The 72089-nt window shown below is 45.5% G+C and overlaps 1 protein-coding gene across 1 annotated transcript; it reads right to left on the bottom strand.

The window, feature by feature from the left end:
* Positions 1–40379: 40379 nt before the first annotated feature.
* On the bottom strand, positions 40380–45335 carry LOC140364270 (uncharacterized). The gene is made up of 5 exons (XM_072450363.1): positions 45265–45335; positions 44461–44745; positions 41825–42142; positions 41181–41266; positions 40380–40451 (listed from the first exon to the last, which is right to left on the bottom strand). The coding sequence occupies exons 1-5, from the start codon at positions 45311–45313 to the stop codon at positions 40380–40382; spliced, it is 810 nt and encodes a 269-aa protein (XP_072306464.1). The 5' UTR covers positions 45314–45335.
* Between the last annotated feature and the right edge of the window lie 26754 nt (positions 45336–72089).

Raw genomic sequence — 72089 nt, 5'->3', positions numbered from 1 at the left:
TCTGGTGTCTGTGAACGGCACGTTCATTCTTTTTCATTTTGTTCAATAAGGTGTCAGATTTCTAGAGACTTCCAGGCGAAAAAAACACCGTTATGTTGCCCAACCAGAGCCTGGCGAGTGTGAGAGCTCCGGAGTTGTAGAGGCCGATGGCGCTATTGCAGACAGACAGAGATTTTGCGTGTCGCACCACGCTGCGCATGCGCAACAAAACAAAAAGCAGCATGAACGCGACAGCAACGGAACAGCAAGGAGTCGCCCTACGACCAGTTACAAGGAGTCGCCCTACGACCAGTTACAAGGAGTCGCCCTACGACCAGTTACAAGGAGTCGCCCTATGACCAGTTACAAGGAGTCGCCCTACGACCAGTTACAAGGAGTCGCCCTACGACCAGTTACAAGGAGTTGCCCTACGACCAGTTACAAGGAGTCGCCCTACGACCAGTCACAAGGAGTCGCCCTACGACCAGTTACAAGGAGTTGCCCTACGACCAGTTACAAGGAGTCGCCCTACGACCAGTCACAAGGAGTCGCCCTATGACCAGTTACAAGGAGTCGCCCTACGACCAGTTACAAGGAGTCGCCCTACGACCAGTTACAAGGAGTTGCCCTACGACCAGTTACAAGGAGTTGCCCTACGACCAGTTACGTGAGTTTTATATAAGGTAGGTGAGACATTTCTGTGCAAACTTTGACCACCGGCTTTCAAAAAGAAAATTCGCACTTCAGTCACGTCCTCTGCAAACCTGAAACGGCACATTGAACTGAAGCACCCTGTTAGCCTATCAAGGTATGTGCAAGCAAATAAAAAAACAAAAAACTGTCAAGACAGATCCTCGACCCAAATCCCATTAATTGCAGACAGTAACGGCCTGGTTGTCGTCTCCCAGCCGCAGCTGGACAACTTGGTGGTGCAAAATTGGATATGAAGATGAAATCTGACACATAGTTTCAGCATTAAACTAATAAAATAATTGCTGCCTGTGGTTGTATATGGACTGTGGAAATAATTTAGAAAAATTATATCTCGCAACATATTGAAAAAAAGAACTGAACTAGTTCATTTTTTGGAGCTAAAAAAACCTCCTTGGGAAAAAGCGTAAAAACCTGGAGGAGTTCCAGTGAAGGAGAGATCCCACTCTCACAGACGGACGCGAGGGTTATATGCTTCTATATTTTATGCTTTAAAGCCATACAGTTATGCACAATTATTGGGGTTGTGGAACCTGAACCAGTAGCCTATGCTAGTATTAGCGTAGTTCCCCCGTTCATATAAAAGGGTGAACATAGGTACTTTACACTTCATATGCTGCCATTAGGTCACATGATCAGGTCACATGGCATTAACTTCCACTGCTCTGCAGAAGACACTCAGCTGTATTTATCAATTAAACCTGATCAGAGCGATCAAGTACGGACTTATTGCTTGTGTGAAGGAGATAAAAACCTGGATGAAACTTAATTATCTGCTTCTTAACCCTGAAAAAAAACGAGGTCATTGTGCTGGAGGTCATTGTGCTGGAGGTCATTGTGCTGGTCCTAAACATGTACGAGACGCTTTATCTGAACAGATAGTCACACTGGACAATGTCAGTGAACCTCAGAGTCTTATTTGACCAGGAGCTCTCATTTAAAGCTCATATAAATCAAGTCTGTAAAACAGACTATTTCCATCTGCGTAATATAGATAGAATCAGAAGAATCCGGCCTAAAAGCGAAGCTGAAAAACGTATCTATGAATTTGTAACGTCTAGATTAGACTGTAACTCCTGCTCACAGCAGGTCCTAAAAGCTCCATAAAAAGCTTTCAACTGATTAAAAATGCAGCAGCAAGATTACTAACAGGAACTAAAAGAAGAGAGCACATTACGCCGGTGCTGGAGTCTCTTCACTGGCTCCTGTCCAGTTTAGAATCAAATTTAAACTCCTCCTCCTGACTTACAAAGCCATAAATGACATGGCCCCTCCCACTTAAAGATGCTATAGAACCATATCATCCAAACAGAGCTCTTCACTCTCTAAATGCTGGCCTTCTGGTGGTCCCAAGAGTCTCTAAAAGCACAGTAGGAGGTAGAGCCTTCTGGTGGTCCCAAGAGTCTCTAAAAGCACAGTAGGAGGTAGAGCCTTCTGGTGGTCCCAAGAGTCTCTAAAAGCACAGTAGGAGGTAGGGCCTTCTGGTGGTCCCAAGAGTCTCTAAAAGCACAGTAGGAGGTAGGGCCTTCTGGTGGTCTCAAGAGTCTCTAAAAGCAGAGTAGGAGGTAGAGCCTTCTGGTGGTCCCAAGAGTCTCTAAAAGCACAGTAGGAGGTAGGGCCTTCTGGTGGTCCCAAGAGTCTCTAAAAGCACAGTAGGAGGTAGGGCCTTCTGGTGGTCTCAAGAGTCTCTAAAAGCAGAGTAGGAGGTAGAGCCTTCTGGTGGTCTCAAGAGTCTCTAAAAGCAGAGTAGGAGGTAGAGCCTTCTGGTGGTCCCAAGAGTCTCTAAAAGCACTGTAGGAGGTAGAGCCTTCTGGTGGTCTCAAGAGTCTCTAAAAGCACAGTAGGAGGTAGAGCTGGTGGTCCCAAGAGTATCTAAAAGCACAGTAGGAGGTAGAGCTCCTGTGTTATGGAATCAGCTCCTGTCCATGTTAAAGAGGCCGACACAGTCTCTTCATTTAAGACCAGGCTTAAAACGTTCCTCTTTGAAATTGTTCCACTCCTGTCGGGCAGTGGTGCTGTTTTAGACTCTGCTGATGCTGACCTGTAGATCCAGATGTTCCTCAGCTGCCTGGAGGAACGCTCTCTACTCTAGATTCAATTCAATTACATTTATTTTTGTAACCCCCCAAAATCACCAATAGCAGTTTCCTCGAGGAGCGACAGTGAAAAACAGATTAAACAATAGCGACTTGGCAATGTCCCAGCATCCTGTGTCCTTAGACAAATGTCCCAAGCTCTCCTGTCCTTAGACCCTCCTTCTCGGCCAGGAAAAACTACCAAACCTCTTTGGGAAAAAGTACAAACCTGGAGGAGTTCCACAGTGAAGCAGAGATCTGACTCCCTCAGAGAGACAGGCAGACGCAATATAGACAGTGGAGCTGGATCCACTCAGGAGGAGAACCAGTTCTTCAGGAGGAGAACCAGTTATTCAGGAGGAGAACTGTTTCTCCAGGGAGTCGAGGAGCATCTTGGTCCACAGGTCTTCATCTGTCTCAAGATGAACCTCCCTCTCTCCTCCTGATGGTTCTCTCCGTCTGTGGGAGGAGAAGCTCTCCTTCACTATGGGTCTCCTCAAGGTTTCTACTTTCTCCCAGAGGGTTAGGGTTAGCAAACGCTCTGGGACGTTTCACATATATGTGTATGTGATCTACCACACCAGACAAGACCCAAGGTGTAGCTGTGCAAAGGGCCCTGAGACCATCCCACACATAACTGCAGGTGCAGATGCTGCAGGGACAGCACACATGGAGCTCCATCACCAGGAGCTGACATAGTGTCCAGAAACATCTGTGCAGAGTACGAGCTGGAGACCCCAAGGTTAAACTGGGAAACACCTCCAAAGGTGGTGGAGAACAACCGAGCCAAGGTCCTCTGGGACTTCCAGATACAGACAGACCGAATGGTAATGGAGAACCAACCGGACATAGTGGTGGTCTCAAGGGTCAGAGGAAAGCCGTGGTGGTGGACATTGCAGTGCATCATGGGATGGTAACATCAGGAATAAAGAACATGAGAAACTAGAGAAATACCAAGGCCTCAAAGAGGAGCTGGAGAAGGTCTGGAGCGTGAAGGTATCGGTGGTGCCCGTAGTGACTGGAGCAGTTGGGGCAGTGACTGTCATGATCCTGTGTGTCTGTTCTTGTTTGTGTTTTCCCTGGTTCGGCTCTTGTTCGGCTCCTGTTCTTGTTTTGCTCCCTGCCCTGTTTTCCCGTTCTCTGCAGCTGCCCTTCATTCTCTCGTTAGGCCATGGGAAGGTATATATGCTCCCTCTCTACCATCAGTTTCTGTTTGATTGTGGAACTGTCAACACAGACATTTTCACGCCTCCTGTTGCCTATTACAAATATCTGTTTAAAGAAGTCTGCTGAAGGTTATGTTTCATATCTCCTTTACTCTGCAAGAGACACTTTTAGTTAAATCCATCTGATCGCAGATCTGAACCCTGTTTGCATTTGTTCTCTTTTCCTGTATGAAGGAACCCTGGGACACTTTAAAGGTGCCATATCATGCTTTTTTTCACGTTTCGTAGTCTATTCTAAGTGTATCATTGATAATAATAAGTGTTGTGCAACACCCTTAACATAAGAGTTAAGAAATATCACCCAGACCTTGGACCCCCTCACCAACCCGGAAATGCAGACGGCTTGGTTTGATATTCGCCCCCACCCTTGCAAAGAGCCATCTGGCTCCCCCGCCCAACCCGTGACGTAGTCTCAGAGAGACCGTGTGTGCCCCGCCCATCCGTGACTTAGTCTCAGAGAGAACGTGTGTGCCCCGCCCACCCGTGACTTAGTCTCAGAGAGAACGTGTGTGCCCCGCCCACCCCGGAGACGGTGGGGGTGTAAACAGAGGCAGATTACCTGCACAGCATTCCCAGAAATGGATAGACCACGCTTTTGGGTGCAAACCGAATAACGACACTGTGAAATGCCTCCAGTGAAGAGGTTTGGTAATTGGAGCTCAGTTTTTGAACATCTCCAAGCATTCTCTTGTTCACAGGTTGTTTTTCCACCTTGTACAATGCCACAGTCCCTTTGTAAATAAGAAACCACAGAAATTACCACAAAGCTTGTGTTTCACAATAGTGTAATAGTGAATTATTACAAACCTGGTTGAAATCACTTGCTCGGGTCTCGGGAAACTCACAGGATGAGCACACTGGAAATTCTGGGTCATCATGTGTGTGGACATCTTGAATGTGGTTGATAAGGGGCGTCCACTTTGCCACTTTTTCTGGTCCTGATTTTGAGGAGGTTGCTACCCAATAGATGTGGTTTTTGATAGCTGGTAACCACTTCTTTATCAACTGGCACTCCTTTTCTTTGGACATCCTTTTTTTGGAGATACCTGTGAAGTAACACAAGCTGCTTACAAGCTGACATAATTGTCTCCAAATAAAAAGAAAAAAAAAGATAAACCTTTCTCGAGATGCCAGACGTCATAATATTGGGTAACACTTCTTCCTCGTAGGTATGTTTTGACCTGCGTGTGACGGTCTGTGACGATATAGTCCACTTCTATGTTGTTGGCCTGTAGTAAGTCCAAACATCTGTGCAGTCCTTTTTCCATATTAAAACTTCCAACTTCATTGCTCTACGGTTAACACAATAGCTTATACACATGCGCACACGTATATCCAGTCGAAAAATGAAATCAATGAATAGCACATACCTGCACCAGTTGGATGTCAAGTACCTTTTCACTATGGAGTTCCATCAGTGTGTAATTACCATACTTGGCACTGTGTCCTACACAAAGTAAGGAGCTGTAATAAGCAGGCAACTATGACATAATATTTTTTGTTTATTGTATATACCTGGTGAATCCGCTCTCATATCACCACCCACAGCAATATTTCCTTCATTTTCAACTCCTCCAAAAAGATTTCCTGATCTTTCTTCCACTTGTGGTAGATGGCAGGCTCGAGAAAAGATCTCGAGTGTCGTCTGGTAGTGTTGTACCTAATGGACTTGGACATTCATTGCCTTACATATCTGATGAAGAAAGATGAAAAGGGGTTGTCTTAAGTAAATAACAGCACACAGAATAGACTTAAACTGTTGTGTTTCTCGTACCTTTTCCATTTTTAAAAAAGATACTCCTGAAAAATACACTGCTGCAGAAAGATGCAGATTGCCCACTGGTGTGGTTCCCAATGTCGGCTGAAGTGTGGACAGTTCTGCACGAAAGAAACGAATGTCCCACTTGTCCTCTTCTGGACGTCACAGCGCCGTTTGCACACTGGACACGTTTGGAAAAGCTCTGCCAAACTGCTCTCAAATACAATGTATTTTTTGTCTTTGTATGCTGGTGCTGGCTCTATTACATTGTTAAAGGGAAAAAAAGACTTAAAATACAACTGCGTAAAAAGTACTAACATAAAATTGATATAGAAAAACTCTTATGTCAATTCAAACTCATCTGTTAATGAGGCTCCAGAATCATACGTTGAATCATGTGCGTGTTTTGATGAAATGTCCTCCGTTTCTTCTTCCATTTCAAGACGTGGCCTCTTTCTGGGTCTTTGACCAATTCCAGACATTTTAAGTGGTGTCGAGGACAGCTCAAGCCATGGTTGATCCGTCTCCGTACTACCATCAGAGGTCGCAACTTTCGCTTGTACACCTGTAAAAAAAATCACATAAGCACTTTGTTACTGACTTACTTACTGAAAACATGAATGCTACAAGCAATGATGTATCTTACTTTTGGAATACCTAAAAACATAGGAAATAGAGTTAAACGAATAAAAGTGACTACTTTATATTTAGATATTTTGCTAAACAAGCATTTAGCTGCTCTTTGAATGTGTGATTTAATCTAGAGTATATATAACTTTTTAATTGTGTAAAAACATACCTTTTACTTCTAACATGCGTTAGCTTCAGGGTTCCAGCAGATAACTGTGTTGAAACAGTTCTAGTGGACACTGTTTTTTCATTGGTGGTTACCCCCCGTCAGTTTGCAGATCCGAGGAAAGGATATAGTCTGATTCCCGCAGTTTTTAGCTAGAGAACAATCAAAAAAACACTCTAGACCTATATGAAGCACAAATAGCAATGTTAGAAGGTTAAAAGCTCTGAAAAGTAGATTTTGCATGTTATGGGACCTTTAAGATACCTTTTAGTCTGTTTTAGTATTCCTGTTTCGTTATTCATCAGAAGAGTTTTGGTTATACATTTTGTCTTTTGAGTTGACTCCATGTAGCATTTGAGTCTGTTTGACCAGTGTGATAGTACAATCAAGCCAGCATGGACTCAGCTGCACAGAAGGAGAGCCCAATGGAGCGGTTGGATAGACTAAAGAAGTGTATGCAGCAACATCAGACTCATCTTCTTTCGTCCACGTTCGAAGTTCAACAGTCTGCAGTAACTAATGAACAAACCATGGCTAGCTTGACAGCTCAGATCCAACAGCTGGCAGCTACTGTTAACCAGCTAGTCACAGCAGTTGGTTCAACCCAAACCAGTCCATCTACTCCTTCACCTTCTGCTGTTTTTACAGCACCTGTATCAGTTTTAGATCCTCAAGTTGGCACACCAGAGTGCTATGTGGGGATTCTGATGGGTGTAATCTCTTTCTCACAATTTGCTCCATTTTGTTTGCCTTACAACCCCAAAACCATTTTCCACAGAGAAAGCCAAGGTAGCATTTGCCATTAATCATCTCACAGAGAGAGCTTGTTTGTAGGGTACTGCTTAATTGGCGCAGCAAAATTTCAGCTTGCTCCTGTAGGGGAACAAAACCATACAAGGAAGCCGGTCGCTTACAAGGAAGAACACAACCGTATTCACTCACACTGCACTTTATTTGCACATTAACTAACACGGACATTACATACGAGATGAACAAAGCTGTACGACTGCTGTTGTTCGAAAATGCGCATGACAGTAGTTTATATGTGACGCAAAAGGTCAACCGGAATGGGGGTTGTATAAGTCCGCCGAAACGACGGCCTAGTGTTAGGAAGACAACACGTTCTTGTCAGGAATTCGACTTTCTCGTCTGCCTCGTCTGCATGTATACTTGGACAAGGACAAGACGTGAAAACTGAATTTAATAAACGTTTTTTCTTTTGACTGTCTTCACCAGAGCACTTCCCCCTTTGGCTCAACATCTCTGATAAAGGACAGGATGGAAAGTTTCTCAGGATTAAAGTCTTAATGACTATATTTCACATCTAAACTGACTTGATGCTTACTGTGTGATCTAAACTTGTAACTAAATAATGTTTTATTTTAGTTTGCCATAAGAACTGTTTAAAATGTGTTCATGTCGTATTTGATGTACTACAACATTACTTTGTAGTGATCTTTTATAGAATTATAATTGTCAGTCAATGAATTGTGTTCTCCCTTTCAGAGAATGAGACTGAGTAGGTATTAATGTTTTGCTGAACAAGCTTCAAATGGTGCCCCTTTAAATATAAATATGAACATTAACTACCTAAAATCCAACACACATTACAATGTAATGGCTAGTCCCAGAGAATATACATTACATCTTGGTATAAATGTGTGAGGAGGAAACTAGTAAGAATACCCTACACTCCTCATTTCAGGCTTTTGCTGAAGAACTTCGCAAGGTTTTTGGAGTAACTTCATCTTGTCCAGATGCTGCGAGAGGGTTATTGGGTTTACAACAGGGGGGTCGCACAGTTTCCCATTATTCTATTGAATTCAGGACTCGAGCTCCACAAAGCCAGTGAAATTCTACTCCACAAACTGACCCTTATCTCCTGGGTCTTAATGACTACATAAAGGATGAGCTGGTTTCATACAACCTGCCTTCCTCCTTGGATGAAATTAATTGAGCAAGCTACCAAATTAGAAAGGCATATTCAAGCCCGCCGGCAAGAAAGGAAGCAGATTTCCTGAACGACCAGTTCTGTGACTAGGCGTAGATGTAGTCAGGCATATCCCGGCCTCAAATGTTGGAGGTCCGGAGCCTATGCAGGCGAAACCTGAGGAACGTGAACGTCGTCGTCAGGGAAATCTTTGCCTTTACTGTAGAAAGTCAGGCCATTATGTTTCTCGGTGTCCAGTAAAAGGGGCAGGCTCATCAGTAGAAGACTACTGATGAGCCTATCTTCTGCACCGTGCCTTGTTAAACAACCCCTGTTTCAAGCCCGCCTGCTGCTCCAGAGTGAGACACACACCTTGATCACTTTAGTTGACTCTGGCTCTGATGTTAACCTTTTGAATGAAACTCTGGCTAAGCAATTACGAATAGGATGTGTTCCTCTTCCATCAGTTGTTCCTGCTAATGCTCTGGATGGCAGACTTCTGGGTTCCATTACATATCGTACTGTTCCTGTTTGCCTTTGTCCACTGATTGACTGGTCCACAGGTTCTATTAACTGAGGCAGTTGAGGCAACAGAAGGAGGCAGCGCACAGGGCCGGTGACAGAGAGTGCTACAAAGAGGCAAAGTACGGGTTTAGCAGGAAGGTGTCGAGAGCTAGAGCCCAGTACAATACGCGTCTGAAGCAGTAGTTCTCAAACAACAACCCCTCTGTGTGGAGTGGGCTCCGGCTTCTCACAAACTACAAGGCCAGAGCCCCCTCTTCTGTAGATGACAGAAAATGGGCCCAACAACTAAATACTTTCTACTGCAGATTTGACACCCCCTCCCCCACTGTGGCCACCTCTGCCAAATCACTTGTCCCGCCCACCTCCCCACCCCTCTCTCAGTTCAGGAACAGGATGTTTTTTTATTGCGCAAATCCAACCCGCGAAAAGCTGCTGGACCAGACTGTGTCACCCCGGCCACCCTAAGACACTGGGCAGGCCCCTGTCTTCAGACATTTTTAACACCTCCTGGAGTCATGCCATGTCCAAGCTTCAAATCGTCCATCATTGTCCCTGTCCCCAAGAAACCCCGGATCACTGGACTTAATGACTAGAGACCTGTGGTGCTGACGTCTGTAGTCATCAAGTCATTTGAGCGCCTGGTCCTCCCCCACCTCAAGTCCCTCACCTCCCCGGGAACCTATGCCAGGATCCTGTTTGTGGACTTCAGCTCGGTATTCAACATGATCTTCCCTGCTCTGTTCCAGGACAAGCTCTCCCAGCTCAACATACCCGACTCCACCTGCAGGGGGAGCGCCAACTCCACGGGGAGCACTGACTTCCTGACGGATCAGAGGCAGTGCGTGCGGCTGGGGAAGAATTTTTCAGACACTGGTACTATCAGCACAGGAGCTCCACAGGGCTGTGTACTTTCTCCCCTGCTCCTCTGCCTGCACACCAATTGCTGCACCTCCAGCCACGACTCCATAAAACTGATCAAGTTTGCGGATGACACCACCCTCATCAGGCTTGGACGGGGTTGAGTCTGTCTACAGGAGGGAGGTTGACCGGCTGGTGTCCTGGTGCAGCGGTAACAACCTGGAGTTCAACGCCCAGAAAACCATGGAGATGGTTGTGGACTTCAGGAAAGGCAAAGACCCACGGCCCCCCTCACCATCTTGGACTCCTCCATGGACTCCGCTTTCTCGGCACCACCATCACCCGGGACCTCAAGTTGGGAGCCCACCATCAGCTCCATCAAGAAGGCCCAGCAGAGGATGTACTTCCTTCGGCAGCTGAAGAAAGCAAAGCTGACAGCGGAGATGATGGTGCAGTTCTACACGGCCATCATCATCCATCCTCACCTTCACCATCACCGTGTGGTACGCTGGAGCCACAGCCAGGGACAAACAGAGACTACAGCGCATTGTGCGCTCTGCTGAGAAGGTGATCGGCCGCGGACTTCCATTTCTGCAGGACCTGTACATCTCCAGGACTCTGAGACGTGCAGGTCGGGTCACTGCTGACCCTTCTCACCCGGCACACGGACAATTGGAACTGCTCCGCTCAGGCAGGAAGCCACTCCCCTCAGGCAGGAAGCCACTCCCCTCAGGCAGCAGGCTACGGTCCATCTGGATCAGATCCTGCCGTCATAAGAACAGTTTCTTTTCCTCTGCCGTTGGACTCATGAACACTGCTTAAGCACTTTGCACTCACTGCACTGTTTATTGCACTACATATTTTATATTATGTACATATCATGTATATTTTTAACTCTCCTATGTCCGTGAGTTATGTTCATTGACAAATAGCAAACTTTATTCTGATTCTAACAGTGACATGTACCCCAAAATCACAGAGAATGGACAGGTAACAGACACGCAGAAGGAGAGATGTTCATGTTCATTCATTTCAGGAACAAAGTTGAGTTGATCACTTTAGGGGAAAAGTCATTTGTAGTTTTTTTGTTAGGCATATTTCCATTGGTTTCATTTGGTTCGCAAGTCTTTCCGCTGTCTTTAGAGGCCAGTTTAAGGGGCCCAAAATGGACCCTGAAAAGTAAAAGTTTTCCAAAGTGGTCTGGCTCCTTTTGACTCCCTAGTACGCTTTGGAGAGAAATGATGGGATATGAGAGAAGGCAGACTCTCTCATATCCTGAAAACTAGACTGCTAAAAGAAGAACTTGTTCACAATAGCTTTAGCCACGTCTCACAGCAACACAATTTTGGAATTACCAAACATGTTTTTGTGAATTGCTGGGATCGGCCTTATGATTAACGGATGATTTAGATTTTATTCATTAGGAAAATATTTGTTATGGTTGGATAACGTCAGTTCCCTCGAAATGCATTCTAACAATAAAAAACATTCCAAAGTAATCTAAGGTTCTCTAGAGTGAACCAGTCTGGGGGGAAAGGGCCAGTCAAAGAGTGGCTATTGTTGCGTAACAATAACGTTACAGTGACAACAAGTTGACTTTTTTTTTCATTGTATCTCAACAACTTTTACTCCTTTTAAAGATGTGGTTCAAAATATAAAACACGGTTGTTGTTGTTGTTGTTTTTATTTATGTATTTATTTGCAATATTTCAGTTACTTCAATTCAATACATGCATTTATCTTTAGTACTACAATGTGTTAACTTGTCTGAGGTTTTTGAAAATATTTTTCACTAATTTGTTTAAGCCGACCAATCTTCAGAGGGCATTGTTTCATCAAGTGATGGGGCCGTGCAAACCCTGCAGTGACCCCAACCTCTCTGTGGCAGACAAAGATATGAGTACCACCACAGCATGAGCACTCCTGTCTTTAAAGTATTTATAGCACTTCTTATCCTCAGTACTAACCACTCCCAGTAGCTGGAGGCTGGACAGTGGCAGCAGAGAGCCCCTCCCTTCCTGTCCGCTCACGTGGGCAGTGTCATGGCTCCGCCCGTCCCACCACGCAACCTGCCCCATAGTAACAACTAATGCTTTTTGTTTGTTTGTTTGTTTGTGTGCTTTATTTATTTGGTTGTTGGATAGCGTAGATTTCCCAAAATCCAAACATATCTAATAGCTGGCCTATAATTGAAGCAAATTGTGAAATGCATAGTACAGTATAGTTCTTCTGCAACGTCACATTTCAAATTGGCCTCATTTTCTCCTTTTTTCCACCAACTGACAAAAGGGAACTGTCAAGTTAGACGTGTGAAACATAATAAGAACGATATAACAGTCTTATTTTTAGTCAAATAAACCATTCCAGGAAGAATCACTTTCAGTTTGTACTCCAAACCCACCACTTTGTTTACTTGACCAGCCGTTCCCAACACGTTTTGACAGACTTTACAAAACCTGAGGGTCTGGGATCCAACCCAGTCGCGCCAATTTCCAAAGAGAGTGATTGACAGGCGGATTAACCAATCAGACAAACGCATTGTCCGTTCGTGTCCAAACAAACATGGAGGATTACGAGGAAAGGATAAAAATAACACAGACACAGAAATGTTGCCGACTTCTGCTGAGTCAACAAGCGACGCACTAAATCTGAGGTAAATAAAGTTATATATTTTGTTCTGAATGTTCCGAAAATATTTGAGAGACATCTTCCACATTTGAGAGACACGTGACACAAATTAGCGGCTATGGTTGGAGCGGTAAATGCTGGAAAGTGTTTTTTGACGCCCTCCAATGGTCTGAATCCAGACCGAGACGCATTCGAACAGAATGTGGGCAGGGCTAGCGGGTCAGGCAACCACTTTGTAATAGGCCTTCTTATAGACATTCCCCTTTTTTCATTCTTTTGAAGGACTTGCAAAGTTGAAACAAAGAGTTCTATGAACTTAGATGGCTTTTCGAGAGACGACTGTCTGTCCATATTGCACATAGCAACATGAATTGAATGTCATAAATTGAATGTTATTGCTGTCTTTGAGTTTGCAAAACTTCCATAGAAACGTATTAGCCAAAACAATGTAAACCGCCCCATTAACTGTTAGCTCACTGTCGTGTCTGCACCTTTGAATGACCCTAACACAAGTATAAAAAGTTTAAAATGCGTAATGCTATTGAAATCGACACGTTTCGACTGCCATCCGGAAGTTATTTTACATTTAAATGGACGGGACAGAGAATCTAAATCTGTCCTGCCCTGAGCTAAATTAGCCCTGCCCTAAGGGAGGTGATCTTGCCTGAAACTAACCCTATTATTTTAAAGCAGATCTAAATAACTCTGGTGATAGAGCGCCCCCTGCAGCTCCCTTGTGAAAGACTTTTCTTTCCTGTTTTGTGTGTGTGTGTGTGTGTGTGTGTGCTCGCTCGCGCTCCAGCTTGCGCTCCAGCTTGCTTTTTTAATCAGTTTTTGTCTTCCAAAAAAAAATTCTTAGGACTTTTTCAAGTAAACATATCTGACGCCAGCGAAATGTCTGGGAGAAGAAGGGAAAAAGACTGAACGCTGTCGGAAATATCAACACGAAATGAATGAGTTGAAAACACGGATATTTGTTTTGGAATCTGAAAAAGTTCTTCACGATACCATTCCTGTGTCAACCGGTGGTAAGAAGAGCACACTTTTTACAAGAAAAACTGCTTCTTTCAACCTAAACCGCAATGACTCTGTGATGTTTCCAAAACTGTCTCAAAACCAGAAAGACCAGGCTGTTTCTTGGATCAAACTTGGGGCAAAGCCTAAACGATACAAAGATAAAGTAAAGTCACCTAAACTACAGCTCACAAAAAAGATTTTTACATCTTTCAGAGACAGAATTAAAGGAAAAAAAGAGAAATTACAGTGAGGAGGATCTGTGCCAGGCGTCAAGGTCACGCAGATATAGACATTGCTTATCGGAGACGGTGCGATAAGTCACGTGACACATGAAAAGATAAACACACTGTTTCTGAGACAACGTCACTCCTTCCAATTGTTTTGGTTAAGCATGGAGCTTCAGCTAAACAGCTGATTGTGCTCGTGGTGCAGTCGACATGCGGCGAGAACAGACTGAAGTTTTGAAAAGAGACTTCTTGAAGTTATTCCACGTGCTTGATAAAGTGGAAATCAAAACATTCATAAGTGGACCTCTTCCAAACATCGACAGGAGGATAAACAAGTTTAGCTGCTTCAGCTGATCACATGGCTGTCCAAAGAGTGTGCCCCTAGAGGACTACACTACATTGAGAATTTTCTGGAAACGAGAGGACCAGTTTAAGAGAAATGGCCCCCACCTATGCAGAGGTGGAGTGAGGGTGCAGAGGTGGAGGGAGGGTGCAGAGGTGGAGTGAGGGTGCAGAGGTGGAGGGAGGGTGCAGAGGTGGAGTGAGGGTGCTGACAGAGAACCTGCTCCACGCTCTGAGGCATTGGACTGGGCCTGGACAGGGTCCTGAGCAGATAGTTAGAGAAGAGAGGAATGAGAGAAGAATTCCTGCTCCATCAGCCAGAGACTGAGCCAATGTTTCAACATCAACAGCACCACAACCTCAGCCTCCACCAAAGGATTCATCAGCAGCCGCTCCACCACCACGCACCACCAGCAGCCGCTCCACCACCACCAGCAAAGGATTCAGCTCCAGGTGCTCCACATTCACCTCCACCGCCTCCAGCGAAGGACTCATCAGCAACAGCACCACAACAATCTTCAAAGGCCTCAGACCCATCTGTGACAGGCTCGACAGCATCCCTGTCATCGCCCCTGCCTTCACACCAGCCCTGGGTTCCCCCTGCAACATCTACTCCCACTAAAGATTCATCATTCTCCTTCTCATCTCCACCCTCACCCATGGGCCTTCCCAGCCATTTTGAATGTCTGATCAAATCAGGCATTAAGATGGCTCCACTCACGCCCAATATAGCAAGATCAAGGGCTATGTCAATACTTATCAACTCTTCCCTGCACCAACAAAAGCCCCACCACCCATCCCCCCTCGCCTTTCACCTCGTCCCAAACTCTCCCCGGCTACAAAAGCCCCACCCTCCATCCCCCCTCGCCTTTCACCTGGTATCTCCCATAGCTAGGATGCACTGGGTCTCAGCGTTGCCGGGACTTATTGTCATATTAAAAATCAAACCAACCCAGGGCCCAATGTAAAAATAGCCCCCCCTAGTGCTATTCTGTAGTCACATCACACAGATGGGAAAACAAAATGCGAGTCAGGCCCAATCTGAGAAATGTGATTCATATTCCCTGTGAAAAGATAAAGCCCAGTCCCACTGAAACTAGTCTGAAACTTATGTCCTTATGTCACAAATCACTCTTAATTTAATAATTTTATTTCTTCTTATGATCTTGATTTTATGTTTTTAACTGAAACATGGCTTGACAAAGACACAGGAAATGTAGTTCTGATAGAATCTGCTCCACCCAACTTTAAGTTTGAATCTGAAACACGAGAAAACAAAAAGGGGGTGGAGTCTGTGCTATCTTTAAATAAAAAAAAAATAAAATAAAATCAATTTATTTTTGTAAGGCCCAAAAACACAACAACAGTTGCCTCTGAGGGCCACAGGGAGAAATGAATCAACAATGTCTGTGGTGGCGATGAAGTCAGACAATGTCTGTGGTGGCGAGGGAGTCAGACAATGTCTGTGGTGGCGAGGGACGATGTCCAAGGGTCCTCTGTCCTTAGACTCTCCTTCTCGACCAGGAAAAACTACAAAAAAAACCTCTTTGGGAAAAAAGCGTAGAAACCTGGAGGAGTTCCAGTGAAGGAGAGATCCGACTCTCACAGACGGACAGATGGACACAAGGAGACTGGAGCTGGACCCACTCTTCAGGCAGATGAGGGACCGACTGAGTCGAACTGGACCCACTCTTCAGGCAGATGAGGGACCGTCGGGGGCGAGCTGGACCCACTCCTCAGGCAGATGAGGGACCGTCGGAGGCGAGCTGGACCCACTCCTCAGGCAGATGAGGGACCGTCGGAGTCGAGCTGGGCCCATTCTTCAGGAAGATGAGGGACCGTCTGAGTCGAGCTGGACCCACTCTTCAGGCAGATGAGGGACCGTCGGGGGTGAGCTGGACCCACTCCTCAGGCAGATGAGGGACCGTCCACACAGGGCAGGGCCCACTTCACCAGGAGAGGGGCATCTGGGTCCACAGGTCCTCAGGAGTGAGAGAAAGAAAAAGAAGGCGGTGAACAGTTTGCAAGTGGAATGAAAAAAAAAATATATATATAGTTTGATAGAATAAGTCAGAAGAAGAGGATAGTGCTCAAGCTGTCATACTTCCCCCAGCATAGTTACTCCTAGGGCAGCGTAGCTAAAACTGTGGGTTTATGTTTCTGTTCCTAACTAGTCTGACCATAAGCGATTTCAAAGAGGAACGTTTTAAGCCTGGACTTAAATGAAGAGACTGTGTCAGCATATTTAACATGGGTCGGGAGCTGATTCCATAACACAGGAGCTTGGTAGCTAAACGCTCTACCTCCTACAGTACTTTTAGAGACTCTTGGCACCACCAGAAGGCCGGCATTCTGAGAGCGAAGAGCTCTGTTTGGATGATATGGTTCTATAGCATCTTTGAGGTAGGATGGGGCCATGTCATTTATGGCTTTGTAGGTCAAGAGTAGAATTTTGAATTTTATTCTAGACTCGACGGGGAGCCAGTGAAGAGACTCCAGCACTGGCGTAATGTGCTCTCTTCTTTTTGTTCCTGTTAGTAATCTTGCTGCTGCATTTTGAACCAGTTGAAAGCTTTTTATGGAGCTTTTAGGACACGCTGCAAGCAGGGAGTTACAGTAGTCTAATCTAGTCGTTACAAATGCATGGATAAGTTTTTCGGCATCACTTTTAGGCAGGATTCTTCTGATTTTGGCTCTTGTTGTGCAAATGGAAATAGGCTGTTTTACAAGCTTGATTTATATGAGCTTTAAATGAGAGCTCCTGGTCAAATAAGACTCCAAGGTTTCTTACAGTAGAACTGGAGGCTACACTGACATTGTCCAGTGTGACTATCTGCTCAGATAGAGCGTCTCGTAGATGCTTAGGGCCAAGCACAATGACCTCGGTTTTTTCAGGGTTAAGAAGCAGGTAGTTTAGTGTCATCCAGGTTTTTATCTCCTTCACACAAGTACTAAGTCTGTCTACTTGATCGCTCTGATCAGGTTTCATTGATAAATACAGCTGAGTGTCATCTGCATAGCAGTGGAAGTTAATGTCATGCTTTCTGATAATGTTGCCTAATGGCAGCATATAAAGAGTAAACAGAATTGGACCGAGTACCGAACCCTGTGGCACACCGTAAATTACTTTAGAGCTTGGTGAGGAGCTCTGGTTTACATTAACAAATTGGAACCTATCAGATAGATAGGATTTAAACCAGCTGAGGGCTGTTCCTCCAACACCTACATCACATTCTAACCTCTGCAGTAGAATGTTGTGGTCGATGGTGTCAAACGCTGCGCTGAGGTCCAACAGAACCAGGATTGAGACCAGTCCATCGTCAGCGGCTAATAACAAATCATTTGTGACTTTAACTAGTGCAGTTTCAGTGCTGTGGTGGGCTCTGAACCCTGACTGGAAAACTTCAAATAAGTTATTGTCCTGCAGGTGGCGACAAAGCTGTTTTACTACAACTTTTTCAAGGATTTTAGAGACGAAGGGAAGATTTGAAATAGGTCTGTAGTTTACCAATAGGTCGGGATCTAGATTAGGCTTTTTCAGAAGAGGTTTAATGACTGCATGTTTGAATGACGTGGAACATAGCCACTTTCGAGTGAAGTATTTATTATATTAAGAATAGAGTCTATAATTAGGGGGAGAATGTCTTTGAGGAGTCTGCTTGGAATGGGGTCTAGGACACAAGTTGAGCCTTTAGAGGACATAATGGCTGAAGTTATCTCTGCTTGATCAACAGCTGTGAACCTTTCTAAGTTTACAGGTGGATTTATATGGGACGTTAGATTTACAGCTTGGGCTAGTTCAGGGCTAATAGCGGGGGTAATTTCATCTAATTTATCTCTGATTGTTTTTATTTTATTGTTGAAAAATAGGAGGAAATCATCAGAGCTAAGTGTAGCTGGGATTGAGGGCTCTACTGCACTGTGACAGTTTGTTAGCCTAGCTACAGTGCTGAAAAGGAATTTAGTGTTACTTTTGTTGACTTCTATTAGATTTGAATAATATCTGGTTTGGGCCTCACACAGAGCCTGCTTATAGGACAGCAGGCAACTTTTCCATGCTTTTAGGGATTCTTCGGTGTGAGAGCGACGAAATAATCCCTCTAACTTTCTAACTCTTTGTTATGTGAACGCAGTTCTTGGTTGTACCATGGGGAGGCGCGCTTTGGCCTAATGACCTTCTGTTTTAACGGCGCGACAACGTCAAGAGCAGACTTCAGAGAATTCATGGTCAAGTCGACACATTGATCACTTAAACTGGGACTAAAACTGTTCTCAGCAGGATCACATGACATGTCACTGAATATTGGCTCTGTTATTTCTTTGAATTTTGAGATAGATTTTTCAGATATTGTCCTTTTCATTATAACTTTATTTTGTGGGACTGGATGATCTTTAAGAATAAACTGAAAGGTAATTAGGAAATGATCTGACAATATAGGGTTTTGAGGGAGGACAATGAGGTCACTAATCTCTGTTCCATACGTTAGGACAAGATCCAGAGTGTTCTTGTGAGTGTGAGTCGGTTTATTTACATTCTGAGTGAAACCAATGCTGTCTAACAAGGCGCTGAAGGCATTACTGAGAGCGTCATCACTCATGTTCACGTGGATATTAAAGTCTCCAACTATAACTATTTTATCCCAGGCTAACACTAAGTTTGATATAAAGTCAGAAAACTCTGTTAAAAACTCTGAGTAGGGACCAGGAGGTCGGTAGATAACTATGAACAAAACTCCTTTTTGGTTTTTCATATTTGGACATGTGATCGACAGCATAAGGCTTTCAAATGAGTGAAATGCATTGTTAGTTTTAGGGCTCATGAGTAGGCTTGAGTGTGAGATCACTGCCACACCACCACCTCGGCCTGTGCTCCTGGCAGTCTGAAAGTTAACATGGGTGGGTGGGGTTTACATGGGTGGGTGGGGTTAACATGGGTGGGTGGGGTTAACATGGGTGGGTGGGGTGGACTCATTTAGTCTGACGTAGTCGTCTTGTTGAAGCCACGTTTCAGTTAGAGCTAGAAGATCTATGTTATAGTCACTAATTAATTCATTAACTAAGAGCGATTTGGAGGAAATTGCTCTAATGTTTAGCAGTCCACATTTTACGTGTTTATTCATTTGTGTATTTGTGTCATTTGTGATTGTTATTTTCCTTAAGTTATTTGGTCTGACGCCTGAAATATTTTTTCTGAGATGTGACTTTTTGGCATTATTTGTACGAGGAACACGAGGGACACACACAGTCTCTATCTGTCTTGAATCTGAACACTTCACATGTAACAGAACGGGCGAGAGTTCAGCGACAGAGGAGCGTCTTAAACTGCTGCTCTGCACCTGGGGCTCATCCCTAGATGGTCACTTAACACGACTAAGACTATCGGTCAAATTCCGAACTAATAGGGATGAAATAATTACCCGCAGGTTGTCTTTTGGGGTGTTTTCATCATTTGAGTATGTATCCTTTAAAATGGAGCTAAAACAGTCTCCATCCATTCTCTTCATTGTTTTATACAAGCCTCTCCAGCACTGCCAACGTTTTATTGATGATTTTACTGAGATGTTTCCGTCGTATGCACAGACTTTGATGGTTTGGTCATTACGGGTGGTTTTAATGTGCATGTTGATAATATTTGTGACAGAAACACTAAAGAGCTTGATGCTGTCCTTGAAACCTTCAGTCTTACTCAGCATGTGAGAGGCCCCACCCACAGCAGAGAGGCCCCACCCACAGCAGAGAGGCCCCACCCACAGCAGAGTGGCCCCACCCACAGCAGTGGCCCCACCCACAGCAGAGTGGCCCCACCCACAGCAGAGTGGCCCCACCCACAGCAGAGTGGCCACACCCAAAGCAGAGTGGCCCCACCCACAGCAGAGAGGCCCCACCCACAGCAGAGGGCACACTCTTGATCTCATAATTACAAAGGGGGTAAATATTTCAAATGTTAATGTGATCGATGTTGCTCTGTCTGATCATTTCTGTGTCTTCTTTGACCTGTCTGTTTTTCCCAAACCACCGGTTGGTCCTGCAGTTGTTCAGAGGCTGGTCCTGCAGCTGTTCAGGGGCTGGTCCTGCAGCTGTTCAGAGGAGACACATAAATGTTAATGGAAATGATAAACTTTGAAAATGTCTCATGTTCTAATGTAAATGATTTGTTGAACTCTGTTACATCTAGTGTTTTGAATGTTCTGGACACCATCGCCCCTATAAAGGCTAAAATGGTTAAAAATAAGCAGAAGGCGCCGTGGAGAAATGATGATTCGGTCAGGGCACAGAAAAGGGAGTGCCGCAGGGCCGAACGGAAATGGCGCAAGTCAAAGCTCCAGGTTCAAAAAGAGATTTACAAAGAGAAGCTGAACATGTACAACTTAATCTTATGTAGAACTAGGGAAAGATATTTCTCTGAAATAATTGGAAGCTGCAGTAACAACTCGCATGTCCTGTTTGCCACAGTAACAGATGAACAAACCCTCCAGCTCAGCTGCCGTTAGAACTCATTTCCAGATCAAGTGTAATGAGTTTGCATTATTCTTTAATGATAAAGTTCAGAGCATTAAAAATGATATGAATCCCACAATGCAAAAAATTACCCTAAAACCACCAAGACACTTTGCACCTGTAACTGACAAAACTGTCCATGAGATCATCACCAGTCTGAGTTCATCTACATGCTGCCTCCATGTGTGGCCCTCCAGATTTCTAAAGTCTGTGCTGAACAGTTTGTTAGCATCACTCACATAGTTAACATGTCGCTTCAATCTGGAACATTCCCAGCCTCTCCTAAAGAAGAGCAGTCTTGATGCTGCAGTACTGAGTCATGACCGGTCCATCTCTAATCTGCCATTTTGGGGCAAAGTCCTTGAGAAGGTTGTTTACAACAGTCACAGATTTCCTCTTAATATACAACTCATTTGATGTTTTTCAGTCAGGTTTTAGACCTCATCACAGCACTGAGACTGTTGTTGTCATGGTGACTGAGACGGCTGTTGTCAAGGTGACAAATGACATCCTCCTTAACACTGACACGGGCAAAGCTTCAGTCTTAATTCTTTTAGATCTGATGCTGCTTTCGACACTGTCGATCATGGGATCCTCTTACAGAGACTAGAGGACTGGGTGGGCATCACTGGCACTGCCCTAAACTGGTTAAGGTCCTATCCTGAAGACAGGAATTACTTTGTGTCTCAGACCACATGCCCCTGACCTGTGGAGGGCCCCAAGGGTCAGTCCTAGGTCCCCTTCTGTTCAACCTCTACATCCTGCCGTTAGGTCAGTTGATACGCAGTGAAAATGTGTCCTATCACAATGATGCAGACGAGTCAGATCTATGTTTCACTGTCGCAGGTGAATATGGACCAGTGGATTCACTCTGTCACTGCATCCAACAGATCAGTTTGTGGAGGCAAAACAACTTTCTCCAGCTGAACTCAGACAAGACTGAAATCATCGTCTTTGTCACAGAAACAAAGAGAAAGTGAGAGAGAGAATGAGGGAGAGACGCAGACACTCCAGCAATGGCTTCAGCCATTGCAGATTTTCTAGTTCTCTCTGGTCTTTTGACACAAACTGAGCTGAGTCATTATTTCCTAGTAACTGTATGTGTATTTGTAATTGATTGTATTTGATGTGTCCCTTATGAATTATTGCACTTTTCTGTACAGGCTTTTGAAGTTGTGAGTGTGCTTCATAAATAAACTTTGACATTGACAAGAGAGTCAAAGACCAATCGGTCACTTAGCAGTTTGTGAAAAAGCTAGTATAGGTTGCAAACAAACCGATATTTAGTATTGTATAACCTTATAGCCTTCGTATAACAAAGACTCCTCCTTCAGGCCAGGGCCAAGTCATCCTAGGGCAGTTTAAATTCCTTGCTTCTCAGTTCAGTCACTCAGATTTAAAAAGGTTTTAAATTTAAATTCCAAAAATATTGTCCAACCTTGTTGGACTTTCTCTACCTTCAATCACTTCTGTTCAAATGAAGGCTGATTACACCGTCCCCCGAACTCAAGTACTTACAATTTTAAATCAAAAACATCACTGGAGTTGTATTAAGTTTCATTCACTCTTGTGAATTTCCCTCAAACCCTCTGCAGCCGGTCAGCACGGAGGCGACGCGCGCGCTTTCTGCACGGAGGCGACGCGCGCGCTTTCTGCACGGAGGCGACGCGCGCTTTCAGCACGGAGGCGACGCGCGCTTTCAGCACGGAGGCGACGCGCGCTTTCAGCACGGAGGCGACGCGTGCGCTTTCAGCACGGAGGCGACGCGCGCGCTTTCTGCACGGAGGCGACGCGCGCTTTCAGCAAGGAGGCGACGCGTGCGCTTTCAGCACGGAGGCGACGCGCGCGCTTTCTGCACGGAGGCGACGCGCGCTTTCAGCACGGATGCGACGCGCGCTTTCAGCACGGAGGCGACGCGCGCTTTCAGCACGGAGGCGACGCGTGCGCTTTCAGCACGGCGGCGACGCGCGTTTTCAGCACGGAGGTGACGCGCGCTTTCAGCACGGAGGTGACGCGCGCTTTCAGCACGGAGGTGACGCGCAATTTCAGCACAGAGGCGACGCGCGCGCGTGTGTGACAGGTCAAAAAGCGAGTCACAGATTTAAAATTCGTCATAAGACACTATTTTCACCTTTTATTTCATTATTGTGGTCATTCAGTACAAAAAGTATGAATGCTAAAAATGTACATATGACCTGTTAACAATGTTTATTTCTATTGGCTGGCGGAAATGTGTGATATGCGCCTGCGCAAAGCTTTCAGTGTTCTTTCCTGAAATTAAACGGAAGAGTAAGGACGTGAACGTCTCTGTCTTTTTTTTTTCATTCAAAAAGCAACCACGTACCTCTCCCAAACTGTCGGAGCAGAGCAACACGCGCGGGGTCAGCACAATTTTTGGGTGTCCCACTGCCATCCTCAAACCTCAGCCCAGCGAGAACACTGTACCTTATATTCAATTATGTACATATCATGCCAAGTGTTCAATGTTTTGCTGTTTGTGTTGCACTGAATCACCTGTGAATTCTGTTTATCTGATTCTGAATCTTTGATTCTATTCAGGGCCTTTTGTAATCCAAGTATTTCCATTTTAATATAGTCACTTCTAATTCTGATTCAAGTCCAGTTCAAGTCCAGTTACCATCAATAACAACACTCCTCTTGAGTCTTGAGTGACAGCTGTAGGGGGAGGGGCTGTCAGTGTGACAGGGGGAGGGCTTATCTCAATGAGATGCAAATGAGCCCCGCCCCCCTGTGACTCTGGGCTCACTCAGGTGAGAAACTTTAGAGGCCGTTTTCTCAGTAAGAGGAATTGAGAGTTGTATACATTCAAATGACCACAACTTACTTAAATATGATCAGATCTACATGAGTGAGACATCATTGGATAGCTTTGAATTGACACTTTCAGAATCTGTGAATAACTCAAAATGTCTCCGGGTAGACTTGTAACTGGTTTATCCTCGGTCAGTCACATTTATATTGAAACTCACATTTCTTAAATGTCCTGTTATTTGTTTACAGCTTTGATGTCAAGAGACCAGGTGTGGTGCTTGCAAAAAGTCACTGTGAAGCAGAACCTGTGGAATTTCAGCTACTACGCAATTCAGCAGTTCTGCCTCCGGTTGACTATCTCCATGTCCTGGTCCCACCTGGACTGACCATTGACAGGCAGACCTATCTGCATGAAAAAATCAGGCCTTTCTGTGCTGACGAGGCAAATAAACAAATAACTGGACATTTAAGAAATGGCTAACTATTTCAAATAAAACACTCATTAACTATTTTTTTTTTTGGAAGCCGTCTGAAGAAGGGACTCAGATGCTTCTGCCAGTCGAAGTTCTTGACAAACACTTTGCCATCCGCCGTTCCAACAAGCTGTGGGATATTGAGGTGAGACTCAGGAGAGCTGTTTTCCACTACCTGATGACAAGGGCGACAATGTAAAAAAAATGAGAACAGAAGAAACATATCTTAAGCAGAACAGAGAGCAGCGCTGAAGTTTTGCCAGGCTAATGTTTACACATTATAGTAGTCAAATAATATAAACTAACCTCAGCGATGTCTTCCAAAGTGTCAACCCTGGTCTTCATGTATGCTTGCTTGTCCAAAGCCGCAATCAGGGGAGAATTTGGTGTGGCCAGCAATGAGGAAGTGGATGTCCATTGTGTGGTGAAGCTTGTGTCCAACACGCCAGGCAGCATACCACAACATGAAAGTGTTTTTGTTTTGGCCACTGCAGTTGTCACAATGAAGATCCACGTATTTTTCTCCAACACCGAAGTTGTTGAAGAAATGATGCATGTAGCTTATGACTTCATTGCTTCCCTTACTTGACGACATGCCTTCGTCAATCAGGAAATTTACCTGCTTTTGCATCCCTTCACAGGAGACACCAAAAAGGCCACATTTTTGTGGAGTCAGGAAATACATTGGCCCCGGCTGCAGAGGGTTGGACGGAAAGTGTATCTGTAGTAGACGGAGAGAGAGGGAGAAAGGAGATTAGATTAATACATATGACATTTGATTAAGACGTATATGTCTCTATAATTGCTATTCTGCATTTGCACTATTATTAGTACCTGCTGTGCAAAGTCGAAGCTGTAATGCATCCTGATGTCTTTGCTTGCTGGCGGTGAGGGTCCGAAAGACAGCATATTAGATTCTGTTGTCAGTCTGCAGGCAGCAATCAAAGTGTTGTAAAAAGTCCTCTCATTTTGCACAAGGGCAAGATGATGCACTTGCTTCTGGACAACTTCAGATTTTCTTTCATCTGGGACATTTGCACTTCGTATCAGCTGCTCGTTGTTGCTTTGACACTGCCAACAGAGATCTGTGCGTGGCCTGCAGCTTCTGATGTGTGGGAGAAGCTGTTTCCACAGTGATCTGAAGCTTGATTTACAAACTGCAGGCTGTTATTGTTTTATGGCAGTCGACAGCCGAGTGTCGCATTACCGCCAGACTTTATTCCCCAGACTTTGTCGTAGTCCTAAAAGTTGTTCTTCCAGTGCTTTGACAAAGCCCAAGAGGTCATGAGATGCCTTTGTCATTGTATCCTATAGAAGTTCTTCCTCCCCTCAGACTTTGTCGTAGTCTGTTGTTGTTCTCTTTGTGCGACATGTTGTCGTGCTCTTTGTGTGACATGTTGTTGTGCTCTTTGTGTGACATGTTGTTGTGCTCTTTGTGTGACATGTTGTCCTCTTTGTGTGACATGTTGTTGTGCTCTTTGTGTGACATGTTGTTGTGCTCTTTGTGCGACATGTTGTCGTGCTCTTTGTGTGACATGTTGTTGTGCTCTTTGTGCGACATGTTGTTGTTGTTGTTGTTGTTGTTGTTGTTTTATGGCGGTTGGCATCCGAGTGTTGCATTACCGCCAGACTTTATTCCTCAGACGTTTCGTAGTCCTCATTGTACAACATGTTGTTGTGCTCTTTGTGTGACATGTTGTTGTTCTCTTTGTACGACATGTTGTTGTTCTCTTTGTGCGACATGTTGTCGTGCTCTTTGTGTTACATGTAGTCGTGCTCTTTGTGCGACATGTTGTTGTTCTCTTTGTGCGACATGTTGTTGTGCTCTTTGTATGACATGTTGTGCTCTTTGTGCGTCATGTTGTTGTGCTCTTTGTGTGACATGTTGTTGTGCTCTTTGTGTGACATGTTGTTCTCTTTGTGTGACATGTTGTTGTGCTCTTTGTGTGACATGTTGTTGTTCTCTTTGTACGACATGTTGTTGTTCTCTTTGTGCGACATGTTGTTGTGCTCTTTGTGTGACATGTTGTTGTTCTCTTTGTACGACATGTTGTTGTTCTCTTTGTGTTACATGTTGTCGTGCTCTTTGTGCGACATGTTGTTGTTCTCTTTGTGCGACATGTTGTTGTGCTCTTTGTGTGACATGTTGTTGTGCTCTTTGTATGACATGTTGTTGTGCTCTTTGTGCGACATGTTGTCGTGCTCTTTGTGTTACATGTTGTCGTGCTCTTTGTGCGACATGTTGTTGTTCTCTCTGTGCGACATGTTGTGCTCTTTGTGCGACATGTTGTTGTGCTCTTTGTGCGACATGTTGTTGTTCTCTTTGTGCGACATGTTGTGCTCTTTGTGCGACATGTTGTTGTGCTCTTTGTGCGACATGTTGTTGTGCTCTTTGTGCGACATGTTGTTGTGCTCTTTTTACGACATGTTGTTGTTCTCTTTGTGCGACATGTTGTTGTGCTCTTTGTGTGACATGTTGTTGTGCTCTTTGTGCGACATGTTGTTGTTCTCTTTGTGCGACATGTTGTTGTTCTCTTTGTGCGACATGTTGTTGTGCTCTTTGTGCGACATGTTGTTGTTCTCTTTGTGTGACATGTTGTTGTACTCTTTGTGTGACATGTTGTTGTGCTCTTTGTACGACATGTTGTTGTGCTCTTTGTGCGACATGTTGTTGTGCTCTTTGTGCGACATGTTGTTCTCTTTGTGCGACATGTTGTGCTCTTTGTGCAACATGTTGTTGTGCTCTTTGTGCGACATGTTGTTGTTCTCTTTGTGCGACATGTTGTTGTGCTCTTTGTGTTACATGTTGTTGTGCTCTTTGTGCGACATGTTGTTGTGCTCTTTGTACGACATGTTGTTGTTCTCTTTGTGCGACATGTTGTCGTGCTCTTTGTGTTACATGTTGTCGTGCTCTTTGTGCGACATGTTGTTGTTCTCTTTGTGCGACATGTTGTTGTGCTCTTTGTGTGACATGTTGTTGTGCTCTTTGTGCGACATGTTGTCGTGCTCTTTGTGTTACATGTTGTCGTGCTCTTTGTGCGACATGTTGTTGTTCTCTCTGTGCGACATGTTGTGCTCTTTGTGCGACATGTTGTTGTGCTCTTTGTGCGACATGTTGTTGTTCTCTTTGTGCGACATGTTGTTGTGCTCTTTGTGCGACATGTTGTTGTTCTCTTTGTGCGACATGTTGTTGTGCTCTTTGTGCGACATGTTGTTGTGCTCTTTGTGCGACATGTTGTTGTGCTCTTTGTGCGACATGTTGTTGTGCTCTTTTTACGACATGTTGTTGTTCTCTTTGTGCGACATGTTGTTGTGCTCTTTGTGCGACATGTTGTTGTGCTCTTTGTACGACATGTTGTTGTTCTCTTTGTGCGACATGTTGTTGTTCTCTTTGTGCGACATGTTGTTGTTCTCTTTGTGCGACATGTTGTTGTGCTCTTTGTGCGACATGTTGTTGTGCTCTTTGTGTTACATGTTGTTGTGCTCTTTGTGCGACATGTTGTTGTGCTCTTTGTGCGACATGTTGTTGTTCTCTTTGTGTGACATGTTGTTGTGCTCTTTGTGCGACATGTTGTTGTGCTCTTTGTACGACATGTTGTTGTGCTCTTTGTACGACATGTTGTTGTGCTCTTTGTACGACATGTTGTTCTCTTTGTGCAACATGTTGTTGTGCTCTTTGTGCGAAATGTTGTTCTCTTTGTGCGACATGTTGTGCTCTTTGTGCAACATGTTGTTGTGCTCTTTGTGCGACATGTTGTTGTTCTCTTTGTGCGACATGTTGTTGTGCTCTTTGTGTTACATGTTGTTGTGCTCTTTGTGCGACATGTTGTTGTGCTCTTTGTGCGACATGTTGTTGTTCTCTTTGTGTGACATGTTGTTGTGCTCTTTGGACGACATGTTGTTGTGCTCTTTGTGTGACATGTTGTTGTGCTCTTTGTGCGACATGTTGTCGTGCTCTTTGTGTTACATGTTGTTGTGCTCTTTGTGTTACATGTTTTCGTGCTCTTTGTGCGACATGTTGTTGTTCTCTTTGTGCGACATGTTGTTGTTCTCTTTGTGCGACATGTTGTTGTGCTCTTTGTGTGACATGTTGTCGTGCTCTTTGTGCGACATGTTGTTGTTCTCTCTGTGCGACATGTTGTGCTCTTTGTGCGACATGTTGTTGTGCTCTTTGTGCGACATGTTGTTGTTCTCTTTGTGCGACATGTTGTTGTGCTCTTTGTGCGACATGTTGTTGTTCTCTTTGTGCGACATGTTGTTGTGCTCTTTGTGCGACATGTTGTTGTGCTCTTTGTGCGACATGTTGTTGTGCTCTTTGTGCGACATGTTGTTGTGCTCTTTTTACGACATGTTGTTGTTCTCTTTGTGCGACATGTTGTTGTGCTCTTTGTGCGACATGTTGTTGTGCTCTTTGTACGACATGTTGTTGTTCTCTTTGTGCGACATGTTGTTGTTCTCTTTGTGCGACATGTTGTTGTTCTCTTTGTGCGACATGTTGTTGTGCTCTTTGTGCGACATGTTGTTGTTCTCTTTGTGCGACATGTTGTTGTGCTCTTTGTGTTACATGTTGTTGTGCTCTTTGTGCGACATGTTGTTGTGCTCTTCGTGCGACATGTTGTTGTTCTCTTTGTGTGACATGTTGTTGTGCTCTTTGTGCGACATGTTGTTGTGCTCTTTGTACGACATGTTGTTGTGCTCTTTGTACGACATGTTGTTCTCTTTGTGCGACATGTTGTGCTCTTTGTGCAACATGTTGTTGTGCTCTTTGTGCGACATGTTGTTGTTCTCTTTGTGCGACATGTTGTTGTGCTCTTTGTGTTACATGTTGTTGTGCTCTTTGTGCGACATGTTGTTGTGCTCTTTGTGCGACATGTTGTTGTTCTCTTTGTGTGACATGTTGTTGTGCTCTTTGTACGACATGTTGTTGTGCTCTCTGTGTGACATGTTGTTGTGCTCTTTGTGCGACATGTTGTCGTGCTCTTTGTGTGACATGTTGTTGTGCTCTTTGTGCGACATGTTGTTGTGCTCTTTGTGCGACATGTTGTTGTTCTCTTTGTGTGACATGTTGTTGTGCTCTTTGTACGACATGTTGTTGTGCTCTCTGTGTGACATGTTGTTGTGCTCTTTGTGCGACATGTTGTCGTGCTCTTTGTGTGACATGTTGTTGTGCTCTTTGTGTGACATGTTGTTGTGCTCTTTGTGTGACATGTTGTTGTGCTCTTTGTGTGACATGTTGTTGTGCTCTTTGTGCGACATGTTGTCGTGCTCTTTGTGTTACATGTTGTTGTGCTCTTTGTGCGACATGTTGTTGTGCTCTTTGTGCGACATGTTGTTGTTCTCTTTGTGCGACATGTTGTTCTCTTTGTGCGACATGTTGTTGTTCTGTTTGTGCGACATGTTGTTGTGCTCTTTGTGCGACATGTTGTTGTGCTCTTTGTGCGACATGTTGTTGTTCTCTTTGTGTGACATGTTGTTGTGCTCTTTGTGTGACATGTTGTTCTCTTTGTGCGACATGTTGTCGTGCTCTTTGTGTTACATGTTGTCGTGCTCTTTGTGCGACATGTTGTTGTTCTCTTTGTGCGACATGTTGTTGTGCTCTTTGTGTGACATGTTGTTGTGCTCTTTGTGTTACATGTTGTCGTGCTCTTTGTGCGACATGTTGTTGTTCTCTTTGTATGACATGTTGTTGTGCTCTTTGTGCGACATGTTGTCGTGCTCTTTGTGTTACATGTTGTCGTGCTCTTTGTGCGACATGTTGTTGTTCTCTTTGTGCGACATGTTGTTGTGCTCTTTGTGTGACATGTTGTTGTGCTCTTTGTGTTACATGTTGTCGTGCTCTTTGTGCGACATGTTGTTGTTCTCTTTGTATGACATGTTGTTGTGCTCTTTGTGCGACATGTTGTTGTGCTCTTTGTGTGACATGTTGTTGTGCTCTTTGTGTTACATGTTGTCGTGCTCTTTGTGCGACATGTTGTTGTTCTCTTTGTATGACATGTTGTTGTGCTCTTTGTGCGACATGTTGTCGTGCTCTTTGTGTTACATGTTGTCGTGCTCTTTGTGCGACATGTTGTTGTTCTCTCTGTGCGACATGTTGTGCTCTTTGTGCGACATGTTGTTGTGCTCTTTGTGCGACATGTTGTTGTTCTCTTTGTGCGACATGTTGTTGTGCTCTTTGTGCGACATGTTGTTGTGCTCTTTGTGCGACATGTTGTTGTGCTCTTTGTGCGACATGTTGTTGTGCTCTTTTTACGACATGTTGTTGTTCTCTTTGTGCGACATGTTGTTGTGCTCTTTGTTCGACATGTTGTTGTGCTCTTTGTACGACATGTTATTGTTCTCTTTGTGCGACATGTTGTTGTTCTCTTTGTGCGACATGTTGTTGTTCTCTTTGTGCGACATGTTGTTGTGCTCTTTGTGCGACATGTTGTTGTTCTCTTTGTGCGACATGTTGTTGTGCTCTTTGTGCGACATGTTGTTGTGCTCTTTGTACGACATGTTGTTTTGCTCTTTGTGCGACATGTTGTTGTGCTCTTTGTGCGACATGTTGTTCTCTATGTGCGACATGTTGTGCTCTTTGTGCAACATGTTGTTGTGCTCTTTGTGTGACATGTTGTTGTTCTCTTTGTGCAACATGTTGTTGTGCTCTTTGTGTCACATGTTGTTGTTCTCTTTGTGCGAAATGTTGTTGTGCTCTTTGTGTTACATGTTGTTGTGCTCTTTGTGCGACATGTTGTTGTGCTCTTTGTGCGACATGTTGTTGTTCTCTTTGTGTGACATGTTGTTGTGCTCTTTGAGCGACATGTTGTTGTGCTCTTTGTGTGACATGTTGTTGTGCTCTTTGTGTGACATGTTGTTGTGCTCTTTGTGCGACATGTTGTTGTTCTCTTTGTGCGACATGTTGTTGTGCTCTTTGTGCGACATGTTGTTGTGCTCTTTGTGCGACATGTTGTTGTGCTCTTTGTACGACATGTTGTTGTGCTCTTTGTGCGACATGTTGTTCTCTTTGTGCGACATGTTGTTGTGCTCTTTGTGCAACATGTTGTTGTGCTCTTTGTGCGACATGTTGTTGTTCTCTTTGTGCGACATGTTGTTGTGCTCTTTGTGTTACATGTTGTTGTGCTCTTTGTGCGACATGTTGTTGTGCTCTTTGTGCGACATGTTGTTGTTCTCTTTGTGTGACATGTTGTTGTGCTCTTTGTACGACATGTTGTTGTGCTCTTTGTGCGACATGTTGTTGTGCTCTTTGTGTGACATTTTGTTGTGCTCTTTGTGTGACATGTTGTTGTGCTCTTTGTGTGACATGTTGTTGTGCTCTTTGTGTGACATGTTGTTGTGCTCTTTGTGCGACATGTTGTCGTGCTCTTTGTGTTAAATGTTGTCGTGCTCTTTGTGCGACATGTTGTTCTCTCTGTGTGACATGTTGTGCTCTTTGTGCGACATGTTGTTGTGCTCTTTGTGCGACATGTTGTTGTTCTCTTTGTGCGACATGTTGTTGTGCTCTTTGTGCAACATTTTGTTGTTCTCTTTGTGCGACATGTTGTTGTTCTCTTTGTGCGACATGTTGTTGTTCTCTTTGTGCGACATGTTGTTGTTCAGTTTGTGCGACATGTTGTTGTTCTGTTTGTGCGACATGTTGTTGTTCTCTTTGTGTGACATGTTGTTGTGCTCTTTGAGCGACATGTTGTTGTGCTCTTTGTGCGACATGTTGTTGTTCTCTTTGTGCGACATGTTGTTGTTCTCTTTGTGCGACATGTTGTTGTTCTCTTTGTGCGACATGTTGTTGTTCTCTTTGTGCGACATGTTGTTGTTCTCTTTGTGTGACATGTTGTTGTGCTCTTTGTGCGACATGTTGTTGTGCTCTTTGTACGACATGTTGTTGTGCTCTTTGTGCGACATGTTGTTGTTCTCTTTGTGCGAGATGTTGTTGTTCTCTTTGTGCGACATGTTGTTGTGCTCTTTGTGCGACATGTTGTTGTGCTCTTTGTGCGACATGTTGTTGTTCTCTTTGTGCGACATGTTGTTCTCTTTGTGCGACATGTTGTTGTTCTGTTTGTGCGACATGTTGTTGTGCTCTTTGTGCGACATGTTGTTGTTCTCTTTGTGCGACATGTTGTTCTCTTTGTGCGACATGTTGTCGTGCTCTTTGTGCGACATGTTGTTGTGCTCTTTGTGCGACATGTTGTTGTTCTCTTTGTGCGACATGTTGTCGTGCTCTTTGTGTTACATGTTGTCGTGCTCTTTGTGCGACATGTTGTTGTTCACTTTGTGCGACATGTTGTTGTGCTCTTTGTGTGACATGTTGTTGTGCTCTTTGTATGACATGTTGTTGTGCTCTTTGTGCGACATGTTGTTGTGCTCTTTGTGCGACATGTTGTTGTTCTCTTTGTGCGACATGTTGTTGTGCTCTTTGTGCGACATGTTGTTGTGCTCTTTGTGCGACATGTTGTTGTGCTCTTTGTGCGACATGTTGTTGTGCTCTTTTTACGACATGTTGTTGTTCTCTTTGTGCGACATGTTGTTGTGCTCTTTGTGCGACATGTTGTTGTGCTCTTTGTGCGACATGTTGTTGTGCTCTTTTTACGACATGTTGTTGTTCTCTTTGTGCGACATGTTGTTGTTCTCTTTGTGCGACATGTTGTTGTTCTCTTTGTTCGACATGTTGTTGTGCTCTTTGTACGACATGTTGTTGTTCTCTTTGTGCGACATGTTGTTGTTCTCTTTGTGCGACATGTTGTTGTTCTCTTTGTGCGACATGTTGTTGTGCTCTTTGTGCGACATGTTGTTGTTCTCTTTGTGCGACATGTTGTTGTGCTCTTTGTGCGACATGTTGTCGTGCTCTTTGTGCGACATGTTGTTCTCTTTGTGCGACATGTTGTGCTCTTTGTGCAACATGTTGTTGTGCTCTTTGTGCGACATGTTGTTGTTCTCTTTGTGCGACATGTTGTTGTGCTCTTTGTGTTACATGTTGTTGTGCTCTTTGTGCGACATGTTGTTGTGCTCTTTGTGCGACATGTTGTTGTTCTCTTTGTGTGACATGTTGTTGTGCTCTTTGAGCGACATGTTGTTGTGCTCTTTGTACGACATGTTGTTGTGCTCTTTGTGTGACATGTTGTTGTGCTCTTTGTGTGACATGTTGTTGTGCTCTTTGTGTGACATGTTGTTGTGCTCTTTGTGTGACATGTTGTTGTGCTCTTTGTGTGACATGTTGTTGTGCTCTTTGTGCGACATGTTGTCGTGCTCTTTGTGCGACATGTTGTTGTGCTCTTTGTGTGACATGTTGTTGTGCTCTTTGTGCGACATGTTGTCGTGCTCTTTGTGTTACATGTTGTTGTTCTCTTTGTGCGACATGTTGTTGTGCTCTTTGTGCGACATGTTGTTGTGCTCTTTGTGCGACATGTTGTTGTTCTCTTTGTGCGACATGTTGTTGTTCTCTTTGTGCGACATGTTGTTCTCTTTGTGCGACATGTTGTTGTTCTCTTTGTGCGACATGTTGTTCTCTTTGTGCGACATGTTGTTGTTCTCTTTGTGCGACATGTTGTTCTCATTGTACGACATGTTGTTGTGCTCTTTGTGTGACATGTTGTTGTTCTCTTTGTACGACATGTTGTTGTTCTCTTTGTGCGACATGTTGTCGTGCTCTTTGTGTTACATGTAGTCGTGCTCTTTGTGCGACATGTTGTTGTTCTCTTTGTGCGACATGTTGTTGTGCTCTTTGTATGACATGTTGTTGTGCTCTTTGTGCGACATGTTGTCGTGCTCTTTGTGTTACATGTTGTCGTGCTCTTTGTGCGACATGTTGTTGTTCTCTCTGTGCGACATGTTGTGCTCTTTGTGCGACATGTTGTTGTGCTCTTTGTGCGACATGTTGTTGTTCTCTTTGTGCGACATGTTGTTGTGCTCTTTGTGCGACATGTTGTTGTTCTCTTTGTGCGACATGTTGTTGTGCTCTTTGTGCGACATGTTGTTGTGCTCTTTTTACGACATGTTGTTGTTCTCTTTGTGCGACATGTTGTTGTGCTCTTTGTGCGACATGTTGTTGTGCTCTTTGTACGACATGTTGTTGTTCTCTTTGTGCGACATGTTGTTGTTCTCTTTGTGCGACATGTTGTTGTGCTCTTTGTGCGACATGTTGTTGTGCTCTTTTTACGACATGTTGTTGTTCTCTTTGTGCGACATGTTGTTGTGCTCTTTGTGCGACATGTTGTTGTGCTCTTTGTGCGACATGTTGTTGTGCTCTTTGTGCAACATGTTGTTGTGCTCTTTGTGCGACATGTTGTTGTGCTCTTTGTGCGACATGTTGTTGTGCTCTTTGTGCGACATGTTGTTGTGCTCTTTGTGCGACATGTTGTTGTGCTCTTTGTGTTACATGTTGTTGTGCTCTTTGTGCGACATGTTGTTGTGCTCTTTGTGCGACATGTTGTTGTTCTCTTTGTGTGACATGTTGTTGTGCTCTTTGTACGACATGTTGTTGTGCTCTTTGTGCGACATGTTGTTGTGCTCTTTGTGTGACATTTTGTTGTGCTCTTTGTGTGACATGTTGTTGTGCTCTTTGTGTGACATGTTGTTGTGCTCTTTGTGTGACATGTTGTTGTGCTCTTTGTGCGACATGTTGTCGTGCTCTTTGTGTTACATGTTGTCGTGCTCTTTGTGCGACATGTTGTTCTCTCTGTGACATGTTGTGCTCTTTGTGCGACATGTTGTTGTGCTCTTTGTGCGACATGTTGTTGTTCTCTTTGTGCGACATGTTGTTGTGCTCTTTGTGCGACATGTTGTTGTTCTCTTTGTGCGACATGTTGTTGTTCTCTTTGTGCGACATGTTGTTGTTCTCTTTGTGCGACATGTTGTTGTTCTGTTTGTGCGACATGTTGTTGTTCTCTTTGTGCGACATGTTGTTGTGCTCTTTGAGCGACATGTTGTTGTGCTCTTTGTGCGACATGTTGTTGTTCTCTTTGTGCGACATGTTGTTGTTCTCTTTGTGCGACATGTTGTTGTTCTCTTTGTGCAACATGTTGTTGTTCTCTTTGTGCGACATGTTGTTGTTCTCTTTGTGTGACATGTTGTTGTGCTCTTTGTGCGACATGTTGTTGTGCTCTTTGTGCGACATGTTGTTGTTCTCTTTGTGCGAGATGTTGTTGTTCTCTTTGTGCGACATGTTGTTGTGCTCTTTGTGCGACATGTTGTTGTTCTCTTTGTGTGACATGTTGTTGTGCTCTTTGTGCGACATGTTGTTGTGCTCTTTGTGCGACATGTTGTTGTTCTCTTTGTGCGAGATGTTGTTGTTCTCTTTGTGCGACATGTTGTTGTGCTCTTTGTGCGACATGTTGTTGTGCTCTTTGTGTGACATTTTGTTGTGCTCTTTGTGTGACATGTTGTTGTGCTCTTTGTGTGACATGTTGTTGTGCTCTTTGTGTGACATGTTGTTGTGCTCTTTGTGTGACATGTTGTTGTGCTCTTTGTGCGACATGTTGTCGTGCTCTTTGTGTTACATGTTGTCGTGCTCTTTGTGTGACATGTTGTTGTGCTCTTTGTGTGACATGTTGTTCTCGTTGTGCGACATGTTGTTGTGCGACATGTTGTTGTGCTCTTTGTGCAACATGTTGTCGTGCTCTTTGTGCGACATGTTGTTGTGCTCTTTGTGTGACATGTTGTTCTCTTTGTGCGACATGTTGTTGTACTCTTTGTGTGACATGTTGTTGTTCTCTTTGTGCGACATGTTGTTGTGCTCTTTGTGTGACATGTTGTTGTACTCTTTGTGTGACATGTTGTTGTGCTCTTTGTACGACATGTTGTTGTGCTCTTTGTGTGACATGTTGTTGTACTCTTTGTGTTACATGTTGTTGTGCTCTTTGTGTGACATGTTGTTGTGCTCTTTGTGCGACATGTTGTTGTACTCTTTGTGTTACATGTTGTTGTGCTCTTTGTGCGACATGTTGTTGTGCTCTTTGTGCGACATGTTGTTGTTGTTGTTGTTGTTGTTTTATGGCGGTTGGCATCCAAGTGTTGCATTACCGCCAGACTTTATTCCTCAGACTTTGTCGTGCTCTTTGTGTGACATGTTGTTGTACTCTTTGTGTGACATGTTGTTGTGCTCTTTGTGTGACATGTTGTTGTGCTCTTTGTGCGACATGTTGTTGTACTCTTTGTGTTACATGTTGTTGTGCTCTTTGTGCGACATGTTGTTGTGCTCTTTGTGCGACATGTTGTTGTGCTCTTTGTGCGACATGTTGTTGTGCTCTTTGTGTGACATGTTGTTGTGCTCTTTGTGCGACATGTTGTTGTGCTCTTTGTGCGACATGTTGTCGTGCTCTTTGTGTGACATGTTGTTGTGCTCTTTGTACGACATGTTGTTGTGCTCTTTGTGTGACATGTTGTTCTCGTTGTGCGACATGTTGTTGTGCGACATGTTGTTGTGCTCTTTGTGCAACATGTTGTCGTGCTCTTTGTGCGACATGTTGTTGTGCTCTTTGTGTGACATGTTGTTCTCTTTGTGCGACATGTTGTTGTACTCTTTGTGTTACATGTTGTTGTGCTCTTTGTGCGACATGTTGTTGTGCTCTTTGTGTGACATGTTGTTGTGCTCTTTGTGCGACATGTTGTTGTACTCTTTGTGTGACATGTTGTTGTTCTCTTTGTGCGACATGTTGTTGTTCTCTTTGTGTGACATGTTGTTGTACTCTTTGTGCGACATGTTGTTGTGCTCTTTGTGTGACATGTTGTTGTTCTCTTTGTGTGACATGTTGTTGTACTCTTTGTGTGACATGTTGTTGTGCTCTTTGTGCGACATGTTGTTGTGCTCTTTGTGTGACATGTTGTTGTGCTCTTTGTGCGACATGTTGTTGTGCTCTTTGTGCGACATGTTGTTGTGCTCTTTGTGCGACATGTTGTTGTACTCTTTGTGTTACATGTTGTTGTGCTCTTTGTGTGACATGTTGTTCTCGTTGTGCGACATGTTGTTGTGCGACATGTTGTTGTGCTCTTTGTGCAACATGTTGTCGTGCTCTTTGTGCGACATGTTGTTCTCTTTGTGCGACATGTTGTTGTACTCTTTGTGTGACATGTTGTTGTGCTCTTTGTGCGACATGTTGTTGTGCTCTTTGTGTGACATGTTGTTGTGCTCTTTGTGCGACATGTTGTTGTACTCTTTGTGTTACATGTTGTTGTGCTCTTTGTGCGACATGTTGTTGTGCTCTTTGTGCGACATGTTGTTGTGCTCTTTGTGTGACATGTTGTTGTGCTCTTTGTGCGACATGTTGTTGTGCTCTTTGTGCGACATGTTGTTGTGCTCTTTGTGCGACATGTTGTTGTGCTCTTTGTGTGACATGTTGTTGTGCTCTTTGTGCGACATGTTGTTGTACTCTTTGTGTGACATGTTGTTGTTCTCTTTGTGCGACATGTTGTTGTTCTCTTTGTGTGACATGTTGTTGTACTCTTTGTGCGACATGTTGTTGTGCTCTTTGTGTGACATGTTGTTGTTCTCTTTGTGTGACATGTTGTTGTGCTCTTTGTGTGACATGTTGTTGTACTCTTTGTGTGACATGTTGTTGTGCTCTTTGTGCGACATGTTGTTGTACTCTTTGTGTTACATGTTGTTGTGCTCTTTGTGCGACATGTTGTTGTGCTCTTTGTGCGACATGTTGTTCTCGTTGTGCGACATGTTGTTGTGCGACATGTTGTTGTGCTCTTTGTGCAACATGTTGTCGTGCTCTTTGTGCGACATGTTGTTCTCTTTGTGCGACATGTTGTTGTACTCTTTGTGTGACATGTTGTTGTGCTCTTTGTGCGACATGTTGTTGTGCTCTTTGTGTGACATGTTGTTGTGCTCTTTGTGCGACATGTTGTTGTACTCTTTGTGTTACATGTTGTTGTGCTCTTTGTGCGACATGTTGTTGTGCTCTTTGTGCGACATGTTGTTGTGCTCTTTGTGCGACATGTTGTTACAGAATGAACAGATACCACTGTTAAAATGACAATACAATACAGACACATGACTTTACCTTTGGCAGTAGATCTGGATAAATCATGTCGACTGAGGACATTTGCGTCGTGTGCACATCCAGCATCTTACACTTGATGTTCCAGAACCTACAAAATGATGAATGCAAACACAAGTATCAACACACATGAGGCTACACACAGCACTACACAAAGAAGCTGACGGTATTTGGCCAATTCACCGGTATGTATCCTCCACCACGGCTCCACCACCATGAAGTCTTTTTACCCGTCACTCGGTGGTAAAACGGGGATGTGTGTTCCGTCGATGCATCCCATGATCTCTGGCCCAACTTCTGCTGGAACCGGCGTGCAGTGGCACAAGCTTCTTTCACGGTTGGTGCTTTTATCAGTTGGTGAATAACTGAAGACACCATACCTTTGCAGAAGCAGTACACAAACGTTTTCACCGTTGATTTGTGCACCCCAAACTGGTTTGCAACGACACGATACTCTGCACAACTGGCCAGTTTATAGAGAACAATGACGGTTCTCATCTTGAGTGGAATTGGTGCTACACAGTCGCTTCCTGGGGCTCAAAACACCTTCCATTAGTCCACAAAGTTTATTGTTTAATGACCTGCGCGTCATTCGGAAATCCTCTTTCCATTCAGTGTCGGAAAACGCCTTCATCATGACCCTCTCCCACCGTCTGTGCTCCGAACCATCATCCAACAAGAACGAGAATTCCGAGTCAGTGGCGACAACATCAAGTTCACCAACTAAGACATGATATTGTTGCAGCCCTGAAACAGCATACGGCATTCTTGTCTGCCTCTCGAAATGACCGTGAACACCAGGGTTAGCGTGCACTTAATCTGCACAATAAGATTGTTACATTACATACGAGATGAACAAAGCTGTACGACTGCTGTTGTTCCAAAATGCGCATGACAGTTGTTTATATGAGACGCAAAAGTTCAACCGGAATGGGGGTTGTATAAGTTGCTGAAACGACGCATATCGCCACCTAGTGTTAGGAGGACGACACGTTCTTGTCAGGATTTGGACTTTCTCGTTGCGTGTTTACTGGACAAGGACAGAGCTTTGTCAAGACGTCAAAACCAAATGTTATAAAAAACATAAACGTACTGAATGAATAAGTCTAAAAGAGACACAAATGAAATCTGCTACAACAAGAAAAATAACAATAAGCTATAGATAAAACAGAATAAAAAATAGGCTTAATATGTTCACAAATGTACAGTTGAATTTACATATGAAGAGCAGAAAGTGAACAGTGAGTGATTAAATGATGGTTAAAGGGACAGTGTTTAAGAAATGTTCATGAGTCCAACAGCCTGAGGGGAGTGGCCCCCTGCCTCAGGGGTGTGGCCTTCGGCCTGAGGGGAGTGGCCTCCTGCCTCAGGGGTGTGGCCTTCGGCCTGAGGGGAGTGCAGGAGGCCTCCTGCAGACATCAAAGTCTGCAGCCGATCACCTTCTCAGCAGACCACACAATGCGCTGTAGTCTCTGTTTGTCCCTGGCTATGGCTCCAGCATACCACACGGTGATGGAGGAGGTGATGGAGGAGGTGATGGAGGAGGAGATGGAGGAGGAGATGGAGGAGGTGATGGAGGAGGTGATGGAGGAGGTGATGGAGGAGGAGATGGAGGAGGTGATGGAGGAGGTGATGGAGGAGGTGATGGAGGAGGAGATGGAGGAGGAGATGGAGGAGGTGATGGAGGAGGTGATGGAGGAGGTGATGGAGTAGGTGAGGATGGACTCAATGATGGCCGTGTAGAACTGCACCATCATCTGCACTGGCAGCTTGTCTTTCCTCAGCTGCTGCAGGAAGTACATCCTCTGCTGGTTCTTCTTGAGGAGCTGATGGTGGCTCCTCCCACTTGAGGTCCTGGTGATGGTGGTGCAGAGGAGGTGGAGGAGTCCACGGTGGAGATGGAGGAGTCTGTGATGGTGAGGGGGGGTGAAGTCCACGATCATCTCCACTGTCTTCTGGTGTTGAACTCCAGGTTGTTACCGCTGCACCAGGACACCAGCCGCTCCACCTCCTGTAACAGACTCATCCCCGTCCCAGATGAGCCCGATGAGGGTGGTGTCGTCATGGTGATGAGGGTGGTGTCGTCATGGTGATGAGGGTGGTGTCGTCCACAAACTTGATCAGTTTTACAGAGTCATGGCTGGAGGTGCAGCAGTTTGTCACAGGGAGAAGAGCAGGGGAGAAAGTACACAGCCCTGTGGAGATCCTGTGCTGATGGTCCCAGTGTCTGAGACATTCTTCCCCAGTGACACACACTGACTCTGATCTGTCAGGAAGTGAGTGCTCCACCTGCAGGTGGAGTCAGGCACGTTGAGCTGGGAGAGCTTGTCCTGGAGCAGAGCAGGAGGATTCTAGGAGAGTCCAGGTGCTGCAGGTGAAGTGGAGAGCCAGGGGGTCCAGCAGGGGGGGTCCAGCAGGGGGGGTCCAGCAGGGGGGGGTCCAGCAGGGGGGGTCCAGCAGGGGGGGGTCCAGCAGGGGGGGTCCAGCAGGGGGTCCAGCAGGGGGGAGGTGAAGGCCTTAAGGTGGGGAAGAACCAGGCCCTCAAATGACTTCATGACCACAGAGCCACAGGTCAGGAGGAACTGAACAAATCCAACTCCAGCTCCACTTCGGACGTCTCTCTAGCGCCGCCTCTGGCCTTGACCTGAAACAACAGGAGGTTCTGTTCACAAAAAACATGAAGGAAAACATGAAAGAATAAACCCCAAACAAACAATAACTGAAGTAGTTCTAAACCAGGACTAAACCAGGACTAAACCAGGACTAAACCAGGACAAAACCAGGACTAAACCAGGTCTAAACCAGGACTAAACCAGGACTAAACCAGGACTAAACCAGGTCTAAACCAGGACAAAACCAGGACTAAACCAGGACTAAACCAGGACTAAACCAGGACAAAACCAGGACTAAACCAGGTCTAAACCAGGACTAAACCAGGACTAAACCAGGACTAAACCAGGTCTAAACCAGGACAAAACCAGGACTAAACCAGGACTAAACCAGGTCTAAACCAGGACTAAACCAGGACTAAACCAGGTCTAACCCAGGACTAAACCAGGACTAAACCAGGACTAAACCAAGACTAAACCAGGACTAAACCAGGTCTAAACCAGGTCTAAACCAGGACTAAACCAGGACTAAACCAGGTCTAAACCAGGTCTAAACCAGGACTAAACCAGGTCTAAACCAGGACTAAACCAGGACTAAACCAGGACTAAACCAGGTCTAAACCAGGTCTAAACCAGGACTAAACCAGGACTAAACCAGGACTAAACCAGGACTAAACCAGGTCTAAACCAGGTCTAAACCAGGACTAAACCAGGACTAAACCAGGACTAAACCAGGTCTAAACCAGAACTAAAGACTCCAGTACCTTGTAGTAGTAGAAAAGTAGAAGGACGACTATGACAATCAACAGCAGAACGACCAGGACTCTGGAGATCAAGTGTGAGTCTGAAGCTGCAACACAAAAGGACTCACATGAGGCTGTGACTCTAACATGAGGCTGTGACTCTAACATGAGGCTGTGACTCTAACATGAGGCTGTGACTCTAACATGAGACTGGGACTCTAACATGAGACTGTGACTCTAACATGAGGCTGTGACTCTAACATGAGGCTGTGACTCTAACATGAGGCTGTGACTCTAACATGAGGCTGTGACTCTAACATGAGACTGGGACTCTAACATGAGACTGTGACTCTAACATGAGACTGTGACTCTAACATGAGGCTGTGACTCTAACATGAGACTGTGACTCTAACATGAGGCTGTGACTCTAACATGAGGCTGTGACTCTAACATGAGACTGTGACTCTAACATGAGGCTGTGACTCTAACATGAGACTGTGACTCTAACATGAGGCTGTGACTCTAACATGAGACTGTGACTCTAACATGAGGCTGTGACTCTAACATGAGGCTGTGACTCTAACATGAGACTGTGACTCTAACATGAGGCTGTGACTCTAACATGAGGCTGTGACTCTAACATGAGGCTGTGTTGCTGTACTCACCTCCCACATAGAGCTGAAGGGCGTGGCTCTGAGAGGAGAAGGTGTGGTTGAACACCTGCAGGTGGTAAACACAGGTGTAGTTTCCTTTGTGGGCGGGGCCAGTGTCAGAGAACAGGAAGTGTGCAGAGTGATTGACAGCGGGCAGGGGGTAGAGTGAGGTCCACAGTGGGAGGAGCTGGAAGGAGCCTCCTGGGAACTGTGGCTCCACAGAGCATTTGACCCTGAACTTTAACCCCAGCAGCACCCGCACCCCCTGCGGCAGGGCCTCTGATGCCCCGTCTAACACAGACAGGGAGATGATTGGACGATTCAGTAAGTCTGTGGAGAGAGAGGATGAAGAGGTTTAATTCTTGACCCGACTGAGGCCCGAGTCCAGGGTCAGAGGTCACATTCTGGGAGCAGTGTTCTCTTTTCCTGTCGACACAAATGTTTCACTCCAAAGTAAATAAAGGGTAAAATGTGTGAGGTGAAGGTTGAAGGAGCGAGAGAGGAAGAACGTGAGGCTCACTAAAGGTTCAATCATTTCTCTGGGTCAAAGATCAGATGAAGTGAAACTTTGGAGGAACAAATGTTATTTTAGTGTTAAAAGTACTGATTAAAATCTGTATTGTTTATGTTAAGGAAATTAATATAGAAAGGATTTTTTTAATTTCCTCCTGAACTCATGTGTTAGGAGGGATTATTGTGGTTATTATAATGTTTTACGTCTTACGTCTAAACCTAAAAATGTAAAACACTTTCACTTTTACCTGAACAAAACACGTCCAGACCACGAGGAGAGGAAGAGTCTGTGCTGAAGACACACTCTGTCACTGTAGACTTCTTCTCACTGTCATATCTGATCCCCCACACATGAATCAATGGAAAACCATCTCTTCTTCCTCCAGAAACAGCAGAGCCACAGTCCAGGTCTCGACACACAGCAGCTGTGGCCCCCAGGTCCCAGGAGTCCCAGGTCCTCACTCGTCTCCACTCTCCTGTGAGTTTCACCTCCAGAGTCCCAGCACAGCGACTGGCTCCTCCCACCAGCCTGAGTGGCTCTGAACAGACAAGAGACAGAGTGAGCCCCGCCCCTTTGACTGAGCAGCTGAAGCGGCTCTAGAGGAGCAGGTCCTTGAGCTGGAGCGGGGACAGTCCCTCAGAGCAGACTCATGTCCCTCACAGTGGAAGGTCTGCAGTCCCAGAGGAGAGACCGCCCCCTGGAGGAGAGAAGGAGCCCCACAGCCCAGCTCCCTGCACAGCACCTCTGCACCCTGAAGGTCCAAGGCCTCTTCACAGAGCCAGGTCCAGGACTGATCCCAGATCTGCACTGATCCTGAGCACAGGCCGGACCCCGAGACCAGCCGCACCCAGTCTGTGGACACATGTGACATCACCGCTCTGAGCCAATAGGACACACACGTGTGTGACATCACCGCTCTGAGCCAATAGGACACACACATGTGTGACATCACCGCTCTGAGCCAATAGGACATACACATGTGTGACATCACCGCTCTGAGCCAATAGGACACACACATGTGTGACATCACCGCTCTGAGCCAATAGGACACACACATGTGTGACATCACCACTCTGAGCCAATAGGACACACATGTGTGACATCACCACTCTGAGCCAATAGGACACACACATGTGTGACATCACCACTCTGAGCCAATAGGACACACACATGTGTGACATCATCGCTCTGAGCCAATAGGACACACACATGTGTGACATCACCACTCTGAGCCAATAGGACACACACATGTGTGACATCACCACTCTGAGCCAATAGGACACACACATGTGTGACATCACCACTCTGAGCCAATAGGACACACACATGTGGGACATGGAGGATGTGAGTGACAGAACGTGGATGAAAAGGGGAAAGAAGAGGAGCAAAGAGCAGAGAAAGTCAGATGCCCTGAAAGAGAGAGAAAGGACAGAGAGAGATAATATGGGTCAGTCGTCTGAGGACGAGCTCTTCTGGTCCAGAGACATCTGCAGGCAGAACACTAAAGCTGTGAACACATGAAGCTCTTTCACTTTATTCTGACAATAGAACTCTGGTTACTTAAAGTAACTCTGGTTCTATGAGTGCAGGACTCGGGCGGGGCTGGATGTTTTGGGCCTGATCTAAACTCTAATTGGACGTTCCTCTGGAGAAACTAGAGCTAAAACATGATTAAAGTGAAACATGGACAGATTCTCCAGACACTGGGACAGATGGGACAGAGACAGAGGGACATGTGCCTGGAGGACACTTTATTTTCATGTATTTGATCTTTTTCTCTCTGGTCTTGTTCTGTTTGTCTGTATTTATAATATAAAAAGTAGAAAATGACTGTGGTCAGAGACAAAGATGTGAGAGTGAAGAGGAGGATGTAACATCAGAGCTGAACACAGCTCCAGACCCGGCGTGAGGGACACGAGTCTGTCCTCCTGACACTGAGGTGGTCCCACCACAAACACTCTTCATGATTCACATGTGGATATTTAGAGAGCTAATGCTAAGCTTTAGCATCAAACTGTTCATCATCTGTTATACTGAGCCAATAATACTTCTATAATGACTGACTCCTCCCACAGAGAGGAGGAGTCTGTGAGGAACATCTGAGAGATTCAACCTGAGGATTTAAGACTTTTACCTGAACACACCACCTCCAGACCAGAAGAAGTGGAATAGTCTGTGACACACTCTGTCACTGTAGACTTCTTCACACAGTCAGATCTGATCCCCCACACAGGACTCTTTGGAAAACCATCTCTTCTTCCTACAGAAACAGCAGAGCCACAGTCCAGGTCTCGACACACAGCAGCTGTGGCCCCCAGGTTCCAGGGGCCAAAGGTCTCCCCTCGTCTCCACTCTCCTCTGTGTTTCACCTCCACAGTCCCAGCACAGCGACCGGCTCCTCCCACCAGCCTGAGCGGCTCTGAGCAGACAAGAGACAGAGTGAGCCCCGCCCCTTTACCTGAGCAGCTGAAGCCCCGCCCCTTTACCTGCACACATTTACATTTGTCTCATTGGATTCAGTGGAAAGATGTGATAAAAGTCTGATTGTTGTGTCAGTGAAATGAGGAGATGTTTGTTGGTGGCAAACGGCTGATAAATAAATGATTGAAGAGACTTTAAGCAGTGCTGCGGTGGTGGAGTGGTTGAGGTGACAGCACATGTGTTAAATAAAGCCTTTGATCTAAAATAAAGATACTAAAATGAGTTGTTTTACTTCTAACTTTGAGGTTTAAAAAGCTGAATTGTGTCTTGAATGTGATCCATGTGAGATATAAATCAAAGTCCTTTGTCCCAGCGCCTCATTCAGACCCAAATTGTGTTCGCGGCCGTTTTTCTGAGTCGGATGTGGGATCTACAGAGTCTCCGAGGTCACGTGAACGCAGCATCTCTAAGTGTGTGACTGTGGCAGAGTGTTTATCCTCAGTGTGAGCGTCTTTACCTGCTGAGCTGTTGTTTTCAGACAGGGCCCCTGCACAAAGAAAAGTCATGTCACATGTGGCGGTCGCATGACACAAAATGGCTGCTGTTTCCGTCAGTGACGCACACATTTGATCAGTTTGATGGAAACAATAAGCTCACTATCGCTCTGATCACACTCTGAGGTTTGACACACGCTTATTCACATTTTTACCTTCTTAAAGGAAATATGGAGGATTTTTGGCGCCAAATCTGAGTCTCATTTCCTGGTGGCGTGGACAGCCGAGTAGTTAATTCACATGTCAATCATAGAACGCACCTACTGCTCACCTGCAGAGCCTGGTTCACCTGCAGAGCCTGGTTCACCTGCAGAGCCTGGTTCACCTGCAGAGCCTGGTTCACCTGCAGAGCCTGGTTCACCTGCAGAGCCTGGTTCACCTGCAGAGCCTGGTTCACCTGCAGAGCCTCGTTCACCTGCAGAGCCTGGTTCACCTGCAGAGCCTTGCTCACCTGCAGAGCCTCGTTCACCTGCAGAGCCTGGTTCACCTGCAGAGCCTTGCTCACCTGCAGAGCCTGGTTCACCTGCAGAGCCTCGTTCACCTGCAGAGCCTGGTTCACCTGCAGAGCCTTGCTCACCTGCAGAGCCTGGTTCACCTGCAGAGCTTCGTTCACCTGCAGAGCCTGGTTCACCTGCAGAGCCTGGTTCACCTGCAGAGCCTCGTTCACCTGCAGAGCCTCCTCAGCTCGTCCCCAGGAGAGCAGCATGTTTCCCTGTGTCTAAGTCCATGGATCTATTATAATAGCAGTGGCGGCTGGTGGTGCAAAATATAGGGGGCGCTATTTGACATGATCGTGTTTTAGTTTTCTTTAAATGTCCAAAATTGAATATCTAACATTGACTGTATGGACACATATTTTAAATACACATTTACAACTGAATGAATTAAGTAAACACAAGAGCAAATCAAACATCTCAGAGATACTGTCACTTATAGAGCAGAGTAACATTACTACATGAAGAGGAAATAAAAACACAAACAATTGTTGGTGTTAAAACAGCTTCTAAGTGGCATTAGTTACTCTGAACTACATGTGTAACATTTACATTTTTATATTTCATCATCACATCCATTATTACTGTTGGAGACGTGTCATTTATAACTTTCTTTCATAGGTTTTCTAATAACCAAAGCATATTTTTTATGAATAGAAGTTAATACTTAATTCGTAGCGTTAGCCTTATGCAAACAGCGTGTCATGGTAACGGCGCACGCAGTTTGACACATCACATGTCTCGGCTCAGATTGATATGAAATCAGCCGCTTTCACTTCAACATGAATAAATCCAGCCAGAGTTGAGCAGCTCATTCTGAGTCGTTTTGGACGTACTTTTGTCACAGACTCTGTAGATGCAGTTTTAAGACATAAACACGGGAAACACGGCGTGTGGCACTTCCTGTAGGCGCGTGTGGCACTTCCTGTAGGCGCGTGTGGCACTTCCTGTAGGCGCGTGTGGCACTTCCTGTAGGCGCGTGTGGCACTTCCTGTAGGCGCGTGTGGCACTTCCTGTAGGCGCGTGTGGCACTTCCTGTAGGCGCGTGTGGCACTTCCTGTAGGCGCGTGTGGCACTTCCTGTAGGCGCGTGTGACACTTCCTGTAGGCGTGTGTGGCACTTCCTGTAGGCGCGTGTGGCACTTCCTGTAGGCGCGTGTGGCACTTCCTGTAGGCGCGTGTGGCACTTCCTGTAGGCGCGTGTGGCACTTCCTGTAGGCGCACATGTCTTTGTTACAGCGTAAAAAGCGTAGCTCTGTGGCGTAACTTCTACGTTTAAAAGAGCGCTCCAGATATCGTCCATCAGTTGCTATTTTCCTCTGGAGAAAACCATGTGACGTAGTCACTGCTGATTGTTAGTTTGATTGGCTAAAAATCTAAAAAGCTCTGGGGCGCTTTTCAAAAAGCCTCATGGGTAGAAAAGTGACACAGGCTGCAACAAATTATGTCATATATATATATATATATATATATATATATATATATATATATATATATATATATATATATATATATATGTATATATACATTATTTTACACATTTACACTGTAGAAAAAGCTTCAGTTGTTTCATCTGGACTCAGTTTGAAAAAATAGACGTTTCGACTCTCATCCAAGAGTCATTGTCAATAACAGAATTTAGATCGAGAACTCCGATATTAATACTGTTCTGTGGTGAGACCCACCCATTGGGAGGAGCCTTCCTGAAGTAGAAAGAGTTGTTTGTTTCAACAGAAACTCCCCCCCTTGTATCTACCGAGCCTATTCAGAATCTTAATGGTCTATTAGAAACCTCTTTGTCTTTGTGAGACCCTGGCTCAACCACCCTGAGTACCTGATTAGCATTTAAATTCCCTGGTCCTTTACCTTTCCACGGGTTCAGTATACCATTATAAATAACAGGAAGATTAAACCTAAGCCCTCCATTTCTGTTTAAAGAAGGTCTTTCTTTTTTAACAAAAATAGCTTCCTTGACTCCTCTTTCAAACCATCTTTTCTCCTGCTTAAAACCTTCACCTCACCGTCTTCAAACGAGTGATCAGAGGCTTCAAGATGGAGATGCACGGCGCTCTGTGGTCCTGAACTTGTATTTCTTCTGTGCTGATAAAGCCTCTTGTGTAGAGGCTGTTTCGTCTCACCTATGTAACGTTCTTTACAGCTTTCTTCACTGCATTGGATCGAATAAACTACATTGTGCTGTTTTTGAGTCGGCAACTTGTCCTTAGGATGAACCAGTTTTTGTCTTAAAGTGTTTCCTGGTTTAAAATAAACAGGGACTTCGTGTTGTCTAAAAATTCTCTGCAGTTTTTCCGACAGGCCAGACACATAAGGGATAGAAACACCCTTCCTTCTCTGTTCAGTTTCCCTTTTGTCCTGCTTCTTGGTTCTCTTCACTCTGTTGAGAGCCCAAGCGGGGTAACCACAGGCTGAGAGGGCATTACGGACCTGTTTTTCCTCTTTCTTCTTGCCCTCTGAGCTGGTGATACAAGGGGGGAGTTTCTGTTGAAACAAACAACTCTTTCTACTTCAGGAAGGCTCCGCCCAATGGGCGGGTCTTACCACAGAACAGTATTAATATCGGAGTTCTCGATCTAAATTCTTTTATTGACAATGACTCTTGGATGAGAGTCGAAACGTCTATTTTTTCAAACTGAGTCCAGATGACTACAACTGAAGCTTTTTCTACTATGGAACACGCCTGGACGAATGAGGGATTACACCGACACATTTACACTGATAAGAATACAAGATTTAAAAAAAATATTATATTGTTTTTAGACACAAAACATTTTTACGTAGTTGGCTGATTGCTGCTGCATAATATAGTTCCCTCAGTGACGGGACAAAATGAAGACAGAGAAAGACAGTTCGAGCTCAGAAGAGACGGAAATCTACAGAGACGAGAGATGATGAGATCCATCACACTGATAAACAAACACACGTGTGGCAGCGAGGGGGGAGGGGCAGTTCTCAAATCAGCGAAAAATCCTCCATTATTCCTTTAAGACATATTTCCCCTGATAAAACACATGGACAACATTTAAGGACTAAAGCACACAAAGTTGAAGTGTTTGAGACGCTGCACGTCCCACATAAAGGATAATCGTGGTATTACTGGCCCCGGACAGAACAACATGTCATTCTTTTAGTTTTGCTGTTTTTTAGACAAATGTGCAGAAAGTCCCACTCTTCCTCTTCAGCTCATTTTAGGACCACATGGGATTTGAGCTCCAAACCTCCTGTGGAATGTGACTTCAAACATGTCAAACACATCGTCCCGACACATGCAAGAGAAAACAACTATTTTAATGTTGGGAACAAACAAACACATCATTTGACACATTTCATCAAGTCCAAACGCTGCGATGAAAAGAAGCTGAAAAGACAATAATGTGCAGGTCTAAAGTGAAGCTGCTTTAGGCTCATGTTTGAATTAAACAGAGACAAACAGAATATTCACTGTTTACGATTGTGATCCATGTGAACTATGACTCCCACAATGTCCCTCTGACAACACAAGAAAATGTCTGTGTTTTTCATCTGAAAGGTCTGAACATGATTCCACTATAGAGGTGAAAATATGTGTTTATGGAAGTCAATGTGACATAATGAGGCTTTAAGAGCGACGAGTGTGAGGATCTGTGTGTTTTTATGAACAAACACCAGGAATATATTTCATCCTCCTGACATTAGAAATAACAACATTGTTTTAAAATGTTTCCAGGAAGTTAAAGACAGCGACTCTCACAGCCACAAACCAAGAGAAAAGAAGTGTCACTTTCCCTAAAAGAAGAAGCACAAAACCAGGAGCAGCGCCAGAGCCATGTCCAGGAACCAGGACTAAAGCAGGACTGAACCAGGACTAAAGCAGGACTGAACCAGGACTAAAGCAGGACTAAACCAGGACTAAAGCAGGACTGAACCAGGACTAAAGCAGGACTGAACCAGGACTAAAGCAGGACTAAAGCAGGACTGAACCAGGACTAAAGCAGGACTGAACCAGGACTAAAGCAGGACTAAACCAGGACTAAAGCAGGACTGAACCAGGACTAAAGCAGGACTGAACCAGGACTAAAGCAGGACTAAACCAGGACTAAACCAGGACTAAAGCAGGACTAAAGCAGGACTGAACCAGGACTAAAGCAGGACTAAACCAGGACTAAAGCAGGACTAAACCAGGACTAAAGCAGGACTGAACCAGGACTAAAGCAGGACTGAACCAGGACTAAAGCAGGACTAAACCAGGACTAAACCAGGACTAAAGCAGGACTAAAGCAGGACTGAACCAGGACTAAAGCAGGACTGAACCAGGACTAAAGCAGGACTGAACCAGGACTAAAGCAGGACTAAACCAGGACTAAACCAGGACTAAACCAGGACTAAACCAGGACTAAACCAGGACTAAAGCAGGACTGAACCAGGACTAAAGCAGGACTAAAGCAGGACTGAACCAGGTCTAAACCAGGTCTAAAGCAGGACTAAAGCAGGACTAAAGCAGGACTAAAGCAGGACTGAACCAGGACTAAAGCAGGACTAAAGCAGGACTAAACCAGGACTAAAGCAGGACTAAAGCAGGACTGAACCAGGACTAAAGCAGGACTGAACCAGGACTAAAGCAGGACTAAAGCAGGACTAAAGCAGGACTAAAGCAGGACTAAACCAGGACTAAAGCAGGACTAAAGCAGGACTAAAGCAGGACTAAAGCAGGACTAAACCAGGACTAAACCAGGACTAAAACAGTACTAAACCAGGACTGAACTAGGACTAAAACCGGTCTGAGTCTGGTGTGTGAAAGTTTCCTGTTTTTGAAACATTTTTTATCTCTTCATCGTTTGTGGTTTTTCTCATTTAAACCCAGAGCACGGCCAGAATCTGATGTTTTACACAATTTAAGTGTTTATTAAACCTTAAGACACTACACAAGAGAGAAGCATTTATTTATTTAATTTATTTAATTTATTTAATTTATTTAATTTATTTAATTTATTTAATTTATTTAATTTATTACATTTATTAAATGTATTAAATTTATTAAATTTATTTAATTTATTTAATTTATTTAATTTATTTAATTTATTTAATTTATTTAATTTATTTAATTTATTTAATTTATTTAATTTATTTAATTTATTTAATTTATTACATTTATTAAATGTATTAAATTTATTAAATTTATTTAATTTATTTAATTTATTTAATTTATTTAATTTATTTAATTTATTTAATTTATTTAATTTATTTAATTTATTTAAATTATTTAATTTATTTAATTTAACCAGTGAGGAGGCACGAGTCCCTCGAACTGGAGCAATGGCTTGAGCTGATCCCAGGAAAAAAACATCAGACATCTCGGCCCAGAAAAGTGCAGTTCTAGGAACAGATATTGATAAAGAAGAACCCTGAAGCTCCCCGGGGACTCTGGAGGAGAACCCGAGCTATATATTTTACATTTTAGTTATGTGGATATTGTTCTTAAAAGAACAAAAATACACACAGACATTGTTGATTCATTTCTCACTGTGGCCCTCAGAGACAACCGTTGTTGTGATTTTGGGCTTTACAAAAATAAATTGAATTGAATATTGAACAGAAAATGGCATGTAAAGATTTAAGTTGGAGCTAACACTTCTACAAGGCTCATAATTAAATGTCAGCAAATCCTTCAGTACAATCTTATGAAGGCGTGTGTAGGACTTCTACACAGTTTGTTTCAGAGAAATCTATGGATGAAGTGGATTACATTAAATAATCAAAAAAATTTCGGTGCAAAGTGAAAGCTTTTATGTTGACAGTGCAAACTAACTGACGCAGCGTCTCATCTGAAATCAGTTCTCTCCATTTTCCCATCTAAAGCCAAACGTCCCCTTAACCTGCTCTGACACACAGCGTTTAGCAGTCTGCGCGCTCCTTAAACTGTTATGTGACCGGACTGTTCCATCCTGCTTTTCCAACCTCCTCCAATCACACACAATCCAATCCATCCTCACCTGCTCCTCACTATATTCGCCACAAATGAGGATTATGCAAACACTCTGCTCTTTTGGTTTCTGTCCAATTGATCGCGCTCTTTGACAATAATTCCTCCACCTCTGCTAATCCACTCCCGAGGCGATAGGACCAACGAGATGTGCGACGGGGAGAGGGAGACGGCGATATTGCGCGGGCCAGAAGACAGATTTGACAGGTGCGATGGGCTGCCACGGCGCGACGGATTGAGTGTCCAGGAGAAAGTGCTTTAAAGAAAGACTACAGAAACCCCCTGATGAGATTAGACGTTATTGTGGGCGCGCGGACCTGCCACTAATCCAGTTTGAGGGCTCAAGGTAAAGAGGAAAGTTCAGGGCAGGCAATATAAACGGATGCTTCAGGGGGAAGGAGAGGGAGAGCGGGGCTGGACAAATGGAGTGCTCAAAGACTGTTGGTGGAGTACTTATATTTTTATACAGAAGGCTGAAGGGACAGCCGACATGTGGCTCCCAGAGGCCCTCAGGCTGTGTCTGAGAGGTGGACAGGCTGTTGTTAGGGTTCAGCTGTAGGAGGAGGCAAAGGGACCCTCACGAGTCACTTTTCCTCCAGAGGCAGAACTCTAAAAAAAAGTTGTGATTTGTGGGTTTTGCTGAGATGGGGCCATGGAAATGATGTAGACCTGTGGATTTTAAAGGACCACATATGAGAGACCACCAAAATGTACTGAAAACGGATTATATTGATGTGCTTTCATCCAGACCCATTTGAAAAATGATTGTCCATATTTTTGCCACTAGAAACAGTTGTTAAAGACGACAGATTGTAGATTGTTCAGGTACTTAGAACCCATTACTACCATCCTTTTGGCTCGAAGTGTAGGTCCAGGGTTAAGAATAAGAATAAGATAATCCTTTATTGTGCACACATGGGGAAATTTCATTGTTGCAACGCAGGTAGATACAGAGGAAAAGGACAGATCACTTATAGGAAGTTTGAAAAACACTCTCAATAGAAGATCTCCTACAAACAAAAACTCCTATAGACAAAACCTCACATTTCCCAACAAGAGATGGAGGGGAAAATAATAAGATAAAAATAAATAAATAAATAAATACCATTGTATGTGATCACGACAGTAATTGCACATGAATCACGACAGTATTGCGAGTGTTCAGGACTAGCAGTGTTTGTTATAAAGTCTGACAGCAGCAGAAGGAAAGACCTACGAAACCTTTCCTTCACACATCGAGGGTGGATCAGTCTCTCACTGAAGCTGCTCTCCAGAGCGGACAGAGTGTCCTGCAGGGGACAGAGTGTCCTGCAGGGGACAGAGTGTCCTGCAGGGGGCGACACCCATGGTCCAGCATAGATGTTAATCTAGCCAGGACCCTTCTGTCCCCCACCTCCTGCACCGAGTCCAGAGCACAGCCCAGGACGGAGCTGGACTTCTTGATGACTTTGTCCAGCCTCTTCCTCTCCCTCTCTGTGATGCTGCTGCTCCAGCAGGCCACACCTACAGGAGCTGATGCCACCACAGAGTCAGAGAAGGTCTTCAGGAGTGGCCCTGTCCTGTCAGGAGTGGCCCTGTCAGGAGTGGCCCTGTCACTCCAACAGACCTGAGTCTCCTCAGGAGGTGGAGCCGACTCTGGCTCTTCCTGTACAGTCTGTGTTATGAGTCCAGTCCAGTTTGTGGTTCAGATGAACACCAGGTCCTTGTATGAGTCACTCTCTCAATGTCCCGTCCCTGGATGTTCACTGGTGAGGGGGCAGTGGGGTGGCGTCTGTGGAAGTCCACCACCATCTCCTTGGTCTTCCCCGCGTTGATGAGGAGGTGGTTCCACAAAGTCCTGCTCCAGTCCTCTGTCCTCCACATCATCATCGTCCGTGATGAGTCCGATGATGGCAGAGTCGTCAGAGAACTTCTGCAGGACACAGCTGTCCGTGTCGTGTCTGAAGTCTGCAGTGTAAAGGGTGAAGAGAAAGGGCGCAAGAACAGTGCCCTGGGGCGCCCCCACACTGCAGGTCCGAGTGTCAGACACAAAGTCCCGGTTACCGGTTCAATTTGCTTAAATGGGCCTCCAAATACATTAATCATAACCAAATTATAAAATATATTATTTGATAAACGTGTATGTATGAGGCATTTGTGTGTATCTATCCTGTATGTTTTAATTTACAAACCAAATCTTAATTTCTCCAAAAACTTCCTCCAACTCCTCCGGGGGGATCCCGAGGCATTCCCAGGCCAGCCGAGAGACATAGTCCCTCCAGCGTGTCCTGGGTCTCCCCCGGGGCCTTTTCCAGGTGGGACATGCCCGAAACAGGAGGCACTGGAATAGATGCCCGAGACACCTCAGCTGGAGGAGCAGCGGCTCTACTCCGAGCTCCCCCCGTGTGGCCGAGCTTCTCACCCTATCTCTAAGGGAGCGCCCAGCCACCCGGCGGAGGAAACTCATTTGGACCAATTGTATCCGCGATCTTATCCTTTTGGTCATTTCCCAAAGCTCATGACCATAGGTGAGGTCAGGAACATAGACCGACCGGTAAATCGAGAGCTTTTGCCGACTCAGCTCCTTCTTCACCACAACTCGTTAATCAATGTTCTGAATGTATCTGTTGATGGTGTCGATGACCCTGCAGTCATTGGACTGGATAGGCATGAAAATTGATGGTTTAACTTCGGGTTGTTACCTAGGAACTCCCAGAACATGGAAGGACTGGCATCCCGGTGCCCGGAGGGGACATCTCTGTGCCTGGAGGAGGCTCTGGAGAATTAATGGATTGGGAGATAGCAGCCGATACGACAACAAGACCAATATGAGACAATCTGTGATGAGCATCCACGACTAACAAAAGAAGTGGATGAATAAAAGCTTAAGCGGCATGAGTCTGCGTGACGAAAGTCCCCTGTCCTTAGACCCTCCTTATCAGTAAGGAAAATCTACAAAACCTCTTGGGAAAAAGTCTTCTTCTTCTTGTTCTTCTTGGTTTGATGGTGGTCGGCACTCGCATAGGTGCATTTCCGCCACCTACTGCTGGGGTTGGCACTCTTCCAAATTCTGACTTCCGTGAGTTAGTAGTGTATGATCTCGTGCCAACCATAGAGCCCACCCTCAGCATAACCAGGAAATGCCAAAGGTGTCAGAGTTCAGAGCGCAAGAAGATGCCACCTGGTGGCGGAACATGGCAGACGTGCCCTGCAACATTTGTTGTGGCTTTGAGCTGGGTTATGAGAGCGGGGAGGCTAAATTCTAATATTAGTTCGGCTCCAAATTTAGGATTTAATTAATCCAGCCTCCACGGGGTAACCTCATTCTGCCCCCACCCATTTTTGTATCTTTTTGGTACGGATCCGCACTTTCATTTTAATTGCAGTTCTGGCTGAGCAGGAACTCTGTTCACTAAGTGGAGAACAAGCAAACATTCTAGTAGATTGATTTGTATGAAACGTTCATACCAATGAACCGATACCCTGAAAGGCCTGAAAATGGCGTTGTACTCAATGTAGAACTTAATGCTGATCAGCAGCTCTATGTAAAATAATGCAACTGGAAGGAGGATTACAATGGTGCTCAAGGCACCTGCAATAAGTGAATAGTACCTTCTGCGTTTCAGCTGCAGAACCATCCTGCTCTGGACACCACCATCCCTTCTGCCAACAACAAACCTATTACCCATTGTGTGTTATTATCTCTAATGTTGACTCCACTATCCAGCTGTCTGGCCTCTGTATGAGCCCCACGCTTTGGCCTTACAGCGCCAGGGTCAGGCATTGCACCAGATTGTTCCCTCCACATGAAATAAAACAGGAGCTGTTCTGTATGAATGTGGGGTTAGACAAACAAGTGATGATTTGAACTACCACCATGAGCGTCGGTCATCTCCAGAGCACTGTTTGTCCTGTGGAGGATGAGACATAGAGAGATTAGAAATCTCCACCCAATCAAATAAAACAACAAAAGACGGCGGTGGTCATTTGAGAGTGTACACATGTTGGCATCTCTCGACAAATATTGAGGACTATAAAAGTTTTAAAAAATAAATCCTGTTGAACCAGATATGAAAAAAATATATTCAAATGCAAATTTTGGTCTACAATTTAACGATACATTGTTAACAATTAAAAACAAAAAAGAAAGCTTTTTGAAATTGGTTCAGTGTGTGTGTGTGCACATGTAAATTGTCCAATTAGAAAGCCGGGCAAACAGGGTTTCCTTGTGCGACAAAAGCCAAGTCTTGTATTGTCCTGCTGCTGTTGTGGCTGATCTAAATCGTGGGGCAGAGCCTGTCCTGGGGTCAGGCTTAAAGCAACACTGTCAGTCACAGAGCTGCACCACAGCGCCAAGAAGAAAACTGAAGGGACAGAGAGAGGGAATGTGTAGACCAAGCGAGAAGATTTTAAGCCCTAAGATCTACTAAAGATCTAAATATTGTATAATTTTGTATTATTTTTATTGTCAGTATTAAATGAGTTTTTATTTTAGTTTAACCATAATTAGGCTATAGAAACACAATGTAGGCTTTCATGAATAGCCTAATATTGTTTATCATATACAAATGTGCAATATAAAAAGGAGAGAGAAAAACTACTATTTAACTCAACGATTTAATACAGTATTTTGAAAATAAAATATACTGACCACAACAACGCTAAATGATAGAAGGTTGAGCTTAACCAGAACTTCCTCTCTCCTTCTTCCTCTGCGTTACACAGCTTGCGCTTCGGCGCTGGCTTCGGCGCTGGCTTCGGCGCTGGCTTCGGCGCTGGCTTCGGCGCTGGCTTCGGCGCTGGCTTCGGCGCTGGCTTCGGCGCAATCGACCCTCACTTGCTTTGAGATCAGCCGATAGATTGAGATCGACGTATTGGGCACCCCTGGGTTACAGCTTCTTGCTTTATGCAACATTTTGAGGACCTTTTCCCTTTTCAAATGATCTACATTGCCCGGATTGGCGTTACTGGAGTCCCACCCTGGGTCCAAGTCTGGGGTGAGCGATCGACAGTGACTATCTGGACGGGTCTTTATCCATGGGGCCGACCATACACAGCCCAAAGAAGCAATGTAGGGCCGTAAGGGGCAGAGAGATCTGGGCAACAGAAACTGGAGAGATGCTAAGTGGGAAAGAGCCTGAACTTGTGCGGGAGGTCGAGCCTTACCAACTAAATGTAGCCAGCCACACCTCCACGCACAGTTTGGGCTATGGAACCCATCTCCTTTAGAGGGGCTGGCTCCATTTCTCCGGCGTTGTCCATGGGTAGAGGCGGCGGGCTAGTGTGGGCTTGATTATTTCTCGTGTCAGAGTTAACCCCAGTGAATGAGAGGGTTCGTGTCCCTACGCTTTCGAGTTGGGGACAGGTCTCTCACTGTTGTGTTTGCCCACGGACCGAACGGTGCAGAGTACCCGGCCTTCTTGGAACATTTTGCAGCCGAGTGTGAAGCATCTGGGATGAAGATCAGCACCTTCAAATCCGAGGTCATGGTCCTTGACCGGAAAAAGTGGTGGGTGGAGTGTCCTTGCCCCAAGTGGAGACGTTCAATTGTCTCAGGGTCTGTGAGTGAGGGAAGATTGACAGGCGCATCGGTGCAACGAGGTTGATAGTCCAATAGGAAAACAGCCTACCTCACAAGCTAACGAGGTTAAGATGGCTAGCTGGCCCTAAGCAGCAGACTGCAGTGCTTCCCCCACGGAGGGTCAGGGTCCTGCTGGCCCAGAAAAAGATTCTCACGGCTTTCTACCATCGGAAGGGGTAGAGGAGATGACGATTTATCAGTTAGCGCTCATGATGTGTGGAATAAAACGCAAAAAGCAGCGAGACATGGCATCTCTGGGAGTGGACGTTATAACAGCAAACGATGCGAAGCTGAAAGTGGAGGGAGGAAGCGGAGCACGCATGGACTAAGCTGAGCAGCATATTTCAGACAATACGGACAATTTGCAGACAATGAGGGCCGAGGTGAAGGCACTGTGGGCCAAGGTGATGATGCCGCAGACGGAGAACGATAATATGAAAAATTAAAGCCACAAGCGGCAATGATCGGCCCTCACCACGCCGCCGCCGCCACGCCGCAAGAGGAGGGGGCGCTAACGCGCCCCAATGGTCCTTTTATTACGCCTACTGCTGAATCTGTGACGCTGTCACATCTTCTCCCCTTTGTTTTACCACCTTTTGATGGTCCACCTCTGAAGATGAGTCTCACCAAATTTCAGGTAATAGGGCTAACGCCTTGGGAGGAGTTTGTGAAAGAATAAAGTGTATACATGTTCTGGCGATTTCCCCATTGGAATAACGTGGGAGGTTTTGGTCATCGCTACGGCAAAGCCATAACAATTATGACATGGGTCTCATTGACTTTTTTGATGGGGATGCTAAAATTTAGTTTTGTGTCAAATTTTATATAATTTCGCAAAACTAAACATTTAACCTCCATATAAAATCTGTAGGGGGCGCTGTGGCGCCAAATTAATTAATTTCACTTCAAGTAGGTTTAAGGCAAAGAGTTTAACAACTGATTCTAATTTGACGCAATTCGGACTTTATCTGTGCAAACGGCAGAAATGTAAAATTTGGGAGATTTCTGAAATTCTAGCTAACGTTTGCGGCTTCGCCGCACAGAGACCGTGAGAGGTATCAATGTAATTTGAATAACTTTTGATGTCCCACTCCTCAGTAGCATTTTCACCAAATTTAAGCTTTTTAGAGCCAACGCCCTGGGAGGAGTTCGTAAAAGTACGACGTTTGGAAAAACTCCCGAGTCATGCTTAGCCATTTTTGAACCAATATGGCCGACATTTGGTTGGGCGGACGGCGTTGCCGTAATAATATTTTTTACTTCTCTTGTCACCATCTACCTCTGCGCCAAATTTCATGATTCTACGATCAGATTTTTTTTGGGTCATTTCCTATCTCTCAATGCATTTTTGGTACATTTGGGGGCGCTGACGCGCCAATTTTTTTATTTTAGAAAAGGGAGATAGCCAGAATGTAGAGAGGCACGATTTTTATCATCAATATCATAAACTATACATTTTCGGAAAGCGCGAGTGTGGGTCCCTGGTCACTGACGGGTACTTTCGTTAATTTTGAGTGGGCTCCGCCCACTTTGTGTTTTTGGCCCTCTATACAGTAATAATGTTCAATTTTTGCATTACATGTTTATATGCACGGAACACGCAAGAGATGGGGAACGTATTCGTGAGCTACTTAGCGCAAATGAGTGCTTTATGTCATCCCAATGTAAAGTGCTCGTTTAGTGCGCACTTTTGCACGGGCTTCGCCCGTTTACAACAGTAATGTTCCATTTTCCTACTACTAATTAGTCTGCACGGGGCGTGCGTGAGTGAAGGAGTGCGTTAGTGAGTGTTTGGAAGTGGGCGAGCGCTTCGCGCTCGATTTCGTGCGCACTTTCGCAGCCGAGATTAATAGGCCTCTCGCCAGCTTGTGGCGCTCGGGCCTAATAAGATCCTGGATTTGGAGTCCAAATCATGTAGGTCCAACCTGAGACTTGTGGGGCTACCAGAGGGTGAAGAAAGCAATGATACTGAAAAGTTATCTGGAGAGGATCATACCAGGATCATACCATACTACCCCCCAATCACAATTGAAAGAGCACATCGCCTGGGCAAACCAAGACAAGCAACTGATAAAACACGAGGCCTGATAATGAAGTTTCTTAACAATCGTGTCAAGGAACGTTTCATGAAGGCTGCAAAGCTTAAACATAGGCTGCAACGTTATTTGTAATTGTGCTTTCAAGTCGTCGTTGGCCGTTACTATTTGTTAAACTAAAAAAAAAACTTATTTAATTATGCTTGGGCGGATTTTTGTGCAAGTGTCTCTAAAGACACCGTTCCAAATTAAAACCATACTCGTTTTTTAAGTATGTGGATTATATACAAATTCTCTATTTTTACCTTCAACCGTCAGAACTTCTCGAAGTCTGACTGAACAAAAGTTATAATCTTGGAACATACACAAAAAAGTTTTTTCTTTATCCTTGCCCAAGTTTTGTGTTAAAAATGAGGGTGTTTACAGCTACTGCTGTTTGTATGTGAGGCCTGAAATACACTATATCATTACAAAAACTAGTTGGCCACTTAAGTTTCAAATGTGAGATGATTAGTAGAAACAAGTATTTTACCATACTTTTTGTAATACTTTATCCAGGCCTTGGATAAAAGGACCATTCCTTTGTCCAAATCCATCCAAACCTATCCAAATTGGACAAAATCACTTTTGACTTCTTCAACCTACATACATCAATGAGGCTCTATTTAAAGTTTTAGAACTAGAGGGAATACATTTCTTTATACAGAGACACTATATTATATTACTGAAATTAATATTCCATAAATAAAAACAATTTTTCACACAAACAAGTGTTATATGAATATATGTATTGATAAATTCCAAAACAAACACTACACAAACACTTCACATCATATATTTCAAAAATGAAGATGAAGTTGGCCTTCTATAATGTAAAAATAACACAAAAATTATTCAATGTAAAATGATAGAATAACTGTAAAAGTCAACTGTACGACTTCAGACTGTAAAGACACACCCCCACAGGTAAGTGCATCTAATTCAGACTGCTACAGGTAATGGACAAGGACCCCCTCCCCCACAAGCAGAATTTCACACCTTACAATACAAAAGTTACTTTTTCCAACATTATGTTCAAATACATCATTCACCCATAAACATGTTTGATTTTTTTTTTTTTTACAATAGACACTTACTCTTTTTTCATTCCAACATGGTCATCAACCCAGCCAGGACAATTTCTGGCTCCTGAGTCAGTGTCAGTTTGCCTGCAAAAATAAAATGTGATAATACTCTCCATCCATCGATCCATCCATCTACCGCTTTATCCGGGGCCGAGTCGAAGGGGCAGCAGTCTAACCAGGGACCTCCAGGCTTCCTCCAACTCCTACGGGGGGATCCCGAGGTGTTCCCAGGCCAGCCGAGAGACAGTCTCTCCAGCGTGTCCTGGATCTTCCCCGGGGCCTCTTCCCTGTGGGAAATGCCCGGAACACCTCCCCAGGGAGGCGCCCAGGAGGCTCCGGAACAGATGCCCGAGCCACCTCATCTAGAGCAGAAGCAGCTCTACTCAGATCCCCCCGTGTGGCCGAGCTCCTCACCCTATCTCTAAGGGAGCGCCCAGCCACCCGGCGGAGGAAACTCATTTTGACCGCTTGTATCCGCGATCTTGTCCTTTCGGTCATTACCCAAAGCTCATGACCATAGGTGAGGGTAGAACATAGACCGACCGGTAAATCGAGAGCTTTGTTTTTTGACTCAGCTCCTTCTTTACCACAACAATCCGATGCAGCGACTGCATCACTGCAGCCGCTGCACCGATCCAACTGTCAATCTCACGCTCCATCCTTCCTTCACTCGTGAACAAGACCCCGACATTCTTGAACTCCTCCACTTGGGGCAAGGACTCCCCACCCACCTGGAGAGGGCAAGCCACATTTTTGCGGTTGAGAACCATGGCCTCGGATTTGGAGGTGCTGATTCTCATCCCAGCCGCTTCACACTCGGCTCAAACCGTCCCAGTGCAGCTGCAGGTCCGGGTTTGATGGAGCCATCAGGATAACATCGTCTGCAAACAGCAGAGATGAGATCCTGTGGTCCTCAAACCGGACACCTTCCGACCCCTGACTGCACCTAGAAATTCTGTCCATAAAAACTATGAACAGAACCGGTGACAAAGCGCAGCCCTGAGGAGTCCAACATGCACTGGGAACAGGTCTGACTTACTGCCGGCAATGAACACAGCTCCTGCTCCGGTCATACAGGGACCGGACAGCCTTGAGCAAAGGGCGCCGGACCCCGTACTCCCGGAGCACCCCCAAAGAACACCCCGAGGGACACGGTCGAAAGCCTTCTCCAGATCCACAAAGCACATGTGGGCAAACTCCCATGAACCCTCGAGCACCCGATGGAGGGTATAGAGCCGGTCCAGTGTTCCACGACCGGGACGAAAACCACTCTGCTCCTCCTGAATCCGAGGTTCAACTATCGGTCGGATTCTCCTCTCCAGTACCTTGGAATAGACCTTATGGGAGGCTGAGGAGTGTGATCCCTCTGTAGTTGGAACACACCCTCCGGTCCTCTTTCTTGAATAGAGGGAACACCACCCCGGTCTGCCAGTCCAGAGGCATGGTCCCCGACCGCCACGCGATGTTGCAGAGACATGTCAGCCAAGACAGTCCTACAACATCCAGAGACTTTAGGTACTCAGGATCTCATCCACCCCCGGAGCCCTGCCACCGAGGAGTTTGCGAACAACCTGAGTGACTTCAGCTTGGATGATGGGCGAGCCAGCCTCTGAGTCCCCGGTCTCTGCTTTCTCTTCGGAAGACGTGACTGAGGGATTAAGGAGGTCCTCAAATTACTCCTTCCACCGTCCGACGACACCCCCAGTCGACTCCAGCAGGTCTCCACCCGCACCATAAACGGTGTTGGTGAGGCACTGCTTCCCCCTTCTGAGGCGCCGGACGGTTTGCCAGAATTTCTCCCCGAACTCCTCCCAGGCCCGGGTTTTTACCTCTGCGACAGCACGAGTTGTGGCCCGCTTGGCCTGCCAATACCTGTCAATGACCTCAGGAGACCTACAAGCAAGAGTGGCCTGATAGGCCTCCTTCTTCAGTATGACGGTTTCCCTTACTTCCGGTGTCCACCACCGGGTTCGGGGGGTTGCCACCACGACAGGCACTGGAGACCTTGCGACCACAGCTCCGAGCAGCCGCATCAAACATGGAGGCGGAAAACAAGGTCCACTCGGACTCAATGTCCCCAGCCTTCCCCGTGATATGGGAGAAACTCTCCCGGAGGTGTGAGTTGAAGACCCTACTGACAGAGGGCTCCGAAAAACGTTCCCAACAGACCCTCAAAATGCGCTTGGGTCTGCCAAGTCTGTCCGGCTTCCTCCTCCGCCAGCGGATCCAACTCACCACCAGGAGGTGATCGGTTGACAGCTCTGCCCCTCTCTTCACCCGAGTGTCCAAGACAGGCGGCCAAAAAAGTCGATCATTGACCTCCGGCCTAGGGTGTCCTGGTGCACTGATGGACACCCTTGTGCTTGAACATGGTGTTTCGTTATGGACAATCCGTGGCTAGCACAGAAGTCCAATAACTGAACACCGCTCGGGTTCAGATCGGGGGAGCCGTTCTTCCCGATCACCCCTCTCCAGGTGTCACTGTCATTGCCCACGTGGGCGTTGAAGTCCCCCAGTAGAACTACGGAGTCCCCGGTCAGTGCACTGTCCAGTACCCCTCCCAAGGACTCCAAGAAGGCCGGGTACTCTGCACCGCTGTTCGGCCCGTAGGCCGACACAAAAGTGAGAAACCTGTCCTCCACCCGAAGGCGAAGGGACGCGACCATCTCGTCCACCGAGGTGAACTCCAACACTTGGCGGCTGAGGGGCTATAAGCCCACCCACACCAGCCCCGCCTCTCCTCCTGGGCAACACCAGAGAAGTGGAGCGTCCAGCCCCTCTCGAGGAGATGATTCCAGATCCCAAACTGTGCGTGGAGGTGAAGCCGACTATATCTAGTCGATATCGTTCAACCTCCCGCACAAGCTCAGGCTCCTCCCCCCAGCGAGGTGACATTCCATGTCCCCAGAGTTAGTCTCTGTGTCAAATCAAATCAAATCAATTTATTTTTGTAAGGCCCAAAATCACAACAACAGTTGCCTCTGAGGGCCACAGGGAGAAATGAATCAACAATGTCTGTGGTGGCGAGGGAGTCAGACAATGTCTGTGGTGGCGAGGGTCGATGTCCCAGGGTCCTCTGTCCTTAGACTCTCCTTCTCGGCCAGGAAAAACTACAAAAAAACCTCTTTGGGAAAAAAGCGTAGAAACCTGGAGGAGTTCCAGTGAAGGAGAGATCCGACTCTCACAGACGGACAGACGGACACGAGGGAGACTGGAGCTGGACCCACTCTTCAGGCAGATGAGGGACCGACTGAGGCGAACTGGACCCACTCTTCAGGAAGATGAGGGACCGACTGAGGCGAACTGGACCCACTCTTCAGGCAGATGAGGGACCGTCGGAGGCGAGCTGGACCCACTCTTCAGGCAGATGAGGGACCGTCGGAGGCGAGCTGGACCCACTCCTCAGGCAGATGAGGGACCGTCCACACAGGGCAGGGACCACTTCACCAGGGGAGGGGCATCTGGGTCCACAGGTCCTCAGGAGTGAGAGAAAGAGAAAGAAGGCGGTGAACAGTTTGCAAGTGGAATTAAAAAATAAATATTGTTTGATAGCATAAGTAGTCAGAAGAAGAGGATAGTGCTCAAGCTGTCATACTTCCCCCAGCATAGTTACTCCTAGGGCAGAGTAGCTAAAGCTGTGGGATTATGTTTCTGTTCCTAACTAGTCTGACCATAAGCGATTTCGAAGAGGAACGTTTTAAGCCTGGACTTAAATGAAGAGACTGTGTCAGCATATTTAACATGGGTCGGGAGCTGATTCCATAACACAGCCGCTTGGTAGCTAAACGCTCTACCTCCTACAGTACTTTTAGAGACTCTTGGCACCACCAGAAGGCCAGCATTCTGAGAGTGAAGAGCTCTGTTTGGATGATATGGTTCTATAGCATCTTTGAGGTAGGATGGGGCCATGTCATTTATGGCTTTGTAGGTCAAGAGTAGAATTTTGAATTTTATTCTAGACTCGACGGGGAGCCAGTGAAGAGACTTCAGCACTGGCGTAATGTGCTCTCTTCTTTTTGTTCCTGTTAGTAATCTTGCTGCTGCATTTTGAATCAGTTGAAAGCTTTTTATGGAGCTTTTAGGACACGCTGCAAGCAGGGAGTTACAGTAGTCTAATCTAGTCGTTACAAATGCATGGATAAGTTTTTCGGCATCACTTTTAGGCAGAATTCTTCTGATTTTGGCTATGTTGCGCAAATGGAGATAGGCTGTTTTACAAGCTTGATTTATATGAGCTTTAAATGAGAGCTCCTGGTCAAATAAGACTCCAAGGTTTCTTACAGTAGAACTGGAGGCTACACTGACATTGTCCAGTGTGGCTATCTGCTCAGATAGAGAGTCTCGTAGATGCTTAGGGCCAAGCACAATGACCTCGGTTTTTTCAGGGTTAAGAAGCAGGTAGTTTAGTGTCATCCAGGTTTTTATCTCCTTCACACAAGTACTAAGTCTGTCTACTTGATCGCTCTGATCAGGTTTCATTGATAAATACAGCTGAGTGTCGTCTGCAGAGCAGTGGAAGTTAATGTCATGCTTTCTGATAATGTTGCCTAATGGCAGCATATAAAGAGTAAACAGAATTGGACCGAGTACCGAACCCTGTGGCACACCGTAAATTACTTTAGAGCTTGGTGAGGAGCTCTGGTTTACATTAACAAATTGGAACCTATCAGATAGATAGGATTTAAAGCAGCTGAGGGCTGTTCCTCCAACACCTACATCACATTCTAACCTCTGCAGTAGAATGTTGTGGTCAATGGTGTCAAACGCTGCGCTGAGGTCCAACAGAACCAGGATTGAGACCAGTCCATCGTCAGCGGCTAATAACAAATCATTTGTGACTTTAACTAGTGCAGTTTCAGTGCTGTGGTGGGCTCTGAACCCTGACTGGAAAACTTCAAATAAGTTATTGTCCTGCAGGTGGCGACAAAGCTGTTTTACTACAACTTTTTCAAGGATTTTAGAGACGAAGGGAAGATTTGAAATAGGTCTGTAGTTTACCAATAGGTCGGGATCTAGATTAGGCTTTTTCAGAAGAGGCTTAATGACTGCATGTTTGAAGGACTGTGGAACATAGCCACTTTCGAGTGAAGTATTTATTATATTAAGAATAGGGTCTACAATTAGGGGAAGAATGTCTTTGAGGAGCTTGGAATGGGGTCTAGGACACAAGTTGAGCTTTTGGAGGACATAATGGCTGAAGTTATCTCTGCTTGATCAACAGCTGTGAACCTTTCTAAGTTTACAGGTGGATTTATATGGGACGTTAGATTTACAGCTTGGGCTAGTTCAGGGCTAATAGCGGGGGTAATTTCATCTAATTCATCTCTGATTGTTTTTATTTTATTGTTAAAAAATAGGAGGAAATCATCAGAGCTAAGTGTAGCTGGGATTGAGGGCTCTACTGCACTGTGACAGTTTGTTAGCCTAGCTACAGTGCTGAAAAGGAATTTAGTGTTACTTTTGTTGACTTCTATTAGATTTGAATAATATCTGGTTTGGGCCTTACGCAGAGCCTGCTTATAGGACAGTAGGCAACTTTTCCATGCTTTTAGGGATTCTTCTGTGTGAGAGCGACGTGTCTGGAGATCTGGTCACCGAGGCCCCTGCCGTTGACTGCTGCCCAGATCTCTCTGCAACGGCCCCTTATGGATCCTCCTGCGGGTGGTGGGCTCACGGGAGGGTGCCCCCACGTCGCTCTTTCGCGCTGTGCCCGGCCGGACCCCGTGGGGAAAGACCCGGCCACCAGGCATTCGCCATCGAGCGCCCATCCCAGGCCTGGCTCCAGAATGGGGCCCCGGTGACGCCGATCCGGGCGACGTAAACGGCCTTGTTCTTGTTGTCATTATAAAGGGCTTCTGAACCGATCTTTGTCTGAACCGTCACCTAGGACCTGAAAGAAGAAAACCTCACGTGACAGAAGACCGCTTTTATGCATGTTTTACGCACAGACGCTATCTCCTTCTTACACACAGCTCTTTCGTGGAAATGGTTGAAGAAACTCCATACATATTACATCCCCGTGCTCGTCTACCCTTTGTCTGTAGCGTCAAACACAGTCTGTAATCTAACTGGTTGGTTTAGCAAGGGTGGGACTAATTTGCATCTCTATGTGATACTTCATTGGCTTTACAGGGCCGTTTTACTGGATTTTATTCGTTGGACCATTACAAACAGATTGAGACCAATCTTGTGGGGAAATATTGAAGTTTGACGTGTACAGAGCCTTCAAGGTAAGGAAAGTCGAAACTTTTACTTTTTGCTTTTCTGTACAAAGACACTGTGTTCGGGCTGTGATTGTTGCACGTGAATGGATTACATATTCAAAAAGGCGAGACTGTAGATTGTCAGGCTTTGTGACTGAGCAGCGTGGTGACACATGAGTACGTGGTGGCACTTATGAGCCTGTCCCACCCATGGGACGTCCAAAGCATATCAGGTTAAAAGAATTACGCTCTTTTGCTGCTGCCGTCTTTTTGCCTTCACCTAACCCGGAAATGTGACGTCACTCCAGGACATTGTCCAGCAACACTGAGGATATTTATACTGAAATGGACAGCGATCGTGACCAAAATACAAGTGAATCCTCAAGTGAGAGGATTTCAACGGATGATGAACAGCATCCAGTTGAAGAATAGGTCCTGCAGCTGCTGCCTCATATATTTGAGCCTGACGCCTCGTCAGAACATGAAAATAGAGCGGATGAGAATGATGATGAGGAGACGAGAATGAGATGGCGACTGGACATCAACAGACTTTCTGAATGGTGCGTGTAAAGCTGGAATATTTCCCATGAAATTATGTGAAATACAATGTTGACGAGGTTCCTTACTGTACTAGTTCAAAACTGCAAAATACTAGTCAAACGGTTCCACAAGTCCAAAGATTCACAAGTCCGATAGTCTCATTCTCTGAAGTGCCCGTGCTGCTGCTGCTCACTGATGTGGCTGATGGAGTCTGTGCTCGTCTTAGTGTTGCACCGGAATATCCACAGCGCGGCGAACACCGGAATCAGTGTTTCCATCTCGGGGCGGAGCCAAAATGCGCATCTAGACCGGCGCCATCGCCTTTCAGCACCACTAGAATCCACAGACGCCGCCGAGTGTCAGTGAGGCGCGAGGTAAATCCCGAAGTCACCGACGAAAAACAAAGTATTCCAGGCAGCACGGTGAGCCCGGTGAAAGCGCGGCGGGAGGCGAGAGCCCGGTGTGAGTGCCCTCTAGCGCAGCAGACTCACACCGGTCCATTCAACTTCCTGGTATAATTATTACAACCAGTAATATGCATAAAGTGAGCACTCTCGCCGTCAACAACACACCATCATGCACACAGCTTCAGTCAGACAGCCGCATACGGCGGCTACAAAAAGCACAGACAACTGCCTTGATGAAAATATCTTACTTTTACGAATATCTAAGTCAGTATTTCACGACGTTTTGGAAACTGTCCTCTGTGAAATGTCGGTAGCACTGGACCAGACTTGCCACACATTGCCGAGCTGGAATTCCAAAACGTTTGTTTAGTCCGGGACAAATTATGTCCAAAGACGTCCTCTCCTCTTCCGTTTGGGCCCCTCAAAGAGCCCGCTTCCCTCTTGAGAGCAGTGCAGTGCTTCACATCTTGTGTTATTGCAAGATTTATCGTATAAAACGTAAATTCCGCTCTGTTTAGCACATTTCAGATGAGAACAATGAGGGTACAGCATGTTACCGCTGTGACGTCACTGATTTTGCGACCGCGGTTGAAGCATTCGGTTACCAAGGCGGTTGCTATGGCGCGTTCTCGGGTTTGGCGGAATGAACTTGTGAAAATGAAAGCTGTATTCCACTTATTAACAGACTTTGCAGTCCATCTTTAAAGGAGACCTCCAGCACAAAGGCAAGCACGTTTTCTTTGTCCCGGATATTCCATACGAGGGGCCGGCCTCTTGCTGGTGCCCTGAATCAGTATATTACCTGTCCCACCAGAAACAATAGAACATTGGACTTGTTTTTTGCCAACAACAAGGAGGCTTATTCCTCTTCCCCCCTCCCTCCCCTGGGCAGCTCGGACCACAACCTTGTACATCTGAGGCCTGTGTATGAACCCATCGTGCGCAGGCAGCCTGTGGTGTCCCGTGTGGTGAGGATGTGGTCTGCTGAGAGCGAGGAGGCTCTGAGGGACTGCTTCAGCACCACTGTCTGGACTGAGCTTTATGGCCCACATGGGGTGGACATCAACACCATCACAGAGTGCATCACGGACTACATCAACTTCTGTTTTGAGAACATTGTTCCCTCCCGGACGGTGCGGTGTTTTCCAAACAACAAGCCATGGATTAACCGTGAACTGAAGGCTCTGCTGAAGGAGAAGAAGAGAGCCTTCAGGTCAGGGAACAAGGAGGAGCTGAGGACTGTGCAGAGGGAGCTGAGGAGGAAGATCAGGCAGGCTGAGGCCGGCTACAAGAGGAGGATGGAGGAGCAGCTGCAGCAGAAGAACATTCAGGGAGTGTGGAGGAGCATGAAAACCATCTCAGGCTTCAAAATCCCCCCTGCCCAGACAGAGGGGGATCTACAGTGGGTGATTGATTCAAATGCTCACTTCTTGAGATTTGATCGGTCACCCGCCCCTCCCCCTGCACAGCTGCATGCTCCCTCTTCCACAGCTGGACAATGCCCTGCATCCGTTCCTCTTAATTTCTCCGCCCCGGACCATCAGCTCCCCACTTCGCCTGGACTCACCCATCCCCCCAGCACACAGTCCCCCTGCCATCCACTGACTGTCACAGCAGCACAGGTGAGGAGAGAGCTAAAGAGGATTAAAGTGAGGAAGGCAGCAGGACCTGACGGCATCAGCCCCAGGCTCCTTAAGTCCTGCGCAGATGAACTGTGTGGAGTTATGGAGCATGTCTTCAACATGAGCCTGAAGCTGAGGGTGGTACCACAGGTCTGGAAGACCACCAGTCTGGTACCTGTGCCCAAGACACCGCGCGCCAAAGACCTCAACAGCTTCAGGCCAGTGGCTCTCACGTCCCACCTGATGAAGACACTGGAGCGGCTGGTCCTGGACCACCTCCGCTCCACCGTGGGCTCAGCCATGGACCCGCTGCAGTTTGTATACCGGCCTGGCATCAGAGTGGAGGACGTCGTCATCTCCCTGCTGCACCGCTCTCTCTCTCACCTGGAAAAGCCTGGCAGCTCTGTGAGGATCCTGTTCTTCGATCTTTCCAGCGCCTTCAACACCATCAGCTCCTGAGGGACAAGCTGGAGACGGCTGGTGTGGAGTACGACCTGGCAGAGTGGATCCTGGACTACCTCACGGACCGACCCCAGTTTGTGAGAGCACGGGACTGTGTGTCTGACACTCGGACCTGCAGTGTGGGGGCGCCCCAGGGCACTGTCCTCGCGCCCTTTCTCTTCACCCTTTACACTGCAGACTTCAGACACGACACGGACAGCTGTGTCCTGCAGAAGTTCTCTGACGACTCTGCCATCATCGGACTCATCACGGACGACGATGATGTGGAGGACAGAGGACTGGCGCAGGACTTTGTGGACTGGTGTCAGCGGAACCACCTCCTCATCAACGCGGGGAAGACCAAGGAGATGGTGGTGGACTTCCACAGACGCCACCCCACTGCCCCCTCACCAGTGAACATCCAGGGACGGGACATTGAGAGAGTGACTCATACAAGGACCTGGTGTTCATCTGAACCACAAACTGGACTCATAACACAGACTGTACAGAACGAGCCAGAGTCGGCTCTACCTCCTGAGAAGACTCAGGTCTTTTGGAGTGACAGGGCAACTCCTGACAGGGCCACTCCTGACAGGGCCACTCCTGAAGACCTTCTCTGACTCTGTGGTGCATCAGCTCCTGTAGGTGTGGCCTGCTGGAGCAGCAGCATCACAGAGAGGGAGAGGAAGAGGCTGGACAAAGTCATCAAGAAGTCCAGCTCCGTCCTGGGCTGTGCTCTGGACTCGGTGCAGGAAGTGGGGGACAGAAGGGTCCTGGCTAGATTCACATCTATGCTGGACCATGGGTGTCACCCCCTGCAGGACACTCTGTCCGCTCTGGAGAGCAGCTTCAGTGAGAGACTGATCCACCCTCGCTGTGTGAAGGAAAGGTTTTGCAGGTCTTTACTTCTGCTGCTGTCAGACTCTACAACAAACACTGTTAGTCCTGAACACTCGCAATACTGACCTAACCATGTGCAATTCTGTCATATGTGCAATTACTGTCGTGATTCATGTGCAACTACTGTGAAATTCATGTGCCGTCGTGACACATATTCATGTGCAATTACTGTCGTGATCACATGCAATGGTATTTATTTATTTATTTATTTTTATCTTTATTATTTTCCCCTCCATCCCTTGTTGGGAAATGGGAGGTTTTGTCTATGGGAGTTTTTGTTTGTAGATCTTCTACTGAGAGTGTTTTTCAAACTTCCTATAAGTGATCTGTTCTTTTCTTCTGTATCTTCCTGCGTTGCAACAATGAAATTTCCCCATGTGGGACAATAAAGGAATATCTTATCTTATCTTAATCAGGACTAAACATGGACCGGCCTCCTGCTGGTGCCGGTGACTAAACATGGGGAATCAGCTCAAATCTGGAACAGTCAGATCTAAGATAAAAACTGTTTTGTTTAGCTGTGATTATGACTGAAAGCATTTTCTTTGCACTCTTATCTTATTTGTTTTAAACTTTTCCTGTTGTGTGAAGCTCTTTGAATTGTCTTGTGTAAGATTTCTGCTCTACATATAAACCCGTCTTACCTGAACAGTCTAATGTGTGGTCTGTGTGTCTCTGCTCTTTGTGCTGCTACTCGGCTTCACCCACAATAGCACTAGTTATAGGTCACCCCCTGCACACATACACGCACAGAAACACATGAGGGAGAAATATTCATTGGTCGTTTAATGTCCTGAGGGGGGAGGGGGGATGATTGCAGGATAATGATATATGACTCTGTCAGTGCTACAGAAATGAACACGCGGCTGTAATCATGACGGTTTAATCTGCTGTGGACAGATGGACGAGTGACCTTTTATTTATTTAAAGGACATATATTTAAAGGGTATACCTACATTATTAGAGCTGTTCATGTCCTTTAAAAGTGCTCTTGTACCTTTGCTTGGGCATCTCATGTTTGAGAACCTAAAATAGATTGTTATACAAAAAGAACACAGCCAGGTGTTGCAAAGATCGGGAATTGTTAGAATTCCTAACCCTAATCCATCTACTGGCAGCAGAGAGAAATACATAGAGGAGATAAATAAACCTAGCTTGTCCCTGACATGTTTACAGTAAACAGTCAGTTGTAATGAATGTGATTTTAGGTAGAAATGCTCAGAACTAGTCATGTTTTTGGGTTTTAAAAACAGCACTGAAGATCTCAGAGCTGTATCTATGATGTCACAAAACTGGAAAATTCAAGTGTCCTCTCTTTCTCTGAGGCTTAGAAAGAGAGGACGTACAAAACAGGATTAATCAAATAAGTGTGAATGAGGCTAAATACAACTCCAGCAACAGTATATTTTTTTTAAAAAGGAATAATGTCAGAACACGGTTAAAAGCTTAAAAAAAAAGAAAAGAAAGAGAGTCCATTTGACATAA

The sequence above is a fragment of the Eucyclogobius newberryi genome, unplaced genomic scaffold (assembly GCF_026437365.1).
Source record: "Eucyclogobius newberryi isolate DKJ021-1_F unplaced genomic scaffold, fEucNew1.0.hap1 SCAF_18, whole genome shotgun sequence".
In the NCBI taxonomy this organism is placed as follows: Eukaryota; Metazoa; Chordata; class Actinopteri; order Gobiiformes; family Gobiidae; genus Eucyclogobius; species Eucyclogobius newberryi.
This window is presented reverse-complemented; position numbering and strand designations above follow the sequence as displayed.

What these genes read in the sequence shown, in the direction of transcription:
- LOC140364270 (XM_072450363.1), bottom strand. Translation starts at nt 45,313, where the DNA reads ATGACTTTTCTTTGTGCAGGGGCCCTGTCTGAAAACAACAGCTCAGCA. An exon ending in TGAAAACAACAGCTCAGCAG is followed by an intron (nt 44,746 to 45,264) that starts GTAAAGACGCTC and finishes TTGTCTGCTCAG; the next exon opens with AGCCGCTCAGGCTGGTGGGA. An exon ending in TCTGGAGGTGGTGTGTTCAG is followed by an intron (nt 42,143 to 44,460) that starts GTAAAAGTCTTA and finishes CTCTCTCCACAG; the next exon opens with ACTTACTGAATCGTCCAATC.